The sequence below is a fragment of the Hypomesus transpacificus genome, chromosome 23, assembly GCF_021917145.1.
Source record: "Hypomesus transpacificus isolate Combined female chromosome 23, fHypTra1, whole genome shotgun sequence".
Lineage (NCBI taxonomy): Eukaryota > Metazoa > Chordata > Actinopteri > Osmeriformes > Osmeridae > Hypomesus > Hypomesus transpacificus.
This window is the reverse complement of record NC_061082.1, coordinates 11,496,590-11,567,098: the sequence shown is the minus strand read 5'-3', so window position 1 is coordinate 11,567,098 and position 70,509 is coordinate 11,496,590. Positions and strand designations below refer to the sequence as shown.

Here is a 70,509-nt window from a genome sequence, read left to right as displayed (position 1 = left end):
TGGACCTGTGGAAATATTCTTTATTCTGCTGTCTGTTCTTATTCTTCTGGATCTCACAACAAATGTCTCTATTTGATTTGAATAATGCACCGCAATGCAGCAAAATAAATGCTTCTTTCAACAAGAGGTGAAATGAAATGTCAATCAGCATAACATTCCCAGTAGCGAATTACATTTTGGGGTGGCACCCGGGGTAGCCAATCAGATGTCAGGGGTCCAGTGCCTCCCGGACACCCCTCTGGCTCCGCTACTGCTTGAACTTGAACTATCGCCGGGATATGGAAGGTCGACCTATATGTCTAGACTGCGAGCAGGCAGGCCATACCCAGCAAATGACTGTGGAAGGGACTCAGGCGCCCACAAACGAGCCCTCTTTTGTTGGCAAGTGTCTGGAAGTCGGCGTGACGATAAGGGGTAAGAAGATCCCTTGTATACTGGATAGTGGCTCCCAAGTAACCTTCAACCGCTTTCTTTTCAGAGACATTTTGCCGATTTAATGCTGGGCAGCATACAGGATCTGACTTGGCTAAAACTAGGGATGTGTCGTGCCTAATAAAACGCTTAGGTACCAGATCCTCCCCGGTCACAGACAATACCCAGAAACAGAAGTAAGTTTATAGAAAGTTTATTCAACAAGAAGCAGGACTGTGGCACAGAGCAGCTGTATTTGGGACCCCACTAGGCACTAGGCATAAACCCCTCTTTGGCCAGCTATGCCTTAACCGGAGAGCACCCAACACACCAATAGTACCCAACAGCAAGATACATGCTAAAGGTATTAGGCCGGAAAATAACCAACCATGGTGATCTCTGCACTAGGGCTGCAACGATTAATCGACGTTATCGACAACATCGACAGTAAAAAATTGACGACAAATACTTCCGTTGTCGACAAATCGTTTAACGTGATTTGACCAGTGCGGCGGTGTAGCGCTAGACTAATGCAGCCCTCCTGTATGATATCCAATAGAAGAAAACAGCAGTAAACATTTTAGGGTGTTAACCAAGCCCCCACCCCTCGCCCCTCGGCTTGAAGCAACGGCCCCGGTGGATGTAGGTGGTAATGCATGTACGGTTAGGTTTCCGACTCTTCCGGTCGTTTTTATTCTATTAACTCCATTCAACATTTACAAAACTATATCCCCCAATAATTTTTGTTTGATTCTCAAACCTGGCTCATACTACTAGATTTTTCATAGAACATTTTTTAATTGAATAATTGAAGTTTTAAACCAATCCGAAATGGGTAAACTAGCAACCCATTTATTTGGTTAGTCAAGGAAAGTTTCCTGCAAATGTGCTCGCGGATACTAAGAGGGCACGAGCACAAAAGTTCACATTGGCCGTTAGCCGATTTACATGAGTTCTCGGAGCTAGGGAAAAAAGAGCCACTGTTTAAAGCTAGACAGGAAGACACGGAAGTGGAAAGATGGCGTCCAGTCTCGTGCTCTCGCTTGCCTCACTGCGCCACTGAGCACTTTTCATAGAAATGAATGGGGACGCCATCTTGGAAGACAAAAGTAGCTTACTCTAGTTATATTAACTCTATGGTATTAACGGGCCTAAAAAAGTATTGTGTGGGAAAGTTTCACCAAAGATCCAACTAAAAATACTGTAATATGTTATGTGTGCAAGGCGGAACTTGTTTTCCATGGTAGCACAACGTGTATGCATGAACATTTAAAACAAAAACATCCCCGCACGAGAGGAGATGGAAACGGCAGGAGGTGAGTGTGCTCAAGCTGGATGGCTAGTTAGCTACACCAGTTGATAATACCAATTACGCAGTATTTCATGGATACTAACACCGTAGCAACATGTCCACAGTAGCAACATGTCCACAGACAGCAGTTAGACAGTTCAGTGTATACGACCATTGTAATGAGACAAACAAAAAGCCAGTCCAGAAATTATACCGTTACTCACTGTTTCATTGAACAGAACCCTGTTGTCTTACAAGAGATTTGTTGACATTCCTACTTTTTTTGTCTGTAATACAACTGACTTACTTTGGTTCATTTACCTTTTATATACTTTAAAGCAACATGATTGAAACAATGCTTAGAGAGCATTTTTGATTTAGGTTGGACACAATTGGACAAAAAGAGATGTAATAGCCTTTTCAGTTGGCTCAAAGTGCAATACATATATTTTTTTCAAAAGCTGAAATGAAGCTGAAGTTTTATTTATTAGTTAGAATAACTATAACTCAATGTTTGAACAAATTGCTGAATAATCGTTCAAAGCTTTCTGATTAATCAATGAAAAAAAATAGATGATTAGTCGACTAATCGATCAAATAATCGTTAGATTAATCGATTATCAAAATAATCGTTTGTTGCAGCCCTACTCTGCCCCACACACACCTAGCAGTCCCTTGCCCTCCCCCAACATCCTGAAGTACAAAAAAAACAAATTGACACTGGTCGGTCTGTCCCCACCGACCAGTATTAAAAACTGAACAAGGCAGTCTATTGTAGCAGAGCCAACAGACAAACCACGTACCCTCACACCTTTCCCCTACCCCCGACAAGGAGAAAGGGAGTTTCCCCCTTGTCCTTATCTCCAGAGCAGGAGCTTTAAAGCTTATGGCCCAGCATGGGGTCAGAAGGTAGACCAAAATGGCCTTAAAGTATGGAGACAAAGGATTTTAAGGAAATACTAACTTTTCTGGATTTACAAACATATTCTCAAGGACTACATGGCTCATGGACACTATTTCAATGACAGTAGTTGATGTGTTATAATGTATGCTTTCCCTTTTATGCTGTGTTGATATAATTTGATGTTTTAATGTAACTTCCTTTCCTGGTATGATAAATCAGTTAATCTTCATCAAAATGATTTTAATCTACAAACTAAACCATTTATTAATGTTGTATTGTTATATTTTGAAGTATAAGAAATACATGAACATTTGAAATAGCTGAACTCTGAAAAGTTATCAACTACTTCACCCATACGTCAATCTCAGGATGGACGCCCAGGTGGGAGAAACTGACCAATCAAAGAGTTCACCTCCAAAAGGATACCCCCCTTTCGCAAGGATTATAAAACCCTGACGCACAAGCAAACCTTGCTTTTTCGCAAGGATTCACCGGATGTGTTCGCGACACATCTGACCTATCCTTCTCAATCAGCAACTCACTGGACCACCAGGAACTTTAACGAAAGATTCCTTTGCTCTAACCGTTTGACAATGACGAACGGAACTTTGATTCTTCTTCTTCAAACTGACAACAGTAACTGCGATATTGCTACATTTTTTACTTGTTAACATTGGCATATATAGTGATTTAATTTGTTACGTTTGCAAATGATTTAACCTAACTTTCGTTAGGATTAGTTAACATAGACTCCCTCCATTGTTCTCCTGAAGCCTATCTCTCTCTCTCTTCCCCTCCCCACGCGCTCTCAACCCACCATCTAGTATTCCGCTCTCATCATAGTTTAGGACCTACTGTATACTGTTTAACTCAATTCACTCTCAACTAGACTATAACTTCTTTGGTATTTGTTCATCATAATTACATTTTCTTAATTAATCATTGTTTATAATACTCGCGTTATCCCTCACGTTATCTGATCTGCTCTACTTTCATGGAATTCACTACTTAAGATTAGACTGATTATTACGAGTGCTATTATTCAATATTATACAATAAGGTTTCCTCTGACCCTTAAATAAATCAGAGGTGGTGCCCCCAAGAACTAGATACTTTATTATAAATTCAGTATTGCTAATCTTAACCGTGCAAACCACGCTACACTATACAGTCAGCACCACGCTGGATAGCGTAGGAGAGGCTTACAGTCACAACTGTCCAGTATGGCAAGCACTCGCCTTCTCCCGTTCAAGCACGGAATCTGATCTGAGCACGTCTGTCTCTTGGGAAACCTCTGTAGCACTGGTGACGCGTGGCTCTGCCCACCTCGAGGACTTTCCAACTGCGGGAAACACAATGCAGGACACGAATGCTTAGGCAAACTCTCGCCATTGAGCAAGCCGACCTAGTGGCACAGTAACAGACTTCCCCTTTCAAGACAATCAAGTGTGAAACAGTCAGCCTCGGAACCAGTCCATACACTGCGTCCGGAGTAGCACCAGGGTCCTTGCTCGATCCGTCTTAGCCAGCTGTAACCACAAGGGAGGAGTACACAGAATGCCAGTATGCGAAACTATTTACTCCCAGGTTCCCACTCACCAAGGTAAAAGCAAACACGTCCCGGGAATACTTAGCGTTCCTTGTGTTACATCAGTTGCGATTGCCCTTGTCAGTCTCCGCCTCTCGTTCGTCTCCCGTAGGCTATCTTATCCACCCTGTTCCTCCTGCCAATCTCTCGGACTGCCCTCTTTATATAGGGAAGGGACCTATCTCCACGAACTACACCACTCCAATCCCCTCAAGCTAATTGCCATGTAATTGGCAAATAGATTAGCAGCAAGTGTTTGTAGCCCATGTCCATGTCATAGCAACGCAACCATAACATACGCACACAATACTTAAAAGTCCAGTTCATAATACACTTGGCCTTATCAATAAATCCTTACAGTTGCACAGTACACTTGACAGATGCACCGAATCCAGATTTTGTGGGTTTGGCCGAAACCGAATACAAAATCCTACTCCTATCTTCAGTCCATTAACACAGTACACACATTAATGAAGTAAACAACGTCCACAGCAGTGTATTTTTTATTATTTGTTTTACCAAAAAAAAAGAAAGAATAGACAACAACATACCATATGCCCATCTCAAGAACCAATCAATATCCAAAATATTAGCCTTTTAGATTTTTTGAATTTCTTTCGGATGTTTCATACGCAAATGTTTTAACAGCGGATATGTTGTGTATTTTTTGGGGTCCTTGCCACCACAATAAATATCGGCATTGCAAATTGAACATGTAACTCATCTTGAATCGCCTTCTTTTGACTCAAAGTATTGCCAAACACTTTTTCTGCTCACGAGTTCCATTTTTACTTTCTCTCAGCCTACTGCATTGAACGGTCTACCTACGTAAACACCTTCCAGTAATCAACGGTGGTGTCATTATGTCGACCAGCGCGTAGTGCAACCGTAGGGTTCGGATTCGGTGGAAAAAAATTCTAAGGTTCGGCCGAAACCAAAACCTGTCAAAAAGCCCAATATGCGGCCGAATCCGAAATCGAATCCTGGATTTGGTGCATCCCTAGCTAAAACTGACTGCAGCAAATGGGCTACCCATTCCACATGTGGGGCACGCAGTGGTGGACATGGAGCTTGGTTGAATACAAGTGGTGGATGAGTGAGTAGTCATTGTTGCAGATTCTTGTTTGGGGTGCTGGGTATGAATGTGCTCAAAGATTGCTGGAAGATTGTTTCCCAGAGCACTCACCCTAGCGTCAGTGCATTCAAGTCTAAGCTTCCATTCGCAGCAGGCCTGGTGTGGGATAAGGCTTTCACTGCATGTCGACGGGCCCACAGCGCTACAGTCAAACCCTCCAAGGAATTTCAGGGCACTGCCAAACTGCCTCGACAGTCAGTGTTGAGTTTGACCCAGAGACAGAAATGATTGTCTGGACTTGGGTTCTGCAAGCGAGGGGAGTACCTGACTGTGTTGTGTTGGTGGAGAATTTGGACGATGCTTGCCAGGAGTACAGAGTGGCTCGGACGCTCTGTAACATGCAAAGAGGTAATGTACCAGTGCGCGTGTGTAATCCCCACCCATTCTTCATTGAGATCCCACAGCGGTGTCCAGTGGCAACTGTGTCCCAAGTAGACCCACAGTATGTTCGAACCGGAGCTGATGTGGTGCAACAGGCCTTTGGACCAACAGAGGTTGAAACTCACATTAAGTTAAGTTAAGTTACCCCAGATACTCACCCAGTGTTGTCGTTAAATGGGGACAGGTTAAATGAAAAGGAAAAGCAACGGGTGACAGGATTACCACAAGAATGGAATCAGTTTTTGCTGCGGACGAGGATGACTGGCCATACTAACGCGGTCCTACACTGGATACCCACGGGAGATGCCCCACCGGTTTGTGAAGGTACAGACCAGTACCCCCTAGCCTTTACCCTGAATTACGGTCATTGTTATAGGGCATGTTGGCCACTGGGGTGGTGCAGGAAAGTGCCAGCCCTTGGGCTGCGCCAGTGGTACTGGAGAGGAAGAAGGATGGCTCTTGGCGTTCTGCGTAGACCACCCGAAGCTGAACTCGGTGACTCACAAATATGCTTTCCTGCTGTCAAGGATAGAGGAGTCTGTTACAAACCTCAAGGAATTGCCTGGTATTCCACTCTCGACATGGCGCGTGGGTATTGACAAGTTGAGGTCCACCCCACAGACCAAGAGAAGACAGCTTTTGCTACCCCAATAGGGCTTTTTCAGTTGAACCAGATGCCGTTCGGTCTGTGCAACGCCCCAGCAACATTCCAGCACCTGATGCAGTGGTGCCTAGGAGGGTTAGTAAATGATTTCCTGTTAATCTTTCTGGACGATATCATTGTGTTATCTCCATGTTTCAACAGCCACCTCCAGCACCTTCAACAAGTATTCCAACGTCTCCAACAGGATCATTTAAAGCTCCAACCATCAAAGTGCTGTCTTTGCCGGAATAGGTTAAATATCTGGGCCATACAGTAAGTCAACAAGGGGTTGCCACGGACCCCGAGAAGACTGCTGCAGTGTGGGAGTGGCCAGTGCCTCGGACAATGCCAGTGCCTTTTTGGGGTTTGCAGGATATTATAAGCGGTTTATCCCAGCTTTATCCCGGATGGCTGCCCCCTTACACCAAAAGTTACAAGGCAAGAATCTAATCAGAGTGTTCAAGTTCAAGGCCGAATCCCAATACTCCCCCTTAACCCTTCCCCTTAGTTTTGCGCGTTCCCGTGAGAGCTAGTGGTGTCCCAATACTCTTTTGGAGCTAGGGGAAGGGCTAAGACTAAGGGGTATACACCCCTTAAAACCAAGTAAGATCGGGAGCTTACTTGAAACCTAGGGCTATGTGAAAACTGCGTGACCGGCAACAATGGCGACCAAATCATCCAGAGAGTCCGATAAATGTTATATTATCGGCTTAATTAATTGATAAAAAAATTATGACAGTCTTGTTTTGTGTTATATACAGTCATGAACATATATATTTGCAACCATTTTCCTAATTGAAAGGTTTCTAAAAATCGCTAGTTTGGTACGTTAATGTTACAGTTCTGAATTGCACAACAGTCCTGCATTTCTTTGACTAGCATGTCTACAGTTCTAAGTAAACTCCATTAGCAGCGAATTTCGTTTAATATCAGTGCATAACGCTACTTGCTTTGGAGATATCGATACGTGCTAGATGATGTACCTGTAACCAAGTGGCGTCCCATTTTCTAGGGCTATGTAGCCCTTACCCCTTACTTTCGAGGGCCAAGGGGAAGGGGTAAGTTAAGGGGAAGGGGGAAGGGGTAAGGGGGAGTATTGGGATTTGGCCCAAGTCTTTTATTTGTCAGGTACACAGAACAACACAAGGTTAGACGGGGCACTGAAATTCTTAAGACAAGACAACGCAAGCACCTGGGTTAAGATAACATATAAGTACACGGAACATAATTTACATCTATGCTGAGCTTAAATAAGTGAAACTTCCTACATATACAGATAGCAATCATTACAGATAACAATAAATGGTACACTATACTAACCCTAAATGCACATAAAACCTGTTCCAACCCTATAACCTATTCTAACCTAAGTGGAGTACAGTACAATAGTGCAAATTTGCAGATCAGTGACTAAAGGCCGATTTATACTTCTGCGTCTCCGTTAACGGACAGACGCATGCACGAGTCGGACGGAGTCGGACGGACTGGTTGAATTTATACTACTCCGACGGCTCTGCGTGCTGAAAGCAATTCACTGCCAGAATAGTAGATGGCGCTGAACTGCAATGCTAGCTAGGTTATCGAAAAGTCGGAGCAAATTTACAAATGAGCCGTTTCATCAATAAAATAAGCACATTTTCAGCAACTACACTGCCCATTTCTCGTTACATTTGAATTCAGATGCTGATTTACATGTACTGTTTAGCTGAAATATGAATTGTAAAAACTTACAACAATGGCTGTCAAAGGATTCTGTTCTCTTGTTGGTCACGGCAACCCCGCCCCCACCCCTGACGCAAGCGGTTCTTAATACGGACCAATCACAGCCATGTGGTATCCGTAAAAAGACGCACGGACAGACGGATAGTCAGGAAAATCAGGAGGCGCACGCAGAGCTCTGCGAGGGCTCTGTGAGGACACGCAGAGGGCGTTTCTTGACGGAGAGGGAGTTCCCCGTGTGCGTAAAAATGCAGAAGTATAAATCGGCCTTAAGTCAATGACCATACAGGAGCCTGGTGGCGAGGTACAGTGAGGTACAGTAGTGCAATGTTACGGATAGTGCAACCAGTAGCTGAAAGTGACAGAGTATACAGTGCCCTCCAAAAGTATTGGAACAGTGAGGCCAATTCCTTTATTTTTGCTGTAGACTGAAAACATTTGGGCTTGACATCAAACGATGAACGTGAAACCAGAGATCAACGTTTCAGCTTTTATTTCCAGGTATTTACATCAGGATCTGATGCACAAATTAGAAAATATCACCTTTTTGTTCGAACCCACCCATTTGTCACGTGAGCAAAAGTATTGGAACATATGACTGACAGGTGTGTTTTGTTGCCCAGGTGTGTCCTATTACATACATTATTCAATCAATAAATACCACTGAATGTCTACACTCAGGTTCAGATTGGGTAAGATAGGTTTTGTCTATGCAGACTGTATTCAGAGGTGAAAACAACATGAAAACCGGAGCGCTGTCTTTGGGTGAAAAACAAGCAATTGTGAGTCTTAGAGAAGATGGAAAATCAATCAGAGCCATTGCAGAAACATTGGCCATAGCCAGTACAACCATTTGGAATGTCCTGAAGAAGAAGAAAACTACTGGTGTACTAAGTAACAGACGTCGAACAGGTAGACCAAGGAAAACATCAGCAGTTGATGACAGAAACATTGTGAGAGCTGTAAAGAAAGACCCTAAAACAACTGTTAGTGAGATCAGCAACAACCTCCAGATGGCAGGAGTGAAGGTATCACTATCTACTGTTCGCAGAAGACTTCATGAACAAAAGTACAAGGGCTACACCAGAAGATGCAAACCACTCATTAGCAAGAAGAATAGGAAGGCCAGGCTGGAATTTGCCAAAAAGTACAGAGATGAACCTCAAAAATTCTGGGACAAAGTTTTATGGACTGATGAGACAAAGATTAACTTTTACCAAAGTGATGGAAAGGCTAAAGTTTGGAGAAAGAAAGGAACTGCTCATGATCCCCAACACACAAGCTCATCTGTGAAACACGGTGGAGGTAATGTCATGGCTTGGGCTTGCATGGCTTCTTCTAGGACGGGCTCATTAATCTTCATTGAGGATGTAACACATGATGGCAGCAGCAAAATGAACTCGGAAGTCTACAGAAACATTTTGTCTGCCAATTTAAGGAAAGATGCAACCAAACTGATTGGCAGAGCCTTCATCATGCAGCAAGATAACGACCCAAAACACACTGCCAAAACAACAAAGGAGTTCATCAGGGGCAAGAAATGGAAGGTATTAGACTGGCCAAGTCAATCTCCAGACTTAAACCCTATAGAGCATGCATTTTACCTGCTTAAGAGGAGACTGAAGGGAGGAACCCCACAAAACAAACAACAACTGAAAGAGGCTGCAGTGAAAGCCTGGGAAAGCATCAAAAAGGAAGAATGCAAAAGTTTGGTGACGTCAATGGGTCACAGACTTGCTGCAGTTATTGAAAGCAAAGGATTTGCAACTAAATATTAAGTCTTATTCACTTAAATATGTTTTAAGTATATCTGTTCCAATACTTTTGCTCACATGACAAATGGGTGGATTCAAACAAAATGTGATATTTTCTTAGTTGTGCATCAGATCCTGATGTAAATACCTGGAAATAAAAGCTGAAATCTCAGATCTCTGGTCTCACGTTCATTATTTGATGTCAAGCCCAAATGTTTTCAGTCTACAGCAAAAATAAAGGAATTCGCCTCACTGTTCCAATACTTTTGGAGGGCACTGTAAGTGACTAGTGTGCAGTAAATCAATGTCCATATCAGTGTCCATTCAGAAGCCTGATGGCCCTTGGGTAGAAACTGTTGTCCAGTCTGCGTGTACGCGACCGGATGCTGCGGTAACGCCTGCCAGAAGGCAACGGGGTAAAGAGACTGAAGGATGGGTGAGAACAGTCTCTTAGAATCCTGCCGGCTTTCCTTAGGCAACGTGTGTGGTAGGTGTCCTGTAGGGCTGGGCGCTTCCTGCCGACGATGAACTCAGCAGAACGGACCACACTTCGGAGGGCCTTGCGGTCCCTGTCTATGCAGCTCCCATACCACACTGTGATACAACCAGTCAGAATGCTCTCGATAGTGCATCTGTAAAAGTTAGTGAGGATGACTGAGTCCATACCTAACTTCTTCAGTCTCCTCAGGAAGAAAAGGTGCTTACGGGCCGCTTTGACCACCTTGTCCGTGAGAACAGACCAGGTGAGGTCATTGCTGATGTTCACCCCAAGGAACTTGAAGCAGCTGACCTTCTCCACTTCCGATCCATTGATGAGTAGGGGTGCATGCTCCTCCTCCTGCCGCCTCCTATAGTCCACAATCATCTCCTTGGTCTTGCTGATGTTATTGTCCTGTCACCATGATGTTAGGGTGTCAACCTCCTCTCTGTAGGCTGACTCGTCACTGTCAGAGATGAGGCCCACGATGGTTGTGTCGTCAGCAAACTTCACAAGGAGGTTGGAGCTGTCTGTTGCCACACAGCCGTAAGTGAACAAGGAGAACAGGAGAGGGCTAAGCACACAGCCCTGTGGGGTGCCTGTGTTTGTGATCAGTACGGATGAGGTGCGGTCACCGATTCTCACCACCGGTGGCCTCCCCATCAGGAAGTGGAAGATCCACTTGCAGAGGGATGTGCTTAGTCCCAGGTCCACAAGCTTGGAGACCAGTCTGGAGGGGATGATGGTGTTGAATGCAGAGCTGTGGTCAATGAACAGCATCCTCACATATGTATTCCCCTTGTCCAGGTGGGAGAGAGCGGTGTGCATAGTCAGAGCAATGGCATCGTCTGTAGACCTGTTGGACCGGTATGCAGCCGGCATAGGGTCCAGTGTGGGGGGCAGCGAGGAGCAGATGAATGATTTGACTAGCCACTCGAAGAATCCTCTGTTGTGCTTTTTTGGTGAAGGAGCTGATGTTCAGTTCCCACTTGAGGTCCTGGGAGAGGATGGTGCCCAGGGGGCGTAAGGACTCCACAGTGTTGACTGGGTAGTCACTCAGGGTGATGGGGGTGAGTGGGGTTGTGTTCTTCCTGAATTCGACAACCATCTCCACTGTCTTAAGAGCATTGAGCTCTAAGTTGTTCTGGCTACACCAGGTCACCATGTTGTCAGCTTCCCACCTGTAGTCAGACTCGTCCCCGTTAGAGATGAGCCCAATGAGGGTGGTGTAGTCCGCAAACTTCAAGAGTTTGACTGACGGATGACTCGAGGTGCAGCTGTTGGTGTACAGGGGGAAGAGCAGAGAAGTAAGGACGCAGCCCTGAGGAGATCCGGTGCTGATGGACCGGGAGTCAGAGACTTGTGTTCCCAGCTTAACGCACTGCTTCCTGTCAGACAGGAAGTCTGTGATCCACCTGCAGGTGGAGTCGGGCACGTTCAGCTGGGAGAGCTTGTCCTGGAGCAGGGCGGGGATGATGGTGTTGAAGGCAGAGCTGAAGTCCACAAACAGGATCCTGGCGTAGGATGCTGGGGAGTCCAGATGCTGTAGGGTGAAGTGGAGGGCCATGTTAACGGCATCATCCACCGACCTGTCGGCTCTGTAGGCAAACTGCAGTGGGTCCAGGAAGGGATCTGTGATGGATTTGAGGTGTGCCAGCACAAGGCACTCAAAAGCCTTCATTACCACAGAGGTCAGGGCAACGGGTCTGTAGTCATTAAGTCCTGTTGGCCTTGGCTTTTTGGGCACAGGCATGATGGTGGAGGACTTGAGACAGGCTGGCACATGGCATGTCTCCAGGGAGGTGTTAAAGATGTTTGTAAACACAGGAGACAGCTGGTCAGCGCAGTGCTTGAGGGTGGCTGGAGAGACAGAGTCCGGCCCAGCTGCTTTGCGGGGGTTCTGCCTCTTGAAAAGTCTGTTAACTTCACCCTCCTGAATGGAGAGAGTTATCACAGTAGAGGGGGGGGAGGCCTCCTGGATGGGAAGGGGTAGTTCAGGACTGTCCAATTATCTTTCAAATCTGCAGTAGAACTTGTTCAGGTCGCTGGCCAGGCGGAAGTCGTTGGTGGAGTGGGGGGCTCTGGGCTTGTAGTTGGTGATTTGTCTGAGCCCTCTCCAGAAAGGAGCAGAGTCGTTAAGAGAGAACTGACGCTTCAGTTTCTCAGAGTATAGTCGTTTAGCCTGTCTCACCGCCTTGCTAAACCTGTTCTTCGACTCCTTGAATCTGTCTCTATCCCATAGAGTTAATATAACTAGAGTAAGCTACTCTTGTCTTCCAAGATGGCGTCCCCATTCATTTCTATGAAAAGTGCTCAGTGGCGCAGTGAGGCAAACAAGATCGCGAGACTGGACGCTGGCATCTTTCCACTTCCGTGTCTTCCTGTCTAACTTTAAACTGTGGATCTTTTTTTCCCTAGCCCCGAGAGCTCATGTAAATCGGCTAACGGCCAATGTGAACTTTTGTGCTCGTGGCCTGTTAGTATCCGCCAGCACATTTGCAGGCAACTTTCATTGACTAAGCAAATAAATGGGTTGCTAGTTTACCCATTTCGGATTGGTTTAAAACTTAGCAAAAATCGGGAAAAATTATTCTATGAAAAAGCTAGTAGTATGAGCCAGGTTCAAGAATCAAACAAAAATTATTGGGGGAGATAGTTTTGTAAATGTTGAATGGAGTTAATAGAATAAAAATGACCGGAAGAGTCGGAAACCTAACCGTACATGCAATACCACCTACATCCACCGGGGCCGTTGCTTCAAGCCGAGGGGCGAGGGGTGGGGGCTTGCTCTATCCCCACTCCTAAAAGCTTCCTCCTTCTCTGACCTCAACCTTCTCAGCTCTGCTGAGAGCCAGGGCTTGTCGTTGTTGAAGCTCACCCTGGTGCGTGTTGGTATACATCAGTCCTCACAGAAGATGATGTATGATGTCACAGCCTCAGTGAGTTCATCCAGACTATTGGTAGCAGTCGTGAACATATCCCAGTCAGTACAGTCCAAGCACGCCCGCAGATCCTCCATAGACTCACTGGTCCAATGTTTTGATGTCCTCACAACAGGTTTACAGAGCTTTAATTTCTGCCTGTATGCAGGAATCAGATGGACCATGGTATTGTCAGAGTGGCCCAGTGCTGCACGAGGGACGGCGTGGTAGGCTCCACAAAATGGGCGACGTGAATTTTCGTGGCGAGTAAAAAGGTTTACAGATTATAAAAAATGATTCCAGATCTGGAAAACAATGTTGCAGAATCAATGTCACATCCACACACCAGCCACTGTTGATGTAGAAACAAATACCACCGCCTTTGGTTTTGCCAGAGAGTGCAGTGTCCCGATCAGCTCTCATGAGTTGAAAGCCTGCCAGATGTAAGGCGGTGTCCGGGATCAAATCACACAGCCATCTTTCCGTGAAGCACAAAACTGAAGATGAAAGTCTCAGTTTTTCACCATCAGTAGCTGAAGTTCGTCCGTTTTATTGCACAGGGAACGTACGTTGGAGAGGAAAAAACTTGGAAGCACTGTTCGGATTCCACGTCTGTGTAGCCGAACTAGCGCTCCCGCTCGCTTTCCCCTTCTACGGCGTTTCACTGCATGAGCAAAGCCTAGCGCGGCACTTGCTAGAATTCCCACTAAATCTGCCGCTGGAAGCAGAAAAGTGGGAAATAAGTCCACAGGAGTTGTGGTCCCTATGTTTAGAAGTACTTCTCTTGTTAGAGAACCCTGGAAATCTTGGCAGAACACTGAATTAACAGACAAAACGAGACAAAACAGAGCGCACCTAGCAACCACGGCAGCCCTCACCGGCGCCATCGTAACGTGGATTCGGTATTCGGCCAAACCCCAAAAAACTGGATTCAGAGCATCCCTAAAGCAAGCATTATTGAGTGCCCCTGTATTGGCGTATGCAGATTTTAGCTTACAGTTTAGACTATACGGACGCTAGCCTGGATGGGCTAGGAGCAGTGCTTTCCCAGGTGCTAAAAAGAACAGAACGGGTCATCGTCTATGCCAGCCGAAGCCTTCACCCAACTGAAAGAAATGACCAGAACTATAGTTCTTTCAAGTTAGAACTCCATGCCCTAAAGTGGGCCATCACAGAGAAGTTCAAAGACTATCTATGGGGAACCACCTTTACTGTTTTTACCAATAACAATTAGCAGGTCCATTTGGAGACAATGACAAATTGGGAGCAGAGGAACAGAGGTGGCACAATTAGCTAACTTCTCTTTTTCCATGAAGTACCGACCAGGGTGCGCCGACAAGAATGCCGATGCTCTGTCCCGCGTACCCGGTGAAGCCCGAGCGGCTGTGCTACAGGCTGATGTCCAGCGATCAGAGAGGCAGCCATAGCGGCCAGAGGAGCCTATTATATACAATATCCATTGTATATAATCCATCGGTAGAAGTAGGTAAAGAAAATAGAGAAGAATTGAATCCATTCATAGCAAGAAGTATGATACAGTGTGAGCAAACTGCCTGAGTTGGCTGTTGGATGCTGTTTGTTCAATCACTTGCTTTTTCTTGTTAGAAAGGCAGGGTACTAAACACTTTTTAAAATTATATACGTTGAATTGTGTTTTAAAGATAACAATATTGTTTTATACTCCGCAAAACTATTCGCTACTGAGTTAGCCAATCCCTGTCAAATACAGCAGTTGCGATGTGTTTCATGGGACTTTCAGTCCGGAATACTTAGAAAGTAGCCTAAAAGTACACAAAAGTGTTTTTTATAATTGTCGTGACTCTTTCCGGCCTGCATGCTCTCTGCACTGTGGTAAAATAACCACAAGTATATTAACTTTGCATCTAACTACCCCCAACAACTGCAATTTTTTTTAACATTCTCTTATTTTGTATCTGTTGGCTGAATAGATGTTTTTAAATAGGTACATCTTAAATAACTAAATGTAAAAATTTGTTTTTCTATATTTATCTATTTATTTTTTTGCACAGAGAAACCCACAGTTGGTTTCTAACTTTTGTCAGTTAAAGACCTTAAATTAGGAGGTTAAGTAGTGGAGGAACTATCATCAATGCTACAAATCTGAAGACTTTGTGGTAAATCATTTTTAGCCATAAGGCATGTACATTACATCAAAAAACAAAGCAACTGTGACATGAAACAATTATAGTAAATGTGGCACAAAAATCAGTTTGAACTGTCCCCTGTCCTGTACTAACTTGACTTAACATGGGACCCACCTGAGCCTGACCTGGGGATATCTGTACCCTTTGACGCCCCCTGATGACTGGCCTGCAGAGAGCTGCGCTGTATATCCCCCTGCAGATATCAAAACAGAACCAAGGGGTTGAGGCTGGGGCAGTGGAGGCAACAAGAAAGAAGCATTCATGTGCATCCTGTGTCATACTTGGAGCAATATCAGAGTGTGTGGAGCTCCTGGTCTTTAAAAAGACTGTCCTGTCTGTAAGAGTGGTCATAAATAGACAGCCATGACTGTAAGAGTGGTCATAAATAGACTGCCCTGTCTGTAAAAGTGGACATAAATAAACTTCCCCTATCTGTAAGAGTGGTCATAAATAGACTGCCCTGTCTGTAAGATTGGTCATCAGTAGACTGTTCTGTCTATAAGAGTGTTTATAAATGTGCGAGAGATGACGGTGGTGCTGACTGACAGCAACAGACTGACAGTGTATCTTGGAGTCTCTGGATGATCCAGCTCCCTTGTTTTTAAAGTTGTCATCTCAGAAAATGGTCTCCACATTTTATTATAAAAATAGTAAATCATACATATCTTACGTATTTGAATATCCTTGAGGGTTTAGGTTGGTTGAGGGGCAGTTTTATGGGCGTATGTAAAGCCGTCTGTGACATTGCTTGTAAAATGGGCTATACAAATACATTTTGATTTGATTGTACTTTTTAAACAACATTTACATACATTTCAATTACTTAGTTATCTTACGAAGTTAAAGAATGTTTGGGGGAAAATGTATTTTAAAACACCAGCACATGCATCTACAGTCTGTTAAGAAACAGACAAAGCAAAGCAGACAGTAAAATAGTATTGTGTTGTGATGTATTACATCACATACTCCCAACATTATAGTGTGTTGACTAGATCCACAATCTAAATCCACAACACTGTTCCCACTTCCTGATTGGACACATCACATTTTCAGATTTGCATAGGCATCTGAGAGAGAATAAATGGAGACAATTGTGAAAATAACCACAGATGTAATTTCACAGCACAGGCTTAACATGGTACAACGACTCTTTGCTTATCTTGTGTATAATGTAAGGTGTTAGGTTTAATATTAACTGGGTATCGTACTTTAAGATCAAACCTTCAATAAGGATAGTGAATGAAATGGACCTTTTCTATTTCTTTGCAGATAGCTTGGTCTTAATTTAATCTTATTCTTTTTACAAAATGGTAAATATGTCCATAGTAACAGTTTTCACTCTGTCTGGGTTTGGAGACATAACTGACTACAGGGTCCCTGTCTTCTCTGTCACTTTATTGTGTTACTGTGTCATTGTGCTAGTTAATGTTACGGTCATCACAACTATCATCTTTAACAGAATCTTTCATGTGCCAATGTATATTTTTCTTTGTAATTTGTGCATTAATGGACTTTTTGGTACTGCAGGATTCTACCCCAAATTTCTGATGGATCTGCTGTCTCGTTTGCAGGTCATCTCCTATGCAGCATGTCTGTTTCAGGCTTTTGTCATATATTCTTCTTTCTGCATTGATATGTGTCTGCTAGCTGTGATGGCCTATGACAGGTTTGTAGCAATATGTACACCACTGCAATATCACTCTGTCATGACTAAGCAGCGAGTGGCACAGTTAGTGTCTTTCTCCTGGATTGCTCCTTTTGGTCTTATAGCTACTGCTATTATATTTACCTCCCAACTGAGGTTGTGTGGCTCACACATACAGAAACTCTACTGTGCTAACTGGTTGGTTGCTAAATTGTCATGTGATGCGACCAGTTGGGTAACTTCATCCACACCAACCAATGTAGTTGCATATGTATCAATATTATTCTATATTTTTCTTGGCATTTTCATAGTTTGCTCTTACATGCAGTTGATCAGATCATGTTTTAAGTCCTTGGAAAACAGAGGAAAGTTCATGAGTACTTGTTTGCCACATTTATTTGCATTATTTAACATTTCAATTTCTGGTCTATTCGATGTTATGCATATGCGTTATGGCTCAAACGATTTGCCACAGAGCCTTCAAAACATCTTGGCTATTGAAATTCTAATAGGTCCTCCATTGTTCAACCCCCTCATTTATGGTCTGACACTAACTCAAATTCGCAATAAAATACTGTGTAGATGTTTGAAAAGGAAATAATAGTGTGTTGAGTATATTTGTTATATGCATAAATGGTAGGTACTGTAAAAGGTGGGTCATAGGAAATTAAACCTTTAAAAAAAGAATATTCTAGAGGTTGCAAATTTGCTAAGCTGTGGCATTGACTTTGGGGTTGACTGTTGTAGTCAGTCAAAATATTTTCAAAGGTGTTCTCAGAAAAACATAATACTGAGTTATATTTTGGCCCAACCCCACAAAAGTTACACAATTATTTTTATTTAAACAAAACTAGTGGTTTCAGGTAGATATGGAAGAATGGGAAGTTTGTCATTGATCTAGCTCTGTTTTATAACATGTGTGATCCAGTTGGTATCTGACCCAGTTCTTAGCTAACTTACCTGAGACATAGTGTACTACAGTGTAACTTGTTGCAGGATAACTTGTTCATAGACATGTTAACATCATGCCCTTTTGCTAAAATATTTTTGAATACTACTTGTTTACCAGACATTCCTGAGACTTCACACAAATCTGCATAATCTCCTTCAATTGTTTATGCACAGAAAAATTGTCTTTAACTATATTTTTTATTATATGTTTTTTCTTGTGTTACTATAAAATACAATATACAATAAAAGAGTGGGTTTGTGCAACCTTTGTTATTGTGTATCTGAATCTGTACCATCGAACCAATTAGCGCTGAATGAATGTCTCCATATTGTTATTCTGTCTATAGTCTGCATCAATGATCTGGCAATATTATGAACTTTAGAGCTACTGTCAAATGAAAGCTCACTGGATTTACGAGATAAAATGATGACATTTACTCTGGTGAATGTTGCTCTAGTTTTGACCATTATCTTAGAAGAAAACCTCCATGAGCCCATAAAAGAAGAAAATATTTAAAGTCGATGCATTTAAAAATGATCAGATGCACATAATGGTGAGTGTGCTTATGACCTCTATATTTTTTTTGCAGTTGTTTACGTGGTGATTAAATACAAGTTTAATCAAGGTGTGGATCTTATACCATGTTGCAGAATGAATTGAAGGTATCAGACTGCATAATCTTTTTCTCCAACCTGTTGAATATATCAGTGGTGATGTCTTCTCACCAACTGCAGTTCTGTTCACTCATAGGTCATCTTGAATTCCCAGCACAACTAGCTGAGGTGTTTATGCAATTACAGACTATAAACAGCCTCTAAACAGGAGTGAAGAACAGTATTCTGTTCTACACAGCACAAACTAACATTTGACTGAACACTGTAAATAGGCACCGTATGTACAGCAGTGCATGTTACAACTGTTAAAATAACTAATTTGCTTGTCTCAGACTTATTGTTAGGGTACAAGCCACACAACAAGAATAATTTTACAACTATATTTTCACATTTTAATATTTATTTTATTCAGTCATGAAATTGTGAAAGGAACAGTCTCACTACATTGTGTCATTGATCACAACATCTTGCAATGACAAATGAACATGAGGTGAATTTCAAACATGATTTACTTTAAAGGAAGGGTAGGCAATGGTGTTGAGAAAGTTGTTGGTCATATTTGCAGAAATAAACTTCACACCCTGATAGCAACCAATAAATCGAAAGGTTTGACAGTAAAATCTAATCCATACGATATCTGTGGGCATCGTAGGACTGTAATAAACATGACCAATCATTCAAGATCGGACCGGCTCTAATGATTGGATGACATTTGGACCGAATGCAATGATTGGATGGGCTCCTTGTCTTGTGTACTACCTACTGGCAGTAGTCAGGCAGCACGTTCATGTGTTTTGGAGTGGCTTTGAAGGGAGGCGATGGGATATTTTGGTTTGAATCCTTTCAAGCTCAAGCTAAATTACCAGGTTTGCAAAACTTCCCTATCGTGCCTTTAAGACATTTGGTCTTGAATTTTTAGAGGCATCATTTTCGTTCATGATGAAATACTACTGGTCATTCAAGGTTGTTAGACGAGAAGTCAGGACAATAAATCTGGTATATAAGTGGCGAACGTCACACATAAGTGGCATAGTGTGGCATCATTTTCGCACCATACCAGGCCCTGGTATGGTCTGTGAAATAGAATGAACATGGAAATGTTTATGTTCACTAGATACTTCAGTACAGTAGTGACATGAGTGAACATGTCAGTTATAACATTTTCTTTTCGTTAAAATACCCTTCACCGGTCTGGAAAAGTGGAGCCTTTAGTGACTGTAATTTGAATCCACAACTTTTTACAAATAATGATCAAAGGAATGGAAAGGAAAGGATGATCTGAATAGCATCCACATAAACCAAATAGGAAAACCCTTTTTGGCTGCTTGAGAACATCTAACATCTCACTGAAAGATGGCCTGACTGACCGATCAGCAACCTTGCACAGGCAACCCAAATTGACCCATTTATTCTTTTGATCACATTTACAAAATCTACAACTCACAGCCAAGTTACACATTCAAGTAAAACATTTTTTAACCAAAATGCAATTGTCTAGGATCAGGGCTTATTGTCTTTTACCATGTGACCAAACCTGGAAATGATGCATTGTTTAGGTGGATTGTTTAATTCTCTTTTCTGGGTGTTTTGTTGAGCTGAATGATTCCTCTTCCTGACCTTATACATCACCTCAATGTTTTGTGATGCCTAGTACCTTATGTAATTAAGACAATACTGTACAGACATAAAATATGTAGACATATATAAGATTCATGGTACTAGTTCAGAAATCAGAGCACCATTATTATTCATTGCTTCCTACTGATGCAACATCATGATTATGATGATCCTAGATGTGTTTCAATTGTAAAAGCTTAAAATGAGAACATAGATAGTGTGCTCATATCTATATGGATTTCTCAAACACAGATGACACACATGTACAGTAGAGTCACATATACACTGTCATATTCTACAATCACATAAAAAGTGGAATAATGTCAAAGTATGTAAAAAAAAAAATATATTTAAATAATAATTGATAATACACAGGATACATTTTTATAAAACAAAGTCACAAAATGTACAAACTTAACAAGATTGTGTTTATACTGAAGCAATGTTCTGTCAACACAACCAGATAGTCACCTCGATATCTATAAAAACCTTTAAAAAAGAAACTACAATCTTAGTTTTGTCTGCAAATGTTTACCTTGGTCCATAACCACTTGATAAAAGGCCTCTAGAACTGAGAATAGTTTACGGTATGCTGAACTTGTAATGTGGCTTTAAAGAACCTTTAGGAAAATCTGTTTCAAAAGTTACAGCACTGGGAGAAGAATTCAACAATAATTGGAAGAAACTCTAGAGACATAATAAATAGTCATCGTAGGAACAATATAAATAGACAAAGAACAAGAGATAGAAAATGATAGAGAGTGAGAAATACAAAGAAAGAAAAACAGAGAGATAGAATTGACTGGTATATAGGGCCTGCATCTTTTCTTGGCGATGAGTTGAGTTATCCAAGAGAGAAAAGCAGAGAGAGAGAGAGAGAGAGAGAGAGAGAGAGAAAGAGAGAGAGAGAGAGAGAGAGAGCAAAAAGACAGAGAGATAGGAACGTTTGGGAGATGAGGTCTATGGTCCTAATGAAGGCAGATTGGTGAAGTCAGTGTTGGTCCCAGTTGCTGAGAGTGTTCTGGGGTGGGGATTGGAGATCACAGGAGGTTAGGTAGTTTGGGGAGGGCAAAGGGGAAGGGGTTGTTCCAGCGATCGACGGTGTTCTGGGGGGTGGGGGGGGGGGCTAGGTCCATGTTCAGAACAGAAATGAGGTTATTGAAGTTAAAGTAAAGTCATTGTATGGAGGATCTGTGCTTGAGGATCCAGCTTTGATCCTAAGGTCTGAAGCAGCCAGCCTGTGAGAGATTGGAGAAGATCTTAGGAGGGAGTACGGTAGGCATCTTGGTAAACTCTGTAGTGGTCTCATCCAACCACATCAGTAAAACACAATCAGCCTTTCCAGACCATCCAGTGTGCTCTGATCACATCACCAAATGCCCATACAAAGACAAAGAAACATGGAGGGGGGGGGGGGGGGTGACTTCTCCATTCTGCATTATATAGCCCCTTATATATTGCCCTCTTTCTCTAAGCTTCAAAGGGTTTTCCTTGGAGACCTGACAGTCACAGTATTCAGCCCCTCTTTCTTTGGCAGGACTTTCAAACACAACAACAGACTTTCCCTTTCATTGAAGTGAACAGAGCAGTAAGATGTAATTCCTTCCACACTTCACCTTTTGCACAAGAGTTTCTATGTGACTTTCTTTTCTATGTTGTGTTTACTTAAAAGTTGACGTTAGTAACTACTTCTCCTGCCTGTTGGTTAACCAAGTCATCCATGGTATCTACATGAAGCTAAGGTTATAAAACAATTGAACTATATTTTGTAACTGTACAAAGATGTACAGAACAATAATATGAACATTCTTGTGAACTAGCCTAAGACCAGTTCACACCTACAGCAAGTGTGAATGAAAGAGAAGATTGGAAGAGATTACTCAACTTTCTCCTTGAAAAATCACCTTCTGACCTCAGACACAAGACACCTCCTGTACCCTGAACTCTATAAAACTGGAATGACAAGTCAATTTCATATTTGTGTCCATATGCAAAGAAGACGGCGCCGCAAATGTTGTCAGGATGTCACCAAGACACATTGTTAACCCGAGTTTCTCAAACAACAGGAAGAATAGACAATTGCAATCATCATCAAGACCAATTCCAAAACGCAATTCTCACAGTGAAGTGTGACAGAAATCCCACACTTGGTCTCCTGATCCCTGCAGTCTGCACATTGAAGGATCATCCTTTGACAATTTCTTCTTCACTTGAGAATTTGATACTTCTGAACACTGATATTATAAGTACATCTTATTCTTAACATGAACACCTTGCTACAACTCAAATAGGCCTACTGTGAAAGTGAAACTTATAATTACAATGGTTTAGTTTCTGGCTGTGGTATTTTTCCTCTGTAAGTATTTACAGCACCAATCACAGTTGCAGATTTATTAGATACTGCCCCCGTGTGGCACATTTCAGAATTTTCACTTTTCAGTCATGCACATAAGCAAGAACAGGATTTCTGGCCATTTTAAGTAACTAGCTTGATTGGAGTTACAATAATACGAGCAGGTTAATATAATGCAACAAACACAAGGACAAAATCTGAGTTTCGCTGGCAGCTGAGAGTATGGGCTGGCTGGCTTTCCTCTGCAAACACAAAAACATTCCCAGACTTCAGAACTGATTACAGCTTGAAAGGCCTTGAGATCTGAATTAGGCTTGAAAGATTTGAATGCCATTATGGGTATCCTGGCTAGCATTAATAACTTTATACTGGACCCAGAATTCGTGCATGTTGTTGCTGGGTGGTGGGCGGAGCTACTGACCTGGTGGTTACTTGGTGCGCTGCTGCTGTGGCTGGCGCGGGCGGTGGTGGTGGGGACTGGACCCCCCGGAACCGCCCCGCAGGGCGTGGCCTGTGGAGGAGGAGGATGAAGGCTGCTGCTGGTGATGTCCAGCACGGATGGGCTTGGCTGCAAACACACAGGGGAAGCAAACCTAATTTAAAATCCTAGCAACACTTTTTTTTTTTTATCAACATTCCTGCACAATGAAAACTAACCCCAGTGTGAGCGATTCAAGGTCTTCTACAAATAAGGAAACATGGTGAAAGTCAGTACTGAGGTTTTTCTGTTCCCCCCACTCGATGAGGTCGATTTCACAAGACGGATGGGCTCCTCCTCCACTTGACCAAAGGGCACTTCAATCCCTTCCTCCCCAGCCCCCCTCCCCACCCCTCTCCCACTGCCCTCAGCCCCACCTATTTGAGCAGTGTGGCTCCTCCTGGCCACGTTCTTGGCCCTCACAACCTCCTTGATGCGGTCCACCTCCTGCTGGTAGCGCTTGCGGTCCCTCATGGCGTTCTCCTTGGCCTCCCTCAGGGCGCTCTCCAGGGCCTTGACCCGCTCCGCCGTGGCCCGCAGGCGCTTCTCCAGCTTGGGCAGCTCGCAGCGCAGGTCGGCATTGTCACGCACCAGCTGTGTTCATACAGGAGGGGTGGTCAACATGAGTGTGTGTGTTTGTATGTGGGTGTGTGTGTAACAGTTTTTTCAACAGTGTTCTTGTCTGTGTGTGTTTATGTGTGTGTGTGAATGTGTGTTTGTGTGTGGTTCAGTGTGAGAGGACCTACCTGCTTGTGGACCTTAGTGAGCTGCTCCAGGTTGTTCTCCAGGAAAGTGATCCTCTGTCTCTGGGCCAGGCTGCCTCCAGCCTCGTCAACATCCATCTCTGCACTCTGATTGGATGGACAGGATGGAGACTATACATTACAACAAATCAATATAATGGAACTTGGACATGCATATACAAAAAAAACCTCAACTGGCATCTATGAAGGAAATAGCAGTCAACAGCCATGGTTCTGACAGAGTCTGAGATGCACTGTGAGAGCTGACATAGGCATGCGATGTCCTTACCCAGAAGATAGCTTATTTTCAGGCTCTGCTTAATGTTTGGCTTTGGATATGAATAACGTAGAACCAAAACACTGGCAACAATCTGGTGGGCAGCAAGGCCTGGGTGATTACACGCACACCCACAAACAAGACAGTATGTGACAGTGGAAATGTTTCATTGGACACTAAATGACCTTCCTCATAAAGACCTTGCGTGTCCAGGGACATACGGTACAGTTCTGATGGGTGGAAAGGGTGTGGAATTAGGGTTCTGGGGGTGGAAGGGGTGTGTGGTGAGGGTTCTGGGGGTGGAAGGGGTGTGGGGTGAGGGTTCTGGGGGTGGAAGGGGTGTGGGGTGAGGGTTCTGGGGGTTGAAGGGGTGTGGGGTGAGGGTTAGGGTTGATGGGGGGTGGAAGGGGTGTGGGGTGAGGGTTTGGTGTGGAACCAGCCTACCATATTCACTCGTGAGGTCAGGTCCTGGATGAAGAGCGTGCGCAGGTTGTGCAGAGTCTGGAGCTCCTTGACCTATTTGAAAGAAAACGAGCTCTCAGGATCTTCTCCAGGGGTATGTATCGTGTCCAGGAGAAGGTCTGTCTCCACTCACCACAGTCTCCTCCAAACCCTTCAGGTCCTCCTTGGCCTGCTCCCTCTTCTCAGTCAGCAAACTGACAAGGAAAGACCCACAGGCTTTATGCACACTAGTTTATGCTACTAACACCAAATATTTGTTCTGACATTACAGTAGCATCCTGAAACATACTCAAGAACTAGTACCTACAGGTACTGTACTGCCTAGTTACTTTATGGACACGGTTCTATATGGACATGGTTCTAAATGGACTATGTTCTGTTCTGTATAGGTCAAATACGGTACATGAAATAGCTTGTCTTACAGCAGTTTCTGAAGCTTGTTGTCCTTCTCCATCTCCTCAGTCTTCAATTTGTCATAGTCAGACTGTAGCTTGCTGTGCTCCAACCGCTGGGCCTGGTTCAGACTGGGAGTGGGGAGGTGGGAAGGGGTGTCAACACTACTGTATACAGGGGACAACACTGAATTTGCAGTGCTTATACACACTAAATATATAGCACTAGTTCTAGAGCAGGTTTACTAATGTCTCTAGGGTGCATGGTTTAGGTTACTAGAGCAGGTGTACTAGTGTCTATAGGATGCATGGTTTAGGGTACTAGAGCAGGTGTACTAGTGTCTCTTACTCCCTGAGCTCGTCCAGGACTCTCTGTTTGAGGTCGATGTCGTCTCTCAGACGGGTCAGCTGCTTCTGGTGCACCTCTCTATGGTTCTCCATCTGCTCCTCCAGAGTTTTCTACAGGGAGACAGAGGGAGGGATCAGGGAGGAAGGGGACAGAAAGAGAGATGAAGAAAGAGGGTGTGAGCGAAGAGTGTGCATACCTTCATCTCCACAGCATCCAGCAGTCTGTTCATGTGCTCCTTCTCCTTGTCCATCACTGACACCTCTTGCATCTTCCCTGGAGACACAGCAAACACAGAGAATTGTCATAAAAAATGACGGTGTCTCTGCACGAGTGCCGCTTGATTTGTGTGTGTGTGTATATACAGTATGTATGTGTGCTCTCCTGTCACCTTGAGCATTGAGCTTGGCCAGCTCCTCCATGAGAGAGTCCTGACTTTCCTCCATCTGTCTCTTCTTCTGCTCCATACTCTGCATATAGTCAGTCAGAGACCTGATCTTAGCCTGGTGCTGGAGGGCAGAGGAGAGTGGGAAAGGGAGACAGGGAGGAGGGAAAGGAGAGAGAGAGAGTGAGAGTGAAAGATAGAGGTTAATTACAGCATGGTAAACCAAAAGCTAGGTTCGTCATGGTCAAGCAACCTATATTTTACTGACTTTAACGAAACCTGTGAGACGGTGCTTCTTCCTGTGTGGTTACCTGGGAGATTAGCATCTGACAGGAAGCCAGCTCCTTCTCGTTGGCCTGCATCTTGCGGCTCGTCTCTGACAGGTTGCTCTCCAGCTGCTTACTGCGGCTCACCAGGGTCTTGACCTCAGACTTCATCTTACTGATGTACAGACGAGCCATGGTGAACTCCTCCTCCATCACCCCACTGCCCTCCGCCATCTGACCACACACAGGACGACTGGGTCGGGGGGGGCATGTGTATCTTTATGTTTCAGTAAGTGTGTATGAGCATGCGTCTGTGTGTATGAGCATGTGTGTGCGAGTGTGTGCGTGTGTCTGTGTGTATGAGCGAGAATGTGTGTGTGTGTGTGTTTGTGTGTGTCTTACAGCCTTCAGGTCACTGGTGCCGAGGATGCCTCCTATGTCACTGAGGTCCCTGAGCAGCAGGCTGAGGATCTCTGCTGCCCTCCTCCTGTGGTGGCTACTGAGCTCCTGCAGGCTGGACAGCTCCCTCTGAACGCCCTCCAGAGAGGTCTGCACACACACACACACACACACACAAAACCAGGCAAATGCTCAGACACACACAAACACACACACACACAAAAGGACATATACACACACACAGTGTAAAAATCACAATATTCTCCAAGTTTTCTCCTATGCCCTGAGTTGAGTGTTCCAAAATCCTGTACTGGGTGTCCTACTCTTGAGTGCACAGCATCATCTCCACCAGGTGGCGCTATCCTAAGGCAAGGGTCTAGGGACAAGCGAACATGGTATGTATGTAAGACGGCCCAGCCCCGGCCTCCCCCAGCCCCCTCACACCGTCTTCTGGCTGAGCTCATCGCTGAGCTGCAGGTTGTGGCGGGTCTTGTTCTCGGCCTCCTGGCTCTTGTGGTCGTAGTTGACGGCCAGCTCCTCCAGGGCCTGCAGTACCTCCTTCACCTCCTCCTTGGACGCCCTGCTCTCCCTCTGCAGCTGGGACAGCTCCTCCTGCGCACGCTCCAGGTCCCGGCGCACGGATGACAGCAGCTGGGCAGGGAGGACAGGGAGAGATGATCAGACAGGCAGACAGGTAGACAGGCAGACAGATGGACGGACAGAAAAGATGTTTGCACTCTAGTTTAATTTTTTTTTTGTTGTACTCTGTGCCTGTGGTTATTTTGCTCTGTGCCAGGCAAACCACAGCCATTCTTTGACCAAAAAACAAAACTATGCATTTCTGATCCTTGATTTCCCACTGTATCTTCTGTATGCACCATTTGTACATCGGTTTGGATAAAGGTGTCTGCTAAACGAATACAAGTTTAAATTCAGTAAATATAGCCAATGACATGTAGTTTACATTACAAAATCTCGTCCTCTTCTAGACTGATATTACTGTATTATAGAGAGAAAACATGAGGGTGTAATAGCAGCCGCAGTGTCTTTTTAATAGAGGACTGGAGCTGCCTTTGAATGCACCACAGAGACGGAAATGTATTTGTTACCATGGCAATGGCATTTTCAATCGAAATCGCTCTGGGTAACTGCTGCAATTGTCAGGTAATCTTCTGCCATACAAGGCGTTAGGAAGCTAAACTTTTCTGTCTTCCGGGACCCACCTAGTAAGCAAGGACAGTCACTACTGTGATGGTCCATTGAACATGACACAAAGGACCCACTGGTAACCACTTTTAGTGCGGCCTACTGCTTATTCGCCACTAGATGGCGATACACACAAACTCAAGTTCCTGCAACTAAACATGGAAAAAAACGGGTGTATGGTCAGTGACAGCTGTTGCCTAGGGGACGGCACCTCACCTCTTCCTGGTCCATCATCTGATCCTTCAGACTCTCCACCAACTGACTGCTCTGGTTGATCTCATCGTCCTGGAAACGGTTCAAAGGTCATACACACTGTCTGATTCAACATATCTTTATTATTTTTTTAAATCAGATTTTTATGGCAATTCTTCCTTAATTATTTATCCAGTGATGTTATAGAGACAGGAAAGAAAGGGGAGAGAGAGGGGACGACACGAAGAGTGCCCATGGTCGGCACTCTTCTCCAGTGAGCAACCAGGGCAATCCATACTATTAGCTGTTCATTTTATTAGAGCCTTTATCCACCTATATTATTTACATGTAACTTCTTACAAAGCAATGTTTTTTGTAAAAATCTCTAGAAATCCATTGCTAAACTAATGCCTTATAGAAAACGTTCCATTACAAATGTTTACTGCACTGTCTTTTTGTCACTGTTGGTTGAGGACAGAGCTGGTGTGGTGCACTAGTGTATGACAGTCACACGCTGTCCCAGAGGTCATGCTGCGCAGGACTGGGAACTTGGCTGCCTGTCAAATGTGTTAATTTTTCCCAGCAGCTAATTGGGGAGATTCTAATGACCTTGGAAAATTAGCCTAATCACCTATCATTACGGACATTGGCACTGATTACGTACCATAATCTTTCAGAATGAGCTATTCATGTTTGGGTATTTACATGTGATTAGTCAAATTAAGGGCTTGGTTACAGTATCTTAGGATCTATCGATGAATTAACAATTAAATACACAAATGTAATATCTGCCAACCAATCACAACTCCAAGTTTCCCACAGCCCCACCTTCCCTCAGCCTAAACCCTTTCGGCCCCGCCCACCTTGTCATCCAGCTGCTGGTATAGTTCAGTGATGAGTCCCTCGTACCGGGTCTTCTCCTCGTCCAACAGCGGGGCAGAGGGCGGGGCTAGGGTCTCGATGACGGGTGTGGCCTCGCTGGTCTTCTCCTTACTGTTGTGCTGCTCCTCCACAGGCACCGCCTCTCCTGGGAGAGACAAGAGGAGAGGAAGAGGGATAGAGGAAGACACAGATAGAGAGAGAGATGTAGAGAGAGAAAAAGACAAATAGGGTTTAGTGAGAAAAATGGAGAAGGAGAGAGTCAAAGAGAAAGAGAGATGAGGGTGAGAGAGATGGGTTATAAGGGTGAATACAGAGACAGCAGGTATTTTCAGATTTAAACTTTTTTCCTCATACAACTTCACTTTTGAAAACTAGAAAACTCATATTAGCTGATGACCCCCTCCGCCCCAGGTAGCTCACAAAACACTTTTTGAAGCCTTATTTCCACAGATAACTGTGTGTGTGTTTGGGGGGGGGGGGGTCTCTATGGACAATCTGCCCACCCCCCTGGTGATAGACGTCTTAACACCTCCATATGAGTCTTCCCCAGGGGAGATGAGCCTCTGTAGGATGGACCTCATGCAGACTGGGATAAGGCTTATGAAAGAACTACTTCAGAGGGCCAGACAGTGGCATCCTCAAAGACTGTCTAGGTGTTTGTAGCTGTAGATTATCTACTCTGCTGTGTCTGAGAGGGGGGGGGGGTAAAGGAGAGGGAGAGGCGAGGAAAGAGCATGAGGGACAGAGAGAGAGGGAGGCAGAACAAATTAGGACTAACAGAGAGAGAGAGAGAGAGAGAGAGAGAGAGAGAGAGAGAGAGAGAGAGAGAGAGAGAGAGAGAGAGAGAGAGAGAGAGAGAAGAAGACTGAGACTACAGAGGATCTAACAACTTATCAGTCAAATGCACCAAGACAAAGTGAACATGCCTCCGTGTCTTTCGAGAAACTGCAAGGAACGGACAACATAAGATGGAGGTTGTTTGTTTGTAGACCCTTCATCCAGGTCAACCAGAGAAGTCCACTTTGTGACAGTAAAATTGAACCATGGCATTCAGACATAACGAGAGCGGTGAGGCTGGGATGAGCTGAGTTCACATAAGAGTCAGGGATGGCTCGATATACCCCCCTTATCTCTTCCTATTAGAGTTCTCCAGGGGTGTGTGTATATGCATGTGTGTAAGTGCATGTCCCCATGCTTCTATTTGTATCAACTTGTTGGTTTGTTTGTGTGTGTTTGTTTATGAGCTCGTGTGTGTCTGTGAGTGTTTGTGAGTGTGCGTGCATATGTCAGGGTTTGTGTGTGTGTGTGTGCCTTCCCGTTGAGATGTTGTCATCAGGATTCAGGTCTTGTTTCACCATGACGGCAACAGCTTGACAGCTTCTCTGTCGTGCCTTGGAAATCTTTATTATTATCTCCCTCCCTCTCTACCTTTCCTCCAGCGTTTTAGTTCGTTCTCTAGTTTCTGGATCCTGATCTTCAGTCCTCTGCTCCTCTCCTTCTCCAGTTCATACTTCTTCTTCCACTCCTCAGCAGTCAACTCCAGGTTCACCGACACCGTGTTCTTGATGGTCTTAGCTCTGCAACACACACACACAGCACCATCACACACAGCAGCATGTTCACAAACGCACACAACACCGCCATCACAGGCATACACACACAATTCAGTCTCATGTGTTGCATTGCAGTATGATTGTAAGACCAGAGAGGCCCACCTCTGTCCGAACATGAGTGTGGACTTGGTCTCGGCCTCGTTATAGACGGAGGGGGAGCAGCAGATGACGATGGTGGTCCTGCAGTTCCCCCCCAAGGAGTCCTGCAGGATGCGGGTCATCTTGCTGTCCCTGTACGGGACGTGAGTTTTCTACACAGAAGACAAGGACTGACTGAGGGAGAGAGGTACAGGGCAATCACCTGGTTACACACATCTATGTACGTAGATGTGGGAGGATGAGAGAGCGAGACAAGAAGGGAGGTAGGAAGAGGAGGCTTTGAGAGCGGGAGGGACAGGGAGGGTGAGATTGAAAATGAGAGAGAGGACACAGAGATGACTTACAGTTCCCTCGGCCAGCGCAGATATGACGTTCCCCAGGGCTGACAGAGACTTGTTGATGTTCTTAGCCTCGTCCAACACTGAGCCCTCTGCTCCAGTTTTACTGACCTGAGGGGGGAGGGAGGGGAGTATATACCATTGCTCAGGAAACCTCTTAGTGGAACCTTCAATTCAATTGATTAAAAACATCTGCGTACTCATAAGTCATTGACAAGGGGGAGAAAGAAATAGAAGGAAAGAGAGAGATAAAGGTACACAGAGATGGACAGAGAGAATGGAAGAGACAGACAGCGAAAGACAGAGACAGACAGCGAGCCAATGAGGTCAGACCTTCTCACTGCCAGCCAGGTCCACCAGGTAGAGCTTCCCTGACAGCTTCAGCTCTGTCTCCACGTTCTCCTGCTTGATGCTGATCAGGAAGATGCTGTGGCTGCGAGAGCTGTGCTCGTTCATGTCTGGAGGAGAGACAGGCTCGACGTTACCCAACACTCCATACAGTTACCTGAACACTGGGTAGATGTAGAACAGGCTTTGAGAAGACCCACTTGTGACAGCGACGTGACGATTGCTCTTCCCGTCGTCGATAACGTCCATCACTTCCTCTGGGCTGGAGACGAAGCGCTCAGTGCATCCCTTCACGTACGGAACCCGGTTCTTGTCCTCGTGGACAGCCAGGTTGGTCTTGGATACTGGAGCAGGGAAACAGGTTTGTCTTAGATACTGAAGTTGGGAGACACATTGGTCTTAGGTACTGGAGCTGCGAGACAGACAGGCCTTAGACACTGGAGCAGGGAGACACTGAAAGCAGCAATCCCCAAAAAAGGCTGGATTTAAAACCAAAGACCAATGACAGATTTTGAAAGTAAGATTCGGAGTTGGCTCACCATCTAGCAGGTCTCTGATCTTATCTAAGTAGATTTCAAAGTAGGAGACCTGCAGAGAGAGGAGACACAGGAGGAGACTGTAAATCTAAAGAAGGATGTGAACACTCAGCTGACTGAGCTGAGGGCTGAGAGATGTGCTGCACTTGGTGACTATCTGATCCACATGAGGAGTAGTCCAACTCTTAAAGGCTTATTTAAGCTGACATTTGTTGGAGGCCAAACTAGGGCTGGCCGATTTGGCCCAAAATATTATCACGGTACATTTTCTTTATATTGATAGATGTCAATAATAATGCTCAATTTGCCGTCAAAGAGAATTCTTGTTAAAACAGAACATTAATAAAACCATATGGTTAATGCTTGCTACCTGCATCTCATGTGTTGTGTATTAGCAAGGCACACTATAATGGTATTATTATCACACAAACACTGTGTGTATTTATTACTATCATAGTCACCACAACTCCTCTCTTTGTTTTTGCAGTAGACTATGTAGACATGAAAGAAGCCAATGTGCGTTTTGTTCTCGAAGTTTTTGTGGCGAAATGTGTGCATGCCAAATCTGCAGCTATAGCCATGTTAATGTGCTGCCTAGTCCTGTTGACACCTGGCACCTTCAGCTTTGATGTTGTAAGACGTCAGAAAACAACAATTGAATCTTGAGGAACATTGGAGTTAGCAAGCTAATTTTGGGTGTTACTATACATAGGAGTTAACCAGCTAGCTGTGAGTGGTCCGGTAGTAAGAGTTAGCTAGCTACAGCATCAGCTTTGAGTGTGTCAACTTCATTAGAAAGTGAGGTGAGTGGGGGAGGCCAGAAACATGCATCAACCACATACACTTGTTTGTCTGCTAAACATTAGCTGTTGGTGTAGTGTTTTTGGAGTTTCAAAGATAAATCGGAAATAAATCTAATTTTCATGAAAAAGTATCCAGATGGCCATGGTCCAGATACACACACACACACACACACACACACACCAGGTGGAGGCCCATATGGCAGCATTGGTCCATCCTGGATCTGGACCTCTGTGGGTTGCTGTCACAGGCCCAGACCCCAATCGCAGTGCTCGAGGGCCTTCTTCACTCACTTTAACACCCTGGTAGCTTTGTGTCTGTAAGTATGGTCAGTGGTTGGGGAATTGTATTCCCTTTTAACAGGAACCTGATACAAACAGACTGGCATGTGTGTTATGTTACCTTGATGTGGAACTCCAGGTTCTCATCCATGGAGTAGATGTGGTCAAAGATGTCCCTGGCTATACGAGGGATGATGCCCATCAGCTGGGGGTCATGGAGCTTGCCCTGGAGGACAAACACATTTCACCTTTGACAATCTGCTTGGCGCATGCGTCGTACACCTGCTCCTGGGCAGAGTTGGGCTGCAGGACCCGATCAAACACATAGGGCTTACCCTGCAGAGATAGTCACACTGTTATACTCAGCACATATCCAATACATACCTAGCATACACCTAACACTTACCCAACACATACATACACATTGCTTAATGTAGGAATTACAAAGGATTGCAATAAAGAAACCAAAATCCAATCGAGAGGTATTTGGAAGAAGTGCATCTGATAAGATACCCTGTTGTCTGCCAGCTTTAAAAACATTGAAAAGATGAAAGTTGGTACAATAATATTTTATAGAGGAGTGATAACAGGAGGGATGACAGTGATGTGATGACATGGCTGAGTGGTTAGGGAATTGGGTTATTAATCAGAAGGTTGCTGGTTCGATTCCTGGCCGTGCAAAATGACATTGTGTCCTTGGGCTAGGCATATTACCCTACTTGCCTCGGGGGGTAATGTCCCTGTACCGTAAGTCGCTCTGGATAAGAGCGTCTGCTAAATAACTAAATGTAAATGTATTGTTTGTTATTGTTTCTTTTTTCAGAAGGGATATCATTACTGATCACCTTTGTGGAGATGTCGACCTCCTAAGACACGTACAGTAAATCCCTGGAGCTTCCATCTCTGCTCTCCTCATCCTCATCAATCCCACCATCATGATCTTCACCCTTCACCTCATCAAGAAAGCTCAACCCCTCATCATCTTCACTCTAATAACAAGAGACCCTAACCCTGACACTGGTGTAATACATTTTCCTCAGGGCTGTGCCATCACTACACTGATAGTGAATCCTTTTTATCTGGGTGGGGAAGAAGAGACTAGCCAAGAGCTCACTCCTCTCTCAAACCCTCCTCACCCTCTTTCTCCTCCCAATTCCGCCCTTCCTCCTCTGTCCTTCCACCTCCCCCCTCCCGCTGCCTCATCACCCACTCTCCTCCCACCTGCCTCCTCAACCCCTCCCACCTGCCTCCTCAACCCCTCCCACCTGCCTCCTCAACCCCTCCCACCTGCCTCCTCAACCCCTCCCACCTGCCTCCTCAACCCCTCCCACCTCAGTCCTCACCCCTTCCACCCCTCTCTCCTCCCTACCCTAGGGTTTTGGGAATAAATTAGAAATGTACTTGAATATACATGCACAGGTTTAGCACAAATTTTCTTTTCTTGATTTCCCAGTGTCGTGTACATATACAAGGTCAAAGGTGTTGCTGTCCCCCAGGCCTACCTCCATGGTATGGGTCTTCCCTGAGGAAGTCTGTCCGTAAGCGAAGATGGTCCCATTGTACCCGCCCAGCACATCTGCAATCAGATCTTTGTGTTAGTGTGATTTTGAAAATGTGTCACATAATCAGAATCGGTTCACCTTATGTTCATGTCATGCTGAGTCAGAACCATCTGCTTCTTGGAGGAATAATAATAACAACATTCATCCTCCTGTAATAATCATCATGTGGTGTTTCTAAACCAAAAACTGAGAAGTGTCATTTTAATGTGAGAATGTCCCAATAAATAGTATGACAAGAAAAAGTCACCCCCAGTCTCTCCTCCTCTCTCTTTCCCTCTATAACTCGGCCCTTTTTCATCTGTCTCCCCCTCCGAGACAGAACACTCACCTTTGACAATCTGCTTGGCGCATGCGTCGTACACCTGCTCCTGGGCAGAGTTGGGCTGCAGGACCCGATCAAACACATAGGGCTTACCCTGCAGAGATAGTCACACTGTTATACTCAGCACATACCCAATACACCCCCCCCCCCCCCCCCCCCCCCCCCCCCCCAAGTATACAACTAACCTAGCTGCCAGCTTCAGGAACAATAGATCCAATTACTGCTCAAAGATAGAAAAGATTTTAAAGATTTAATAAAACAGAAAGGTGTTAATCTTGTAGGCAGATGCAGCAATCCTACTCTTACTTGTGTACCAGAAAAAGCCTATGGGAAATCAAGACTAGAATTCCAAGCAGTCCTGTGTAGCGGTGTGAAGCTTACATTACAGTAAACCCAGAACAGTAAATCCACAGGGAGTAGATAGAGAGGGCAAGAGAAGGACAGAGAATAAGAGAGAGAGAGGGAGAGAGAGAGAAAGAAAGTGAGAGAGGAGGGAGATCTGGAGCAGACCCATTTCCATTCTTCTTGCTTTCATAGCACGCTCACGCATGCATTGCATGCATGCATGAATGCACACATACACACACACAAAACTCCTTTACTAAGACTACACACAGACATGCATGTGAACAGGCCATGATCAGATAACCATGATCAGATAACACAGGACAAGAAAACATGCACAACTTCTGTTTTTCTAACATGTCTTGTTAACCATGTTGTTGTTGTCATACCCTCGGCAGCTGATTGGGGAGCAGTCCACTAACCATCAATACAGGGTTAGCATAGGACCGTCTGACTAATGAGCACACAAACATCAGACTGATACACAGGCATACACACACAGCTTGACTCAGCCCTATCTTAAATTGGCCATTATCAGGCTTGTTTCGTTTGTCTTTCTTCTTCTTGCATGTCTTTGTTGAGCAGGCAGCGTTCAGAGGGACATACTTAAGGGAGTTCAGAGTTCAGAGGGGGCAGGGTTCCAGAGCACAGGCAGCGGGAGACAAAAAGCTGCTGCTGATACAGCCACACGGTCGCCACGGAAACTGCATCTGACTGTGAGAGGCCTGCTCTGATTGGATGTCCTCTTGTTGCAGGTGTCCCTCGACAAATCAACGGGTACGGAAACAGGATTGCTGTCATGTGAGACAGGGTTTTTCCACTCCATTTATCTCTATCTCTCTCTCTCTTTCTCTCTCTCTCTCTCTCTCTCTCTCTCTCTCTCTCTCTCTCTCTCTTTCTCTCTCTCTCTCTCTCTCTCTCTCTCTCTCTCTCTCTGTCTCTCTCTCTGTCTCTCTGTCTCTTTCCGTCTCTCTCTTCATATCTGTCTCTCTTCATTTCTCATTCCCCATTCTCTCTCACTGGTAATATAGCAGAATGGGGGGCAGGGTAAACACTGGCCTGCCTCTCACACAGCCAAGTCCAGAGCAGCCTGGGTGGTTCAGGAGCGAACACCCACGCACACACACACACAGCGAACATACACGCGGACCTCCCCCACATATAGGCAGAGACACACATGCACCCACACATGCAGACCTACTACTCAAGCACACCCCAAGCACATGTGTAAACGCTACAGTGGTCCTTTCAATAATGGATGGGCCCTCCCTTGGGAGAGTAAAACCTGCTCCTGCCTCTCTCAGTGTGAGTGCAGTCTATGTGTGCATGTCTCTTCCTGTCAACCATGGGAGGGATCAAGGCACTCACACACATATACCACACACACATACTTTTTGTCTATGCTTGGTCCCTCTTCAAGATAGAAACACAAGAGCAACTGCAGGAGAGAGAGAGAGAGAGAGAGAGAGAGAGAGAGAGAGAGAGAGAGAGAGAGAGAGAGGATTCTGGACAGTCCTTCAGTTCCCCTGACAATCATGTCTAACGACTGACAGCCATCGTCATGGAGACCACATGACCCTAGAGACAGCAACCCCCCCACATACACACAAACATATACAGGCCTGGAACAAGGCAGAACCTATCTGTTTACCAAACCACCTACTCACAGATGTACCTTAACATAAACACGACTGCACGACAGCATTACACATACACAAAGGATCAATTCAATGACATAGATCCCGACAAACCATATGAACACTATATCAAACTAAGTATGTTTGATATGTAGCTGTGGTTGTATTGTGTGCAGTCCAGCCCAGTCAAGACAAGGGGATTATGAAAGGGGCTGCTACTGGACCATGCAGCTTCACTGCAGTGCACCTGTAGGAACAGATGATACCTCCAACATGCTGTCCAGCACCACTAATGGCACTATGGAATTTCAGCTTGTGGTCTGACAACTAAAGATCCTCATCTCTCTCCACAGGCTACCCATCAACGCCCGTATCAGATTCAAGACCCTGGTACTGACCTTCCGAGCAGTGAACGGGACTGCACCCGACTACATCAAGTCTCTCCTGCAACCTTACACCCCCACCCGTCACCTACGGTCTTCCTCAGACAACCGCCTGGTGGTCCCACCGCTCGAGACTGCCAGGTCCCAACACAAGCTCTTCTCCTGCCTGGCCCCCCAATGGTGGAACCAGCTCCCCACCTCCATCAGGGACACCAACTGTCTCCCTACCTTCAAGAAAAGGCTCAAGACACACTTGTTCCGGGAGTACAACGGCACTTAGGAATGCTTGGCTAGACCTGTTGCTAGTTTCCTCCAGGATCTCAATGACTCTTATTGAGTGACTTGTTGCTCTTGTAGGTTAGTTATAACGAAGTTAAGTCTTGTACTCGCTGTGAAATATTTTACTATTGATTGTTCTTCCACAGGTACAGTCCTGCACTTTTTTGTGGTTCATGTTGTTTTAATTTGTAAACTTGTATAACTGCATGCTCTTATGGGTCTTCCCTTTTGGCACTTGTTAATTTTTTTCACAATGTATGCTTCATGTTTTGGCTGCTTGCAATGTTTGGGACTACCTCGTTGTTATGATCAGTGACCTATGCTCTTCTGTTAAGCTCTCTCTTGGAAGTTGCTTTGGATAAAAGCGTCTGCCAAATGCATAAATGTAAATGTAAAGATAGACCTTAGGAAAATAGATTTTTCAGGAATATAGACCTCAGAAAAATAATCACTAAGGGAGGTTTTGCAATGTAGCTTTTGTCTTGTGTCTCGTTGTTGAAGCCTAGTAGCACGGTCACTTGTCTGTCCCTTCTCCACAGCGTGACACTGTGTGGCAGAACCCTCGTAACAGGCCAGCCATACTGGAGGGAAGCCTAACACAACCAGGCATTAACAACATCCAGCGGGAGACTTAATAACTCTTTTATTTTTCCCTATTCAAAATTTCACCCAAATCAATTTTCCTGCAGTTGAGCCCCAGTGTCTTGAAATGCCACGCTTCACAGATTTACATTAGAATGTTAGTAATCTTTAGTTGATTAATAATATATATATACATTTTTTATTATTTAATTTATCTTTTTATTTAATCTGCTGTAATAATGAGAAAATATGTCATGGTATGCATGTTGGTGCCTGTGTGTGGGTGTGTGAATTACCCTTCCACCATCCCCCACACTAATAATAAACGATCCAGGAATTCATTTTCGTCCATCTGGCCATATATAATCATCCCCCCCAACACACACACACACACCTCACTCCCCCAGACAAACACTACTAAGCAACAGGACAGTACAAAGACAGGGTTACAAACTAATTCATTATTTAACAGCTCATAATAAGGGGAAGTTAAACTCAGGCACACTGCCAGATTGTCAGGCTCAAATTATGTGCATAATATAAATATATATACATACTGTGTCCCCAGATCAAGCCTGTGGCTGTGGGGCCTCAAATAGACCCTGGAGATAAAGCTGGTGATGACAGAACTAAACCAGTAATGTGCTAATTAAACACGCCAGAAATATGTTTTATATGGTGAGTTGTGGGTTGTTAAAATACATTTAAATGACCACACAACCCCTCACTCAATAGTTACACCAGTCAGGTGTTTAGGATATAACGCATAACTCAGGACATGCACAGTGGACCTGAGAGATACCAGCAGTAACACTCAGACCCACAGTAACACTCAGTGATACCAGCAGTAATAGTCAGAGATACCAGCAGTCATACTTATAAATACCAGCAGTACACTCAGAGATACCAGCAGTAACACTCAAGGTAGGGTTACCTCAACAGAAAACCAGCCAGTCTCTACCTCAACTCCATAGCATAACATTTTATTACGTTAGCAGATACTTCTATCCAAAGCGATGCACAGGGGGATTTGAACCTGATCTGCAGTCCATTGTTCTACCCAATGCTCTGCCACTGAGCTTTACCCATAGCTATTGGCTGTCCTCCAGACAGAGATGGAGAATCTGATCCCTGATCCAGGTACGCAGCTCCCTCAGGATGTTGCCTCTCTGGGGGACAGGGAGGACACTGGGGATGGGACATATGGCAGAGGAGTGGCTTGACTGGAGGGCTACGGAACAATGCTATAGCACATAGCGCATGGCTTAGCATGGGGTGAGGACTCTGTCATCTGCTTTTTGTATACAGGCAAGATGGCTGCCCTCTATACACAGGCAGGAGAGGTAGTTCAACTTTGCTGTAGGTGTTTGGATGCTATAACTGGGAAATCTGAGATGCACACAGACACACACTGACAAACATGCACACAAACACACACATATTAATACACACACATGCACACACAACAGAATTCCAGGACACAAACTTATATCTACTAAAGGATAAAGTTTCAGTCTGTCTCTAATCAAGGTAAGTAGGTGCCTGTCTCCCTGTTATTTCTGAAAACAGGCCTTGTTTATTCCACTGAGACATATTCTGACAGACACTGATGGGCATGTTCTGCTGCACCCACTCATCCTCAAAGACCATTTAAATCAGCATTTAAGCATCAGTCTTCATGGGTTCAGCAATTTCAGACCAAGACAAACAGGTCTATTTCCTTGCTAATGGTCTCCATTCAGGCAGAGCCCAGCTGCGAACCTCCTGCTGAGGTACATCACTCTGAAACACTGCTCTTGCTGGGGGAAGGGGGAGGTGGAGGGAGGGAGGTAGGTATTGAGGGAAGGAGAGAGGAAGGGAGGGAGCGGCAAGGATAGATTGTATGAGGGATGGACAGACTGAGGGAGGGAGGGCAGCAATGTAGGGAGGGAAGGAGGGAGGTATTGAGGGAAGGAGAGAAGGAGGGAGAGAGAGAGGGGCAAGGATAGAAGGATGGATTGTATGAAGGAAGGACAGGCTGAGGGAGGGAGTGAGGGATGGCAGCAATGGAGGGAGGGAGAATCTGATATAAGACATATGGCAGTTTATTCTGCTGTGATGGAGTGACACTACAAAGACTACTTTCATGCCAGAGTTTCTTTTATGGCAATAGACAAATGCATGAAAACCTGTGGATTATGTGCTTCATTCAGTATGACAGCAGCTACCTGACTGGGAGACAACTGCTGTTCAGCATTCACTGCATGCTGCCATTGACAGGGGACATTTTGTTTAGTTGTATTATGATGTATGATGTGCCAATACACATACCATAGATCCAAATGTCTCCATTTACCATTTGAGACATTTGGAAAGACAAAGATGTGCACTTCAATGTGACAAGCATTTTCAGTGTTATATATATTTGATATATCCAGCAGTGTTCATCATCAACTGGGTGACTGATGCAAGGTGATGCTGTATTGTGCATATGAGTACTAAGAACATTTCAGTAAGAAAAATATGTATTTTCTTCAACAATCAATTATGATTATTTTCTCATTTCCTCTGTAAAATGATTATGAAGCTGATGTGACATCCTTATTAGGCTACAGCATGTCTCCACCGCACGCCAGTCAGGGAAGATAGATGTTCTACTTCCAACACCATGACAGCACGGTCGGCTGTGCTATAGTGGTGTGCGAATAAGAGCTCGCTTATAGGCTATCCTTTCTCGACCGTTTGATAGCAAGACAACATTAAATCAGGGTATGACCCCGAGAAGCAGGAACGTTCAACTGATATTATGTCCAGCTGAGTACCGAATGAAACGGGAAAAACATAACAAAGCCTCATGACTCCAAAATTGCCGAATTAAAGCACATTTTAATAGCCTATCATAGGCATCTGAATTATTCACAATCTCGAGTTAGAAATCGAATGCCTCACAGATATGCGTAATATCCATCCTATATTTACCTGTCTGTTGTCCAGACATTGTGGAGATGCAACTTATTCATGTTTGATTCAAATGTATCAAAAAATAGAGACAAAGCCGATTTTAAGTTGACTTCTGAAAAATAAACCGACTTACCGTTATCACAACAGTATCTTCCCCCTTAAATTTTGGTATGTATTTGTCTCCTCTTGATTGTTCCGATTCATTTAAAGGCCTGAACCTACACATTACTTTTACTCCGCACTCAGACGCGTCCGCCATGACAAAAATGTTGTATTCCAAAAAATATATAAATTTAATTTTAGTTTTCTTTGTCAACACCAGCAAGCAAAAATATTAAGACTTGACCAAAGTGGCATTCATTCTTTATTGTGCTTCGTTGAAGATTGAATGTCAATGGTCCATTAAGCCAATTAAAAAAGTGAATGCCTTAATTGATGTTTATTTGCGAAAAGTCAAAACACAAATCAAGGATACGGCATCTGGGTGTGGTTGTGGTAACCAAGAGCGTGAATCAGAAATGTCCTCTTATGAAAAACAATCGTGTCGTCAAATCTTTGCTTCGGAATCTCTATTTCCCAGCGAGCGTCTGGCCATTCTTCACCTCAGACACCGACTAGTCAGCAGCTCGTCGCGCTGATGCTCGGTCCCACCTAGGTTCACACAGGATGCTGAGCCCGCGGTCACGTGCCCTATGCATCACCGAGCAAGCGCAAAAAGGCTAGTCTATCTTATCGATGAGATTCCCTGCCTGTCATACCTGGCTCTATAATTATCATACATCTGAATCTTGGTCATTAGGATCCAGGGAGAGACTATTAGAGAGAACAGTGGAATATTGATATCAGTTTAGCCGTCTTCAGTTTTTTTCTCCTGTTTTTTTGTTTTACTTATTTACTTACTTGCTGATAATGTTGTCATCCTACTCAGTTTGATGTGAATTTACCCAGCCCACACAAAAAATTGTGTAACTCGTTGATATTGTCTCTGCTGCTGACTCATGTGCTGCTCCACCTGCTGGTGAACACTGAAACTCCAACTTGACCTCCGCTTTCTCTTCCCGAAACTGATTAGCCCGAAAGATACAGGAAACCCATGTGCACTTGTGCTGGATTGTCGATACTGTGTGCGGGGTAGTTTAATAACATACCGGAATTACCAAGTGAGTCACCCACGAGTCAGCACACTGTAATGTATAGATATATATTTTTTATTTCCCAGCATTTTTTTTTCAGAAACACTCCAAGAACAAGTAACAGGGGAAAATGTATGTCTGAAGAAATAGTGCATGAACACTATCACTGCGACTAATCTAAACACGTTTCTAATGCCCTGTACAGGAATCACTACAACTACACATAACTACAAGTGAGGCTTAGCACTGATCTCAGACACTCTTTCAACATGTTACTTGGCCCTTGACTAAAGGAGAAAAAAAATATACCAAAAATTATTTATTTATGCAACCCCCCCCACTCCTTCGGTCTAAAGGGGTAGACGTTCAGTTGGCCAGTATTCTGAAAGATGACACACATCGCATGAGACACGGTCTAGTGCCATGTACCTTTTTACTGGCTCACACTCCCTACCCGTTTAAAAAGGCAAATATATTATAAAAACATTTTCCTGGTTTACATTTGCGGATTGATTCAAGGATGCATTTATTTGTTATTTCAATGTGAATTTAAATAAATATGTTCCTGTGGAGACAATGGCTCATTCTTCAATGTTTTGGGAAAAAAATATGCATTGAATGAAATGTTTTCATCAAAAAGGAAATTAAAAATTAAAAAGACAACATTCCTGTTGCACCTAACAAAGCAACAGGAAAACTTGTCTGTATGGAAAAAAATGCCACCAATCTAATTACAAAACATCAATATCTATTTAATTTGTGAAACCAAATCAAATTGGGCTAATTTTTCTAATTAGAAAAGAAAAAAAGCACATAAGCGAATATGCTAGCAAGACTGATGTCCATCCCTGCAGACATATTTTGCTGATTTGTTTTCTGTGAGATACAAAAATGTAAACATTTCAAAATAAATAATGAAAAACGAGTGATGTAGGATCCATGCTCATGATCCCTTACACAAACGGGTGCATTGTTTTGTGTATACTAGTTGTTTGCATTTTCAAGTGCAAAAGCATGATGACAAAATCGCTTGAATTCAAGTAACAGAAAAAAGGAACACACTAATGATACAAATATACTATATTACACGGTAGTGATATTCCCAATTTACAAAATGTACATTTATAATATTGACAAATCTCTTATAATATTTTGATATGCCGGATTAAAGCACAGGTCCTTGTATTCTACCCCCTGGTGGCTGGGGCGTGCACTTGTCCTCTGGGAGGTTTCTGTGTGTCACATTCACCCGTCTGAGCTGGCGGGGTGAGAGGGTTATGTCACCTCCATGGCCACTGTGGTCTCTGATATACCGTTCAATGCTAGTCTCTCTGGTTCATGATTATCCCTGGGGGCACAAGGAGACAGCCAGTCAATTAACAATTACATTCGGAATACAAAACATTCAGAACACAAACATTCTTCACTTCACAGCATCAAAATCAAGATTATCTACCCATCTTATAATAAGCAGAAGACTGCAATTCACAAATGACCAAAGAGAAGACGATCAGTCAGAGGCAGCAGACACTGCTAGTGCATACTGTGTAGAACTAGTTAAGTCTTTTTGGATTCAGCTCGTGTTTGTTGAGCCATCTGATACCAGTCACCAACATAAGTTATGTAGTGCATAGTTAAGATGTTGGCTAGTTCAGCGCGTGGTCAAAATGTAATCTTTCTAAACCTGGACCGTTCCAAATGCGGTGTTCCCTTCACTATTCCTCTCCCCAGCTCACCTGGCTATACTGCCCACAGGGCTGCCTGGTGTGACCCTGGGCCCGCGGTCCCTGCTGCTGGCTACGCTGGCCAGCTTCAAGGCGGAGGGCGAGGGGGCGGAGAGCCGGGCGCTGTGGTGGAGGTGCGCGGGGGACACCGCGCTGACGCTGCCCGGGTGGGCGTGGGCGTGTGACCTGTGGTTGGGCAGAGAGTGAGGCCTGACTGGCGAGCCTGTGTTGCTGTGGGATGTGCTGGTGGAGTGAGGAGGTCTGGGAGGTCCTGTGGAAGAAGCCATGCGACAGTGTGACTACACCCGCTACAAAACAATTAAAACGCAAAAGCAACCATTCAGATATAACATGACTGTTCTAACACAATCATTCCACTGTATGACTGTTCTAACACAATCATTCAACTGTATAACCATTCAGACAATGGATATGGCACATGCCACAGTATGACCGCTGTCCTGTAACTATGACGGTAGTCACTCGGGGTACATATCAGCCTGTGACTTCCTCACCTGGAGGGTGGACCAGGCCGTTGACGCTGGTCTTGTGGGGCTTGTTCTCGTTGTTCACTGGGGCGCTGACCACAGCCGAGGCAGCAAAGTGTGCGCTCGCCGAGTCCAGAGTCTTGGACATGCAGTCAGTGGTGTTGGCAGTCTGAAACCAAAAGGACAGTTTCTCAAAACACAGCGGTTGAAAACCGAGGGTGTCGTGAGAGTGTGTACCTATGTGCTTGTGTAGAGGGTGTTGTGAGAGTGTGTACCTGTGTGCTTGTGTAGAGGGTGTCGTGAGAGTGTGTACCTGTGTGCTTGTGTAGAGGGTGTCATGAGAGTGTGTACCTGTGTGCTTGTGTAGAGGGTGTCGTGAGAGTGTGTACCTGTGTGCTTGTGTAGAGGGTGTCATAAGAGTGTGTACCTGTGTGCTTGTGTAGAGGGTGTCGTGAGAGTGTGTACCTGTGTGCTTGTGTAGAGGGTGTCGTGAGAGTGTGTACCTGTGTGCTTGTGTAGAGGGTGTCGTGAGAGTGTGTACCTGTGTGCTTGTGTAGAGGGTGTCGTGAGAGTGTGTACCTGTGTGCTTGTGTAGAGGGTGTCGTGAGAGTGTGTACCTGTGTGCTTGTGTAGAGGGTGTCGTGAGAGTGTGTACCTGTGTGCTTGTGTAGAGGGTGTCGTGAGAGTGTGTACCTGTGTGCTTGTGTAGAGGGTGTCGTGAGAGTGTGTACCTGTGTGCTTGTGTAGAGGGTGTTGTGAGAGTGTGTACCTGTGTGTTTTGATGCTCGGGCAGTGAGGGATGTTGGGAGGGAGGGGTGTGCAGGAGTTGAGCCAGCTGCTGTTTCTGCATGTGGGCCAGCTGCTGCTGGTGAGTCTGATACTGCTGCTCTGTGATGCCAACTGCAGGAGACAGAGAGGGGTGCAGACGTAGACAGGGCAGACAGGTCAAATGGGGTTTGGGGGAGGGAGCTGTACCTACATTAGAGGGCAGAGTGCAGTTCTCTTCTAGCATTTATAAATCACATCCAAGCTGTATATTGTATTTAATCTCAGTTTAAATATATGCACCATCTATTCCCAGTTGAGATACACACAGAACTGCTGAAATACTGTAAATCGCTCTGGATAAGAGCGTCTGCAAAAAAATGACTAAATGTAAATCAAAGCACTGCTAGTCCCTGTTGAGGTGTGGATGGTGTCTGACCTGAGCTTTTGTTCTTGGTACTGAGTGCCAGTCCCCCAGCCAGCCTGCTGCAGAGGGAGTCTGTGCCTGGCCTGGCCCCCGCTCCAGACTCCTCCAGTCGGGGCCGCGGTGCGAAGCAACGCCACCTGAGGGTCTGGATGTTGCTGAGGATGTCAGCCAGGGAGGAGGCAGCGACGGAGCCCGCCGAGGGGGCATGTCTGTGGGACTGCGTGGTGAGGCTGTCTGGAGGAGGTGGAGCCCCGGGCCTTGGTAGGGAGGTCAGGACGTGTTGGTCTAGCTGCTGCAGAACGCCGTCCATGTCTGATGACATGCGGTCCAACAACACCCTGGGGATGGATGAGGGGGAGGGATGAAGGGGGGGGGGGGGTGAGAGGTATATACGGGGGGGATGCAGAGATGAGGGGTGGAGAGAAAGAGGAGGGGTGGAGAGAGAGAGAAGAGGGATGTAGAGAGATGAGGGGTGGAGAGAAAGAGGTGGAGAGAGAAAGTAGAGGGGAGAGACAGAAAAGAAGCAGGTAGACATCACAGGTTAGGGTGTGTTCACACATCTCAGTTGTATCAGAGACAGACTGACATTTAAAATCATGGTTTTTGGGGTGAAAGGGTGTGGCAGTGAAGGGGTGTTGGGGTGTGGGAGTGGAGGGGTGTGGGAGTGTTGGGGTGTTGGGGTGTGGGAGTGGAAGTGGAGGGGTGTGGGAGTGGAGGGGTGTGGGAGTGGAGGGGTGTGGGAATGGAGGGGGTGTGGGAGTGGAGGGGTGTGGGAGTGGAGGGGTGTGGGAGTGAAGGGGTGTGGGAGTGGAGGGGTGTGGGAGTGGAGGGGTGTGGGAGTGGAGGGGGTGTGGGAGTGGAGGGGTGTGGGAGTGGAGGGGTGTGGGAGTGAAGGGGTGTGGGAGTGGAGGGGGTGTGGGAGTGTTGGGGTGTGGGAGTGGAGGGGGTGTGGGAGTGAAGGGGTGTGGGAGTGGAAGGGTGTGGGAGTGGAGGGGTGTGGGAGTGAAGGGGTGTGGGAGTGGAGGGGTGTGGGAGTGGAGGGGTGTGGGAGTGTTGGGGTGTGGAAGTGAAGGGGTGTGGGAGTGTTGGGGTGTGGGAGTGGAGGGGTGTGGGAGTGTTGGGGTGTGGAAGTGAAGGGGTGTGGGAGTGGAGGGGTGTGGGAGTGGAGGGGTGTGGGAGTGGAGGGGTGTGGGAGTGGAGGGGGTGTGGGAGTGGAGGGGTGTGGGAGTGGAGGGGTGTGGGAGTGGAGGGGTGTGGGAGTGGAGGGGTGTGGGAGTGTTGGGGTGTGGGAGTGGAGGGGTGTGGGAGTGTTGGGGTGTGGAAGTGAAGGGGTGTGGGAGTGGAGGGGTGTGGGAGTGGAGGGGTGTGGGAGTGGAGGGGTGTGGGAGTGGAGGGGTGTGGGAGTGGAGGGGGTGTGGGAGTGGAGGGGTGTGGGAGTGGAGGGGTGTGGGAGTGGAGGGGTGTGGGAGTGTTGGGGTGTGGGAGTGGAGGGGTGTGGGAGCTGGCGTACCTGCCACCCCGGCCCAGCCTGCGACGAGCCAGACCCACACAGCGGGGGAGTATGGAGAGGGCCGTGAGGGAGTGGCGATGCTGCAGGGTGTCCAGTCCAGCCAGCTCTGGGTGCTCCCACAACATCCCTCCACGCTGGTCCACAGGGGGCTGGGAGAGAGATGGGAGGCAGAGAGGGGAAGACAGGAGTGAGGGAGCGCAAGACAGATTGAGAATGAGGGAGAGAATGATGGAAAAAAATGTGAATGGTTATTCAGCAGCCACTCCAGGGCAGGACCAATATCACATCCTTTGGTTCCAGATGAAGCCCAAGTAACACAATACAGATCATTACAGAGGCTATTCCTGTTAGCAGCTGTGTGGTAGAGACTTACAGCCAGGTACTGACACCCTGCTTTCCTCCTGAAGGCAAACACCCCGTCTGGGTCATTCTCCTCGTCTGGCTCTGAGGGAGGAGACTGGATACACACAAAGATATTAAATCACCTGGAAATACAACTATCACTACACATCTGTAATGGCAGTATAGAACCCCCCCTGAATCGACTTTGGATCGCGATTTCGATTTTTGGGTCAAACGATCTCCAAACTCATTTAACCGATTAGCATTTTTCGTTTTACATTAGGCCTAGAGAGTTTCTGAAAGAGACGCGCACGCGCAATTCAATCCTTCCCCCAAAAGCATTCAACACGGCGAGAGGGAGTTCAATCTTTAACCTGCATGCGGCATCAGGAAGTATATGCCATTGGCAGGAGGCGGGACATGCCAGTGAGCCTGTAATCAGCAGCATCGACCGTTGACAGCAAATTGCACGAACGAATACTGAGCGTGTTCGTTGTTAAAATGTAATTTATCTACAAGCTATTAAAAGTTATAGTAAACCTACCGTGAGGAACAGACGTGTTTTTAGTCTAATACGTAGACCTATAAGTAAATATCAAGTGTTTAAAGACCTTGTGGCAGACCTACCCTGTGTTGAATATTAAAGTTTCAGTAACATTACAGTTTGATAGTCAAGTCATCCGTCAGTATGTGTATTTTTTTAAGGGGAAATGTTTAAGTTCTCAGTAAATAAATGCATGTTTTCAAACCCAAAAATTATAGTTTGAATAATCGTGATTTCAATATTGACCACGATAATCATGATTATGATTTTTCCCATAATCAAGCAGCCCTAGGCTAACCCCACTACAACACACTATGCTATACCTACAACCACCACCGCGCTACACCTACTGGCAATACGCTACACCTACTACCACCGTGCTACACCTACAACCACCATGCTACACCTCTTACTACCATCATGTTACCCTATGCTAAACAACCTTTACACCACCCTTACACTACATATTACTGAATGCAGCACCACCCCAGCCACCTCAGGGTTTCCCGCAGCACTTTTCAGTTAAGGCGGCCGCCTTACCGTGCGTGTCCACTACAGTGGAGCGGCGCAGAGCCGCTCATTTTCATTTTTAATGAAACCGGGCGTTGACGCTCGCTTACGCTCCCACAATGCCCTACACGAGCGTCCATGCCCGGTTTCATTGAAAATGAATTGGAAGCCGCCGCTCCGCTGTAGTGGACACGCACGGTAAGCAACACACGCCTGACGCCTTCACAACGTTGTCAAAAACATTGTCGTTTTTTTTCAATTGCGATATCCGCCGTATTGCTCTGTCCTGTTTTCTCCCCTTCTATTCCAAACGGTCTCCCTTCTCTGCAGAATGCATTAGTCTATCGCACATAGCAGACCCCCCAGGAGCTACTGACCAGTGGGGGGTATTCCTCCTCCCCGGAGCTGTGGAAGTCGTACTGCTTGATGTCGGCCTTGTTGATGGTATACTGGCTGGAAGGGCGTCCGGGCCTGCGCGGCGGGCAGAGCAGCTTCTCCCTCCTGGCGTACTTCTTCTTGGGTCGGACAAAGTCGAAGGGAGCCTCGTCCTTGACTGACACCTGGTAGGGGAGGGCGGACTTGTGTGTCTGAGAGGGAGACAGAGAGGAAGACAGGCTTGAAAATTCCTCCGCTAGTTCCTGTAGTGCTGTCCCTTAGCATTACACGCAGAATTCCTGTTAGAACTGTGCACTTCGGGACCTTGATTATCTACATGCACTATTTCTATGTCAGTTTCATAAAAATGTAATACATGAAATGTAAATGTCACGTAATATAAAGTCATGAACCGATAGTGGAGTTTAGCACAGGCTCTTACCTTGGTCTTGATGTCAGCTTTGTGACGGTTGCCGTTGGTGAGGATGATGGGAGCAGTGTACAAGGGCTTCTCAGGCAGGGGGACCGTCACCTCGCTGAGCACTTCTCCTGTGTAGTCACCCATCTGATGCCTACACACACACACACACACACACACACACACACACACACACACACACACACACACACACACACACACACACACACACACACACACACACACACACACACACACACACACACACACACACACACACACACAACAAGAATGTCAGAACAAAACACAGATTCATAATCACTCTACTGTTAATGCTTCCGGGGGGGGAAGGGGGGGCGGGCGGATGCTGGAACAGCCCTGTTGGGAGAGGGGCTTGGTGCAGATATGCGTTGGCGCTCTGAGGAAGCGCGGCCCTTCTCACCGTTTCTCCACCACCTCCAGGGTGAGGTGCAGCATCTCCCTCTTGCTCTTCTCTCGCCTCTTGATCATCTCCAGGATGGTGACTGTGCGGCTGAACTCCCTCCGCAGCTTCAGCATCCGCTCGTACGACGCCTCGTCGTTCTTGCGGTTCTGGGCGGAGGAGCAGAGAGAACAGTCCGAATATGAGCACAAACTCTGATGCTGTGATGGGCTGTGATGGCTGATTTAGAGAAGGGGAGGGGGGTGATTCAAACAGGGGAGGGGTGGGGGAATGTTAGGGTTGCCATGTGGGGGTGGGGGGCAGTATGAGCTGTGTCAGTGTGTGCGTGTGTGTGTGTGGGGGGGGGGGGGGGTGCCAGCCAAGATGGTGTCTCTCACCTTCCTGGTCTGCATCTTCTCCGTGCGGCGTCTGAAGGCCACGTAGGCGTCGTTGTTGGTGGAGCCATCCCTCTTCTCCTGCTTGATGTGGGCGACGAGGCAAGGGCCACGGCAGTTCTTCCTCTTCCTCACCCAGTAGTCGTACACAGACTTGAGGAGGTAGTCATCCTCGTTGAGCAGCAGCTTCGCCTCAGGGAGAGTGACCAGCTGAACATGACAACACACAGACGCGCGCTTGTCATCGGGATGAAATGCAACGTGTAAACATGTTTGTTTACCACAAACTAAAAGTTGTGCATGGTTCTATCTGGTTTAACAGCAACCTAGAAGTTGGACGTAATATGGACCTACAGTGTGCTAAGCTGCTATTCTTGCTGTGCGTGTACCTGGTTTGCACTGGCCTTCTCCAGCCGGTCCACCATGGTCTCAAACTGTATGGGCTTGATCTCCATCTTGCGGTTGAGCCTGTTGAGGAGGGTCTCGTCCTCGGAGTCCATGTCGTAGTCCGGCTGCTCATTGTCCAGGCCCAGGGCTGAGGGAGAGAACAGCTGGTCAGCACCAAACGCCTGCCACCACACAGACAGGCGGTCGCAGAGGAGGACTGCACTTGTGAGGGTATGATCTGTGTGGTCCTCGGTATAGCATTTGATTTGTGTTCTTATTTGACTGTGTGTCTATGTGTGTGTGTGTGTGTGTCTGTGTGAAGAGAAAGAGCAGCACCAAGCGCAGAGAGAGGAGGTGCTACTCACACTGTATGTGGAAGAGCTGCTTGGGGATCTTCAGGTCTCCCTTGTAGAGGCGGTCGTAGTAGGTGATGTCGCTCTCCGCTTCAGGAACAGGGATAACCATGTTCTCCTTCTTCTCCCGAAACACCTGCTGTGCTGAGATGGCCCTCTGGAGATGGTGCTCCTGTTGGGGAAGGGGCAAGGAAGAGTTCATTACTATATAGGAACAAGTTGAGTTGTGGTATGTGTGTGTAGGCAAATATGAATACATTTCAGAATACAGACCACGGACACATATTTTGGTTCAACACTGTTGAAACATTAAATTGAACAAATTATTTTAAATATGTACAAATTATGTGAATCTTACGCATGGGTTTGACACATACTATTGACTAATGTGACAACTTGTATGCTGGCCACCACTTTTAGATACATTTATCTGTGTTTAAAATACGTCACTTGCAAGTGTGTTCGCTACATAGCCTTATTATTTGCAGCATGCAGAAGCAATCTAGCTTGCTAGCTATGCCTCATACGCAACGACATGTTGCAAATCCGCAAACGATATACGTAAAATTACCCACGTCACGAACCCAAACCCTTTAGGTTAAAATCCTACGTAGAGCGCATTCTTTACGTTATAGGAGTAGAAATAATCGTAAAAACCTCGATTTATTACGCAAGCTACGTAACTAATGAGACATAGCGTAAGCACAGCACACGCTACGCAGAAAGTAGTGCGGAAACACGTCTTGAATACCAGTGTACTCCAGCGGACCTGAGATACTTTTTAAGATTTCTTTATTTTAAATTATATACATACCGATTCTTCTTCTTTTTCCATCCCCGTTGGCATCTGTGGTACAGCCCGGTTGATTGATACGCAGTCATTTAAGTCTGGAAGGTCTCTGTTGCGGTATATTGGGAGAGGTTTGGCGGCGTCTAGCGCTCGCGCTCGGAACGATAATTTACTCATTGTTTGCGCCTATTACAATCACATAGACTGTAAAGGAAACATGAATCCCGCCAGAATTCGATCAAAAATTTTGTATTAATCCAAACGGGACTCGATTGTTTCCACAATAACAGAACTCATTAGTTTCCATTTGATTGAAATCCAGTGCGATAAGCCATTTCTGGTCGAGTTTAACTGGATTTAAAAGCTATTTTCCTCGGCTGATCCGCTCTCTGCGCCATGAAAAACATGGCGGACATGTCCACACAGCGGCTGAGCAATCCCGGCAGCCAGTGCGAGACATCGGAAAAACATGGGCCGTGGTGTTGCGTGCGCATCTCATACAACATGCATGAAGAACCCATGCAACGCTTCTTATCACTTTCTGTACAAATACAGTGAAAACTAAATCAAACTAAGTTGTACACGTTGAAAATACGTCCACTGTCTCAGGTCCCACTGTCCCTCATGTAGAGTTCTCCTGTGTATTAATTGTAAGGAACAAGCCTTTCCCCCCATCATTCAAACCTGCGGCCACAAAAGTAACCAATTAACTTCCAAATAGGTCATTATCTTCAAAGTATTTATTATTTATTGTTAGTAATGTGGAATTAATCTAAAGCAAGTTTTAAACACGAATACCAAACAATTCATCCATCCTATAGGCCTATAGGTCTGATATCTACAATTTAAAAGAAGAAATTAAACTGAAAGTCTGCCTGAATACTTAATTAGCCCACTAATACTAGCGGTGAACACTACTGTTCAGATTCGGATGGATTCAGTTAAAGGGACTGTAAGTTTTTCCCATTTTAAATTAACATGTTGTACGAAGTGAAACAGACCAGTTGGAGATAGTCAACAGCTATGAGTGTGCTGTCTTTTCTATTGATTTTTCAAAATAAAAAAATACCAGCTAATCATAATCCATGGCTGTTTAGGCCTATCATTTGGAATCTGTGCATCATGCCCTACTTCAGTGTTGTTTGAGGGAAAAGGAGATATAATGGGTGAGCTTGAGAGGTCATAGCATTTCAGGACTGACAGTGGAGGGCTTGTTGCAGAGTTCAGCTAACTGAGCACCCACATATTCCTTGTTCTAAAGGTGACCAGACTGATTGGGAGGGTTTAGACCCATCTCTGGCCCTGTGACTCACACTCTATTGGATGCCAACCACCAGTAATCTTCCAAATAGAGGTGAGTCTTGTCCCTCATCTATCTTGAATGTGTACAGCCCCTCTCACAGTTTTGTTGCAAGCCATTTTATTAGTATATTATAAAAAAAGAAAAAACAGTACAGCTGTAAATTGTCGGCAAGATTCTAGTACAGTTGTAAATTGTCGGCAAGATTCTAGCACAGGATTGTTGATTTCATCACGTGGAAAACAGGACTGTTACTATCTACATACTGTACCAACTAGCTATTCTATTAGCAGTTAGCTCATTAAGATGTATAATGGGGGGCTGTCAAAGTGTCAAAATGTCAAAGTGAAGGTGTCTATGGCAACTTTAAGCATCACAATTTAAATAGAGAAGACCATTCAGCTCCACATCTTTGTTTGAATATTTTATTACAAAATTACCGGAATACTTTGATTTGAAATCCCTTTGGAATAGACATGAAAGCAACCCTTCACTGCCTGTTAGTTCAGGCATCGTTTGGAAATTATGCCATGTAGAAACAGACCAATTAAATTCTACAACAAATTTCATATTGTAGACTGTAGAGATGGACAAAAGAAGATGTTACCATACTGCTGTAACATTTCATAGATGTTACACTACCAAATTACTTACAAAGCATAACACATATTTCTTAACAAATAACAACCTCCAAATGCAAGTCTTTTTGAGATGAAAAAAAAGTTAATTCAACAAAAATATAAGTTATCATATATAATTTACAATTACTGAATATGTATATAGGCTGATATTGGTTAAAGTTTGTCACTGTATTGGGAAATGTTTATTAAGTCATGATCACTGCAATGAGACAAGAGGTCAGAGGGAAACATAAGACATTCATAACAGACATTTAATACAACAAACTGCTTTTTCGTGATAAATACTTGATACTTTAGAGTAATGTGAGATTCTTATGTTACCTCAATTTAAATCCTAGAGTTCGTCATCATGACAGTGGGAGGTTTTTCACTCAAAATCCAACAAAACTAGCATTTTGCTTACAGCGTGCTGTAATGACCTCGGCAGTGTTCATGATTAAATCAATACCAAAACCAAATATACGTTCATAATGACAATCCTTAACACTGGACACTAGTATATAATCTTAAATTAGCATTTGTTTGAATGTAGAAATATATTTAAATCAACACTAATCCAAATGGTCAAATGGACAAGTATAAAAAATGAAAAGAAGATTGACCATCTATTACTATGTAAAAATCAAATAAAACATATAAACAAACATCACAGAAGTCCATAAATGTACACTTCCTATAAACACAATTGATTTAATATTACATTAACAGAATATACATTTTACTGTCCGTTTCTGTGTCCAGGAGAAAAATATAATACTCTAAGGCTTTTCAGAGTGTTAAACTCTTGTTAGTATTATTGCTAAACATCATTTCTCCAAATAAATATGGGATTCATTTATAAATAAATTACAAATGCAAAAAAAGAGAAAAACTAACACTAAAACATTTTAAATAAGAAAAATAAGGCCACTAAAATAGACTCTAGAGATAATATAAACTAAAATGCCAAATCTGTGACACTGAGTAGCTTTGGCAGATATGAGTTTTGATATTGGCTGTATGCTCGAATCAAACTAAATTGTAATACTTTCTTGGGTCACTGAAACTCTGAAGAAGCAGAAAGCAAAGGTTTCACTGATGTCACTTTCTGCACCTACTGTATACGTGCAGGATATAATACTGTTAAGGCTTATTGACCCGTCAAGTTACAAATAGTGTTTAACTATGTTTTTCAACATTATCGATTACATATTGAGAGCTTTCATACTTTTTCGTCTCCTCATAACACTTTTGGCAAAACATGTATTTATTTCTCAAGGGTTTGTAGAATTACTAATTTGAGAATGCTTTAACACCATAACACAGAGTTCTACATTAAGCATTTGAAACTCACTTTTTTTTTTTTTTTTAGTTCGTTTTTTGCAGATGTAACAGGAAATCTGTTTTATCAAAAATATTCTGTGAAAATAAATATTATTTTGGGAATACAAATAATTCCTTAATTTAAGAGGCATATTTTTGGCCCCTTCCCAAAATGGCTTTTTCTTTTCTTCAACAAAGTAGTTTTACAGTACATACATTCAAAATCAGTAAAGAAAACATGCAGGTTGAGTGGTTGGAGGTATTTGCATGCCTAATGCACAAAAGCAGTGAATGGGACAAGCCCAGGTCTTTCAACTTTACTTGGGATTTCATAGGCAGGGAGTGATGAAACACCCAGTCACACGGTTGACTGAAACCAAAGAACGGACCGTGTTGATATGTACATTGGACAATCCAACTGACTCACCGATGACAACACTGAACAATAATCACAATTAATTCAAGAATATGATAATGGATAAATTCCTATGTACACCAGTCTGAAACACAGACGGTTCTCATAAAAAGTTTTTTTTATAGAACTTTCCGATCCTAGTCTAAGAAGTATGTGAATTCAATAACAGTTTTAAAGACAGGAACCCCGATCCTTGTTCTCTGACTGTCGTGCCGTGGGGATGGTGGCGGTGAAGGAGCGTTGTGTCAGGATCAGGAACTGCCAGAGCCAAGACAGGAACCGGCTGGAGGACCAGGCCCCAACATTCACTGTCATCTGGAGATTTTCCTCCTCTTGGGTTTGGGGGTTTTAGCCTGTCTGTCTCTCTGAGACAACTGGGGAAGAGAGGACAAGAGAACGTCACCTATACACACTAGTTATATCACATACCTTTACACATATAGCTGACGCTAGTTATATCACAAACTTAGTTAGTGAGAAGGGACCTCTCTGGAAAGTATGTAATGCTATATCCAAAAGAAATGATGACATCCAATGACATGTAGAAAATGTAATAACTGCAATCATAAACACATGAATATAGATATTAGATTACTAACATTGCCCGTTAATTTGTCCAGCTCAGTCATTGCGTCTTGTATAGCAGCTTCTAGATGGTTGTTCAGTTCCATGCCACTGGAAGAAAAATAAATATAGATATAAATACCATAACCATGTCTCAGGGTATGTCTGGAAGATGCGGCAATTTGAAAAATAACTGTATCCCTGAAAAAGTTACCTACTTCCTGTGCATCTTAGCTTTATGTAGGGCTTCCAGGTCTTCTGCCAGTGTCCTGTGGAACCTCTCTGCCTCTACCTGTGTTGGGTTAAACAACGCCACAGCACAGGGAAGGTAGTAAGAATCTTCAACTACAAGCATCACAACCCCCACATTGCACACCAGTGGAAGAGACAGCCACTTGGAAAAGTTTCCCATTAAACATGACATTACATTACATAGTGCAAACATAAGCAATATAGGGGGAGGTGGGGCAGATTTGAACCTGCAACCTTTTGATTTAATACAAACCTACACTTAATCGATATACATGTGCTGTATTTGGACTATATACAAATTGACATTTGTTTTAGCCTCCCTGAGCACTGCAGGGGTAAAGCATAGACCTAAAAGGCGTGATTCTGGTTAGCCTAGCATGCTTGTGAAAGCTTCTTATCAGAGGTTTAAACAATGACTCAGGCCAATGTACACACTGATTCAGGCCAACATGACTACATTTCACTTTTCATAGTCAATACAGCCTGACCAAATTTAATTAGACTTTAACAGAGAACTCCATATAATTCATTTCTAAATTAAAAGAGCAGCGTCTTATGCCGCCTTTTTGACTTACTTTGAATTCCTCATTTACAGAAATCACTCCACCTCTTCATCACAGCCCATCCTGTCACAGCCTAAAGCAAAGCACCAAGCCGTAGCCAAATAAAACCTGGCCCAAAAGATGACTTTGTTATCTATTTATGTGTTGTTAGGAGGTAAAAAATGCACTCCTATCCTCTCAACATTTTAATTGCCTTGAGGATACCAGTGGACAAAAATAAGAACAAACTCAGTCAGCAGTGAATACATTTATCCAAGGGCTTTAGACACACAGGTGAAAGCAGAGTTGGAATGACCTCTGAGATGGTGTCAAATCCATTATACTGTTGCCCCAATGTTTTTCTTCTGGGTATCTCTGAGGCCTTTGACAGTGCAGCCAAGCAAAATGTTGTTTTTGAAAGCAGAACACCGTGCATGTTTCTTCTCTGGTCCCTGCATTTTGTGATGAATGCCTTTCAGTAACGTACACAGCCTCAGCCATTTAAAACTCATTTCTTGTAAACATTATCTTTCCATCAGTGGAGCAGTGCATGACGCAAGTAGGAAAAGTACAAAGAGCAAGTACCCAACCAATGCTGATGTCAAAAGAAAGACGCAAGCCTCACCTTGTCCTGTATGCTGTTCAGCACGCCAGGGAGATAGATGTGGCCCTCCTCCCTGGGCTTCCCTGGCCAGGGAGGGAAGCCCTTGCCCTGGCCCCAGAGCAGGTCTCCAGCCGGGTGGCTCCTAGGCTTCTGGTGAAGCCCCCTGGTGGAGAAAAGAGGGTCAACAGGCCCTGGGTCCTCCTCGCTGCCACTACTCTGTATTCCTGGAGCACTGAGTGCACAGTGGCCGTTTAGTTGGCCATTATAATGCCCATTGTAGTGTCCGTTCGGATGGCCATTCAAGTGTCCGTTGTAGTGACTGTAGTCCTTGACGAAGTGGCCCTCTGGAGAAGAGAACCCTCCTGGGGGCTGGATGTGTTTGGGGTGAGCCCTTCCAGGGGACATGGCTCCACCATTCATGTGGGTCACCAGGCCGGGTCTGGAATACATGCCGTTGAACTGGGACAGGGCAGGGTCCCCGGGGTTGGGATAGCCCTTGGGCCTCTCCAAGTAGGAGCCGTTCCTGTGAAGGTCCAGGGAGCTCTGCTGGAGGAGCTCCTCGCTACACCACAGACCCTGACGGGCCTCAGCCTCCCGGACCGCTGGCCTCCGCTGGGTGCCACGCCGGGGGGCTCGGAGCCGCACCGGGGCTCCCACAGCGGCCGGGGAGGTGCTGGTCTTGTCGGGGTTCTTGCGGGGCCGACCCACCCTGGATGGGCGTCGCTCGGCCTCCTGAGGGTAGGAGCGGAGCGGGCCGTGGATGACTGAGTGAGTAGCGCCCTGGGAAAGGTTGACGGGCTCGCCGGGAACAGAATCTGTGTACACACCGACGCGGGCCATCGACGTGATGACGCTGGAGGTGGTCTTGCTGGCCATGCCCGCTGGTGCCCGGTAGTTTGCCTCACTGCTAAGGAGACCCTGGGCGGACTGGTACTCCTGCTGGCTGTTCAGGGGGGCGCCGGTGGAAAACATGACCCCAGGACGACTAATTACTGTTCTGTTGGGGAGCGGGACCCTCTCAGGCAAACCCACCTTGAAAAGACAGTTAACAATGTGTCACAATTTCTATATATATATATATCATATATAGATCATTCTTTATGAGGTCTTTACTGAAGGTCAATGCCTGACCTGGAAGTTCTGAAGCAGGCTGTCCATAGGGTTAGAGGGATGGCCCTGAGCTGCAGACTGGCCCTGTGCTGCAGGCTGGCCCTGTGCTGCAGACTGGCCGAGCTGCAGTGCGTGGCTGGTCCTGAGGAGAGACTGCAGACTGTCCTCTTGAGCCTGTCTTAGATCACAGCTTAGAGAGCGGCCCTCACCTGGGAGCAGGGAGAGGGGGATGGAAAGGAAACACAAAAGGGAGGATTATCCCGACGCTAGAATGGAGGAATAAGTGAGGGAAAAGAGAACGAGATCTTATCTGAGAACAATCTTCCTCCCAACTAAGACACTGCTAAACATATTAGAACCAGGTTTGCGTGGTTGGGAGAATCACCGTAAAGCATGTGAAATGTTCAAATAAGGCAATTATCAGTGCAAATAACAGGTTTATAGTTATGACTAGGGACAGGGTGGGTTGTGTGGGTGTCACTTAAAGCAGTTTGTGAGGTGGTGTTGATTGGAAGAATGATGCATGGAAAAGACGATGTGAAATATGACAAAAACTAAAACTGCTTTAAAACAAGAAACTAACTGATTTGGGTTCTCCTGGTCCTCCCAGATATGGAGTCTGACACTAAAAGTACAACCCTGCCAACAAATAGCTCAGGATGGTGGACACTTCAAATAAAGAGAACCCAATGGGGAATAAAGCTTGGAACACCCCTAACAATACCAGTCGTAATGGGGAAAACCGTGGCTTACCGTGACTCAATACAGTGGCTGCCGGAGGACAAGAGTGAGGCAAGAACAAGAAGGGACAAGTTGCCGACAAAAGAGACACAAACAGAAGGGTGGACTAGCTCTAGTAAACAAAAACAAAAAGGTTCATTTACAAAGCAGATGACAAACCTCGAACAAAGTAGCCACCATGATCCGCTAACTTGGTTTCGAAGGACATTTGCTGAATCCACAGAGCTTGGACACGAAGTGAATGTGATCATTTGTGTGGAGCTCCTGTATTGAAACAGAAATGCATCCCATGTTTATGAATGTGTGGTATATGTCTGTCATGTTGAGGGAACTGCATGTCCATACAGTTCAACCGGCCCTAACCAACTACCAATTGATACTCGATTTCAGCTGTGAAAACAAAAATGAGTGGAAGATCCCAGTATCCATTATATCTTAGATATATACATACCAGTCAACCACTGTTGCATGCGTGTCAGACAATAATAATAGTAATCCAATTATGTTTTAGTTAGTTTTAATCCGCGGAAAAAGGTTAAATCCCTGTCATGTTCCCTGCTGTACCACCATAAAATGTTAGTCTTAAACCATCACCTCATTCCCTGGATCACTACTGCATGCCAGCTTGTTTACCAAAGCCAGTGCCATGTCATTATGTGTGACCCCTTTACAACCCCATCTCTCCAGTCTCTTGCTTTCTGAGAACATGGAATGTAGGTTACTAGAGGCTAGCTCGAGGACACAGGGACAGCGACGTCAGCCAAGAGGACGCTGCCGTCTGACACATGAACCAGTGACGCGTGCCTAGTGGCTCCCTGGTTCTCCGTCACAGACTGTCACCCTTGGCAAAGCAGAGGCATGCAGACTTCAGAGGACATACCAAGGGTCTGCTTTCTCCAACACTGAATTCTCCTCACTGTCCACAATATAGATAGAAGCAGATATTGCGTCAGGCAGGAAAGGACCATGTAACGTATTTCTGATGTCTGATGCTTGGGCTATCATGTGGTAGTCTACTCTTTATTCTAAAATCTGAATAAAATAAGATATGTTGGGGGGAAAGAAATTAAATACTAAAAGTAAAAGTAAACATCACTCATTAATTAATAAAAGAGCAGAGACAAAAGGGTTAAAATGTCCTAGTATCATATTGATCTTAAAAACTACTTTTTGGCAAAAGCGTGTCAGAGATGAAAATGTAAAAAGATGATCACAAAAAGAAAATGTAATCACATTTTAAAAAGATGTTAAAAAAGGTCTTATACAGGTTTAAAATATCTAAAATCTTTGGTTTATGCCACGTCTGGACACGGCCTTGCCTGATTTCTGCAGTGTTAGGGATGATACTGGGAAAGTACAGAACCAGTAAAAGGATGTTGATAAAATGAACAAGAAATACAATAGTGAGATATGCACAGCAATGCTAAAATGATGATTATGTTAAGATGCAACCAAATATGACTGTGGCTACATTTGTACCTAAAAAAATAGAAGAGAACAAAACAAAAAACAACCAAAATTCATTTTCTTTTTTTTTCATGTATCCTGAGGAAACACCAGCTTACCTGACTCAGGGAAGGTTTGGCCTCCATTGGACATCATGGGAGGCAGCCCTGTCCTGTCTCTGAAGTGGAGGTTGCCCTGGGACGGTTTCTGGAAATGTCCAAACTGCTGACGGTGAGGGACTGAACTGCCCACAGAGCTTACAACCTCGTGTCCTCCGTACCCCAACGGCCCGAAGCTCCCAGCCATCGCAGGGTCGTGTATTTGGTTGATCAGACCTGGGAAGTGTTCCATACCGGGATCCTGGCCTCCACAGTAACCTTCACTATTGAAGTTCTGACAGCTGGATATCTCAGTTCTGCCCTGGTGCTGATTAGGTCTCTGCAGCATTTGCAAAGCCGACATCTGAGGCACACTCTCCTCAAAGAAGGGGGACTTGCCAGACCTGGCAGGGTGGTGCCCCACATGGTTGGGCCCTTTGTGGGCATTCTGGTTGCTCATAGACTGAAGCAGCTGGGCCATGGAGGTGTTAGGTGCCAGTCCTCCCGGCTGCAGAGCTCTCCTCATGGGCTCTGAGTAGCCAGAGGTACTGGAGCCAGCGCCACTCATCGGATGCTTTAACATGTTAAAAGACACGTCTTCGCCGCCGTCACTGGGCTGCTTCCGCTTGCGATGCGCCTCTCTCTGCTGGGCCATGAGTTTGTCTCTGAGAGCTGCTCTCCCACTTTGGACTTCAGTTGAAAGAGGGCCAGTGTTGGGTACATATCTAGGGTTTAAAGTGCCGTGTCCATCATGATTTCCCCCTCGCCCTCCACCAACCAGCCCCGGATGTCCCAAACCGCTGGGCCGCACCTCTGCCCCTGCCGTGCCGTCCGTGAGTTTGTTTTGATTTACTAGCTGTGCTTTGGCTGCTGCTGACAGTAGGCTGCTGGCTGGGAAGGAGGAGGGATTCTGCTGCTCGAGGAGCTGGTTGAGGGGCATTCCTCCTTGGTGGTTACTGTGAAGGGCACCTTCGGATCCAGACACCGGAGGGCACATGGAGCCAGGGTGTCTGCTTAGGCTACTGTTCATCCCTCCCAGCAGCTGATTCGCACCGTCCTTCAAGTGATGGAGCTGGTCTTGCTTGTACGCAGAGCTCGGGGGCAAGGAAGGCCGAGGGGACCGGGGAGGAAGTTTAGAGCCTCCGCAAGACGCCTGGAGCCCCGAGGACAGAGCATAACCCCCGTGCTCAGAAGAAGCTGAGGAGCACCGTGACCGGTGAGGGGACTCCTCCACCCTCGCCAGGCCAGGCCCTGCCATGTGCACCGGAGACACGATGGGGGACGAAGACACCGAAGAGGCGGGTGGATGCTGGACCCTCTGACCGTGCACGACAGGTCCAGACTTTGCAGTAGGCAAAGGGAGGTTGCTTGGCAGAGGGACGATGGAAGGGGGGATGTTTACATTCATTGATGGTACCTGAGGTTGGGCACTGTGGACGCCAGGTGGGTTCAGCAGTGAGGGATCCCGGCTGGGGGCTTTGCTTGGAATGGGATCCAGAATACCCAGAGGGTCTTTCTCAGAGGTCACCTGATTCTTCTGTAGGATGCAGGGAGGGAGCTGAGACAAGGAGGGATGTGACTGGGGCTGATGCTGATAGTCCATGTTATGAGAGAAGCTGCAAGGTGACCTCTGCATATTAGGACTTTTGGCATTGATAGTAGGAGACAGGGGACCATTAGTCCTTCCAGCCATGGCGCACGAAGGCTGGACGGCTGAAGGTGAGCCGTGGAGCAGGATGCCGGGGGGTGAGAGAGGGGTGAAGCGCTCGCCATTCACGTGGGCAGAGCCAGGGCTCAGCGTGCCGTGGAAACCAAGTATGGATCGGTCGGGGCTCCTTAGAGAGTCAGTCCTCGGAGAGGGAGTCCCGTCTCCGTAATGCTGCGAGCCACATGAGGTGGAGGACGGAGGGCTCAGCAGCACACCCTGGCGGCTGCGGTAAGGGGACCTCTGGCTATTGTGGTCGCCGCCACCGCCGCCCAGCCTTGCCCTGCTATGGCACAAGTACGGATCCCTCTGAGGTGAAGAACCCAGTTCATGTTGATAGTACCGCTGACTAGACATCGACATTTTATAAGGATTCTTACTGTCCGCTGCTACAGAATTGGGTGGACCATTGTGCATATTATTTCTTATTGCTTGGTGGCTCATGGGACCCATGGGAGCAGTGCCTGGAAAGCAGAGAAAAGGGATGCAGATAAAGACGTGTTGGATGGAAACCAGAAACCCTGCCCTTAGAAACCACAGGGGAAAAATCTGAAAATGTTGGGACAGAGGGGAAAGGAACAGAAAATCAAAAATATTAAAATATCTTCCATGTCTTTCCAGATATGTGTGTTTGATAAGCATGTTTCTTTTTTGTGGTGTCAGATTTTTCACTTCTGTTATGAATGCATACAGAATGCTGACAGGGCAGAAAACCTAGAAGCAATACACAGTGAACACTCTACACCGACCACAACACTTCTGAGCTGGTCTCAATCTGTCATAAGGATACTGTCTATCAGTTTCATTTCTACATGGCATTGGAAAAACAAAAGGGAGAAAAGTGCTGAGGTTTCACAAGTTGTCGACACATCATCATTTATGGGTGGTATATACTAGAATTCCAGAAAGACATGGTTTCATGACAAAAAATTTTTTCAACAACATTAAAAATGAAAACTAAGCCTGTTATTTGAACCTATATGGATTTTTCAAAATACCTTCAATGTCATAACTCGATAGGCTGTTTACTGGTACAAGTCAAAGTGATTCTAAGCATACAGAAACTATAGTTTCACTTGCATACCTAAATAACAAAAAAGTGAAATGCTGTGTATGGGTTGAATCGTATAGTGTACACATACCAGTGCCACCACTGACAAGGTGAGGGGACTCCATGCTTCTGTGCAGGGTTGCCACGGCAATGATCTTCCTCTTGTGGATGCACAGCTTGGTGACGTCAGCGTCGGCTCTGGCGTCCTCCGCCGTTCGCTGCTTGACTGCAGCCCCAGGGTCAAAGTTGAAAATCTAACCGAGGCAGAGAGAGCCGTTAGCATCCGTGTTAAACCTCTGAGTCACGTTTGAACTTTGAGAAGTTCCCGTCGCCAAGTATAATCCCTGTGGCATGAAAACAACAGGCCTCACCTTATGAATAATAAGAGGGCACTCCAGCCCACACTTGCAGGTGCCATCGGTCAACAGGTAGCTCTTCACTTGCTCCAGGCAGGCTAGCACTGAGCCACTGGGACTGAGAGGGAGGAATGGGAGAGACCACCGTTAAGTCACATCACACCATATGACATGGCTTCTGTTGTCTTTCAATTCATTGTGAACTTTGAGGCTGCCACACATGAACACCGCTGTGACTTTGGGCTACCCTTCACGTGGGCAAACAACAGTGTCGTTAGGTTAGCAGGCGCATTAACGGGAGGAAATATCTAACATACTTCACAGAACAATCCTGTGGGGAGAGCAAGGTAGAGAGGGGGTGTCTGGTGGTGGCGAATTATAGCTCCATAAAACACAGGGCCCGACAGACTTCCCCGGCTAAGCGGCAAAGACAGAATATTCCCTGTACGAGCTGGTCACCAACGCATTCCTCCTCAAGGCCATGCAAGCCAGACCTGCCTAGCAGAGACGAATATACTTCATATAACAGGAATGTAATATTAGACTCCCTAGAAGGGGCTATGCCTGACTGATCTAGGTATTGTGTTTTTTTACAGCACACTTTTCATCCGTTCCTGCAGACGGAAAAGGAACTGCTTTATGACTTGAAATAAAGGTCACTGTGATCTCAAACCCATCTGACTTACAAGTAAAAAGGCCAATTAAAGGGTAAAATGCATTGGGAATGTTGTAAAAAGAGGAACCTTATGACAGTGTCATTTGGAAGCCATTGCAAGGATCTACAAGGAAATGGATAAAACGGGCACAGAGTGAAAATAAGAATCGTATTCCCGCCGAGCAGAAAAAGAAATATAGAAAGGAGTCTTTACCTTATGTAGACAACTCCATTGTGGTGGGTCTTCCGTTGCCAACCTATAGGGACTTGAGCTGGAGGTCGCCTTCCCTCGCCACACAGCCCCTCGTACTGGCCCTCGTACTTCATTGTTCTGTCCATTGTCCTTCGGCCCACACACAACCACACCTGCGTGAGGTTCTCACCAGGCGGTCGGACCGCTGGGGCCGCACGTCATCCTGGCGGTCTCGGAGGAGTGAACTGACCGACCAAGAGAGGATGTGCATCAGCCTTGCTGGAGGAAGCACGGCGCCCTGCGATCCCCTGCGGCCGCCCTCGTTCCTCTTGTCGCTCCGGGGGTGGGTCGGTGGGCGGGTTCACTGTAGGATCAGACCTCGGAAGTCCATCATCTCCATCCTGCAGAGTGCGGTCATCATTTCAAAACACAGGCTGCACCAGTGTCTATTGGAGGCCATGGTGGGGTTTGGGGAGGGGGACATTGGGGGGGGGGGAGCTTCGGGGGTTGGATGTGTTGTGTGTGTGAGGTGGAGAGGGGGGAGGGGTGGGTGGGTGTGAGGTGAGGGGGACGAAGCACCAATGAGAGACTTGTGCAGTGGACAGGCCCAGGATATCGTACCTCTCTGACGGATGTGTGGTCAGTTCTCAGACACTGCAGTTAAAACTGGTGGCCGTCATCACTGCATCACTACTCTCCTCATCCCTTCAGACAGGGTCAGTGTAACATCGTCCAGATACACTGGGCGTCACCTCAGGGTCCCAACACTGCCACCTGTACAAACATGAAGCGGGACGTGGTCTAACAGCAATCCATATCCTGCATCATAAGGAGTCTTGGTTCATATTCATTATCAAGCAAATGTTGAATAAGTGGCATGAAAGACTGAGAAAGCAACTGATCCTTTGAAAACCCATTTCTATTAGGCATTTAAAAATACCATATTTTGGAGCTTCAGTTCCCACTATCTAATGAGAGGGAGAGAGCACAGCATTCTGCTTCGGAGATTTCTACTGATGAGAGATCATACGATGGCAGATCTCACCGTCCAGATGGCAAAACACACGTTGTGTTGTTTAAATTGGACAATAAAAAGGAAAATATCTGAAAAGAATTCTCATATGTGCCCTTCAAATCCATCCACCCAGAGATTGCAGTAGCGAGGAGCAAACTAATAAAGAATACACAGGGGGAATATTACCATCTTGTTGCCACTGGTGATCTCATCGTAAGGTATTCGCCAGGGGCTTGATTAAAATGGGGGAGGGGGGGATATAGACAGGCCTTTTGCCGTGATGACTAACTGTGCAAGCCCTATATATCTGTATTACAAATAACATGAGTGCGTTGCATATCGTTTCATTGCAGTCTCACTGCCACAAGTTCAGCATAACCTATATAATGAAACAGGCACTTCACAGTTAGAGAAGACAGATCTATGTGACTACCGACTGACTGACCTCCAGAAATGCACAAAACTAGCATTTTTAACTGTATGTGTTGGTTCAGAATCCCCGCAATAAAGACTGTTTCATTCGAGCGTAGTCGGACGACTTGGACCCATCCCTTCCCCCTCATTTTGAGATAGTGCGCCACCCAGCATGCTGGAACACTCCCCCAGCTCTGTCTCTCTCCTGGACATTGTGTTGCTCGTCCCCAGCACCTGTCAAACTACTTGTCCATAAACACGGGCACTCTGATATTGCATTTCAGAGTGTGAATCATGCTCGATGCTGTGCATTTCCTGTGACGGATGAGTCATCCAGGGCCAAGCGTGCACAGAAAATGCTGGGAATTAAAGCTAGGCGTCTTCCCTGAGGTATCGAATGTCCCGGTGTTAAATCGCAGCAAAAGCATCCAAACAGGATTGTTGAATGAGAGGATCAGATCACAAATTTCAAGAAGCTCAACTAAGCAACATAGCAACATCTCCTGCGTACTGGCCAAGGCTTCTCCAAACAGCAGAGAGGCCTAGCGTGACTGAACTGAGGCACATTTGCAGAATAATTCCTTGTTACCTACACGTGATCACCCGAGTCAGGAAGAAGAGCATGGGGTTCTCTCGTGTTTCTTCACTCACTGCTCTATAGCTTGGAGGGGAAACGAGTTGAAAAATAGGGCAGTCTGCCTTACATGCAAGGTAAAAAAAAAAAAAAATCCTCCCCAAGGAGGATGGGAGGTTCACAGATTTAACGGCACTCCAAAATGTTGGCACAGTGGGCCACACTGATTCACAGGCAGCATAACTCTACTTGTGACACAGAACAAACAATCAACTGTGCCAGATGAAAGGAAGGGAAAAAACATTCATGAATACGCTGTGCAATTAGGCTAAATGACAAAACAGTTTGCAAAACAGGTACAGACAGCACCTACTGAGAATCAAAATGACAACAAATTGATTCGACTGTACGCTCAGGATATACTGACAATAGCCTACAAGTCTACAGAGAGTCCTGGTCAATTGGGAGAACAGGTGAAATCAATGTTTTACCTAGATTAAGATGGGGCATACGTTTTGTCATTCCCAGAAGGGCATGTTTCATTGGGGACTGGTGTCCATACAGAAACATGGGGCTTGGAACATTGAGGAAAATTGAATTTTGAATGTAGGGAGACATGGAACTCTGTTCATCCTGCCATGTTATAATTTGAATAGACTCTATCCAATGTACGACCTATTGAATGTTCATCTTGACAAACTAAATGCTTGCCACCTTCTCCAATCTACAATGAGACACCAGCCCGGCAACCCATTCCCTACCGTCTCTCTCTCTCTTTTGAGAAAGAACGACTGCAGCAATGTCCTGTTGACTACATTCATAAATCTCTACTCAGATATAATTTGCTGTCAGGGAGCAATTTGCTGTTAGTGGGCTACATGCTGCAGGTAGGCAGGTAGGTGACCATTACAAAAAAGCCCTAGAGACCCATATCTGCTATTGAAGAGATACTGCAGGCTAGGAGGGAAATCAGAGTGACGTTCCATACAATATCATCACTAGCGCCAGGAGTCTACTGCCATCAGGAACCATAACATAATTATCTCAAAGGAAACCTGCTGGGTAGCAACAGTCGCACAATTTTTGCAAACCTGCAGAATCTTCCTGAATAAGAAATTACATTATTTCATGAACATCGTTTGACATGACACATTCAGGTGGTTTCCTTGACAACTAAGTAACAGGAACACATAATGCCAGGCCTAATTCATGGGTACAGGCAGGAAAGCCAAATAGCTCCTCGTTCTATGCCTGACGCCAAGATACACCAGCTGACTTGTACTGTACGTAGACGGACACAACCTTCGCCACAAAAAATCGCTGGCTAAGTATGTGGGCAACATTTGTTGATACTTAGCCTCAAATTAGAAAGTGCTAACCTTACCTAGATAATAATGCCAACTGTTTTGCAATCTCAGATTTCGTGTGTGTGCAAGGGTTCAGGACTAGCTACCCAGTTCAATAGCTATCTCTGCCTAGTACAGTAGTAGTAGCCAGCCGCTTCAGAATGACAAATGTTGTACGAGCCAAAATATAATTCAATACAGTTAGATTTGAGATGACTGTCCGGTCTCAGAAGCTAATTAGCTAAGTAACTGCTAAAACATATTAGCTATCAATTGTAAGGCTTCACTTAGCTTTTTAGCTAGCTAAGTGGCTAAACAGTTAGTTAGCTAGTTAGCTAGCTAACGTTAGTTAGCAAGCTAACGGTTCACATTTTTCTATCCCAAACATGGAAACTCGCCCTCTTACCTCTTTGCCCTTCCTTACAACAACGCAGCAATGGAAAATCCTCGACACACAGTGCCGTTCGCTTCGTTTACGACAACCCTAACGATGCACCCCTCAAAATTGACAGTCGAGTCGAGCCAGGGCCAAAGCTGAGACAGACAGACCAAACAAGTCTGTTGAAACAGGCAGCAAAGAATGGCAATTCACGTCTGCTACCATCAATATTACAATTAGTGTCTTCTATGTCACATAGTCCATAGTAAAATGCGTGCAAGAGATTCTGCATGGAGAAATGCTGAAAATATGAATATTCCCAAATATATTCCTGGAAAATAATGCCGATTAAAGAGCTCCTACGTGATGCCTTGCTAGCCTGAAGGCTCTGCTACATTTCTCTTCTTGGCTGGGCGGTGGGATAGAACGATGGGAGAAGCGAATTGCGCCTGCGCAACAGCTGGAGCCTGGACAAGAGAACCCCAGCACCAAGGAGATTGACTGATTATGTTCCAGAGCACCAAATGAGCCATTATTTGCAATGTTCAGGACACAGGAGTAAGACTCCAAAGTTTAAGTCGGAATATTACATTAAATATTTTCAATTTGATTGCATGCATGCAATTAAATACAGAATTTTGACTATGTGAGAAATGTTCTGTGCACATTTAGTTAGCCCACTCAGAAATAATACTGGCCACCCAACAAAAACCTAAAAAGATCCAGATTTAGTTAGAACCTCATTTTTAAAGCTGAAACGTATAGCGAATAGTTTGGAATAGCCAGTCATAGTAACCATTTCCAAAATGCCTATAGGGAAAATATTCCTATGTGATATGTAATGTAATGAATTATATAATTTGTGGTGATAACAATACCTTGAAATATAGCAGTCCAGGTCAGGGGCATAGCTAGAATTTTATTTTGGGGGGGTCCCATCTTAAAATGAAGGGGTCACAAAAAAAAGAATTATTGTGAGCAATCAGAAATCTGGACATGCAAATGAGGGGGCCCAGGCCCCTTGTGGCTACGCGACTGGTCCAGGCACAGGATAAAATTGAGGAGAAAAATGGGACATCTTTTCAAAATGCTTTGCTGCCATCTAGTGGTACACAAACAGTCACCCAGGTAATTGCTGGGATGAAAGCATATACAGTGCCCTCCAAAAGTATTGGAACAGTGAGGCGAATTCCTTTATTTTTGCTGTAGACTGAAAACATTTGGGCTTGACATCAAATAATGAACGTGAGACCAGAGATCAACGTTTCAGCTTTTATTTCCAGGTATTTACATCAGGATCTGATGCACAACTAAGAAAATATCACATTTTGTTTGAATCCACCCATTTGTCATGTGATCAAAAGTATTGGAACAGATATACTTAAAACATATTTAAGTGAATAAGACTTAATATTTAGTTGCAAATCCTTTGCTTTCAATAACTGCAGCAAGTCTGTGACCCATTGACGTCACCAAACTTTTGCATTCTTCCTTTTTGATGCTTTCCCAGGCTTTCACTGCAGCCTCTTTCAGTTGTTGTTTGTTTTGTGGGGTTCCTCCCTTCAGTCTCCTCTTAAGCAGGTAAAATGCATGCTCTATAGGGTTTAAGTCTGGAGATTGACTTGGCCAGTCCAATACCTTCCATTTCTTGCCCCTGATGAACTCCTTTGTTGTTTTGGCAGTGTGTTTTGGGGTGTTATCTTGCTGCATGATGAAGGCTCTGCCAATCAGTTTGGTTGCATCTTTCCTTAAATTGGCAGACAAAATGTTTCTGTAGACTTCCGAGTTCATTTTGCTGCTGCCATCATGTGTTACATCCTCAATGAAGATTAATGAGCCCGTCCCAGAAGAAGCCATGCAAGCCCAAGCCATGACATTACCTCCACCGTGTTTCACAGATGAGCTTGTGTGTTTGGGATCATGAGCAGTTCCTTTCTTTCTCCAAACTTCAGCCTTTCCATCACTTTGGTAAAAGTTAATCTTTGTCTCATCAGTCCATAAAACTTTGTTCCAGAATTTTTGAGGTTCATCTCTGTACTTTTTGGCAAATTCCAGCCTGGCCTTCCTATTCTTCTTGCTAATGAGTGGTTTGCATCTTCTGGTGTAGCCCTTGTACTTTTGTTCATGAAGTCTTCTGCGAACAGTAGATAGTGATACCTTCACTCCTGCCATCTGGAGGTTGTTGCTGATCTCACTAACAGTTGTTTTAGGGTCTTTCTTTACAGCTCTTACAATGTTTCTGTCATCAACTGCTGATGTTTTCCTTGGTCTACCTGTTCGACGTCTGTTACTTAGTACACCAGTAGTTTTCTTCTTCTTCAGGACATTCCAAATGGTTGTACTGGCTATGGCCAATGTTTCTGCAATGGCTCTGATTGATTTTCCATCTTCTCTAAGACTCACAATTGCTTGTTTTTCACCCAAAGACAGCGCTCTGGTTTTCATGTTGTTTTCACCTCTGAATACAGTCTGCATAGACAAAACCTATCTTACCCAATCTGAACCTGAGTGTAGACATTCAGTGGTATTTATTGATTGAATAATGTATGTAATAGGACA

The 70,509-nt window shown here is 45.2% G+C and overlaps 4 protein-coding genes across 6 annotated transcripts; 1 reads left to right on the top strand and 3 right to left on the bottom strand.

The window, feature by feature from the left end:
• The first annotated feature begins 16,697 nt into the window (after positions 1 to 16,697).
• Positions 16,698 to 17,636, top strand: LOC124485673 (olfactory receptor 11H4-like). The gene has a single exon (XM_047047420.1). The coding sequence runs from the start codon at positions 16,698 to 16,700 to the stop codon at positions 17,634 to 17,636; it is 939 nt and encodes a 312-aa protein (XP_046903376.1).
• A 3,734-nt stretch (positions 17,637 to 21,370) lies between these two features.
• Positions 21,371 to 40,924, bottom strand: kif5c (kinesin family member 5C). Its single transcript, XM_047047217.1, has 25 exons — positions 40,799 to 40,924; positions 34,506 to 34,593; positions 34,118 to 34,191; positions 32,737 to 32,841; positions 31,537 to 31,585; positions 31,198 to 31,341; positions 30,983 to 31,107; positions 30,656 to 30,760; positions 30,315 to 30,463; positions 30,028 to 30,176; positions 28,581 to 28,744; positions 27,742 to 27,810; positions 26,764 to 26,970; positions 26,323 to 26,469; positions 25,966 to 26,154; positions 25,661 to 25,778; positions 25,469 to 25,545; positions 25,273 to 25,382; positions 24,954 to 25,055; positions 24,665 to 24,725; positions 24,514 to 24,585; positions 23,796 to 23,900; positions 23,427 to 23,643; positions 22,993 to 23,139; positions 21,371 to 21,456 (listed from the first exon to the last, which is right to left on the bottom strand). Exons 1-24 carry the CDS (start codon positions 40,922 to 40,924, stop codon positions 23,000 to 23,002), a joined length of 2,892 nt encoding a protein of 963 aa, XP_046903173.1. The 3' UTR covers positions 21,371 to 21,456; positions 22,993 to 22,999.
• A 951-nt stretch (positions 40,925 to 41,875) lies between these two features.
• Positions 41,876 to 51,694, bottom strand: epc2 (enhancer of polycomb homolog 2 (Drosophila)). Its single transcript, XM_047047574.1, has 14 exons — positions 51,272 to 51,694; positions 50,470 to 50,629; positions 50,107 to 50,252; positions 49,721 to 49,927; positions 49,344 to 49,492; positions 48,926 to 49,055; positions 48,486 to 48,695; positions 47,086 to 47,169; positions 46,713 to 46,861; positions 45,215 to 45,540; positions 44,780 to 44,910; positions 44,038 to 44,179; positions 43,535 to 43,793; positions 41,876 to 43,146 (listed from the first exon to the last, which is right to left on the bottom strand). Exons 1-14 carry the CDS (start codon positions 51,422 to 51,424, stop codon positions 43,074 to 43,076), a joined length of 2,319 nt encoding a protein of 772 aa, XP_046903530.1. The 5' UTR covers positions 51,425 to 51,694; the 3' UTR covers positions 41,876 to 43,073.
• A 1,251-nt stretch (positions 51,695 to 52,945) lies between these two features.
• LOC124485313 (methyl-CpG-binding domain protein 5-like) lies at positions 52,946 to 68,398 on the bottom strand. Of its 3 annotated transcripts, none has more exons than XM_047046836.1 (11): positions 67,978 to 68,397; positions 64,844 to 64,996; positions 64,244 to 64,623; positions 63,390 to 63,492; positions 63,110 to 63,272; positions 60,284 to 62,431; positions 57,999 to 58,186; positions 56,889 to 57,899; positions 55,688 to 55,761; positions 55,505 to 55,580; positions 52,946 to 55,279 (listed from the first exon to the last, which is right to left on the bottom strand). In XM_047046836.1, exons 3-11 carry the CDS (start codon positions 64,366 to 64,368, stop codon positions 55,217 to 55,219), a joined length of 3,951 nt encoding a protein of 1,316 aa, XP_046902792.1. In that variant the 5' UTR covers positions 64,369 to 64,623; positions 64,844 to 64,996; positions 67,978 to 68,397; the 3' UTR covers positions 52,946 to 55,216. The 3 variants fall into 3 exon arrangements, 1 of the variants encoding a protein (XP_046902792.1); XR_006958050.1 differs by having other exon boundaries at positions 55,264 to 55,279; positions 55,684 to 55,761; positions 67,978 to 68,398; XR_006958051.1 differs by lacking the exon at positions 52,946 to 55,279 and adding an exon at positions 56,297 to 56,392 and having other exon boundaries at positions 55,567 to 55,580; positions 67,978 to 68,398.
• Positions 68,399 to 70,509: the final 2,111 nt, after the last annotated feature.

Excerpts from the sequence above, each read along its gene's own strand:
- LOC124485673 (XM_047047420.1), top strand. The coding sequence starts at position 16,698 with ATGGTAAATATGTCCATAGTAACAGTTTTCACTCTGTCTGGGTTTGGA.
- kif5c (XM_047047217.1), bottom strand. The coding sequence starts at position 40,924 with ATGGCGGACGCGTCTGAGTGCGGAGTAAAAGTAATGTGTAGGTTCAGG. Across the intron at positions 34,192-34,505 it reads CGCCAAGCAGATTGTCAAAG|ATGTGCTGGGCGGGTACAAT; the intron begins GTGAGTGTTCTG and ends ATCTGATTGCAG. Across the intron at positions 24,586-24,664 it reads AGGGTTTGGAGGAGACTGTG|GTCAAGGAGCTCCAGACTCT; the intron begins GTGAGTGGAGAC and ends TCTTTCAAATAG.
- epc2 (XM_047047574.1), bottom strand. The coding sequence starts at position 51,424 with ATGAGTAAATTATCGTTCCGAGCGCGAGCGCTAGACGCCGCCAAACCT. Across the intron at positions 50,630-51,271 it reads TGGAAAAAGAAGAAGAATCG|GAGCACCATCTCCAGAGGGC; the intron begins GTATGTATATAA and ends CTTCCCCAACAG. Across the intron at positions 44,911-45,214 it reads TACCAAGAACAAAAGCTCAG|TTGGCATCACAGAGCAGCAG; the intron begins GTCAGACACCAT and ends TGTCTCCTGCAG.
- LOC124485313 (XM_047046836.1), bottom strand. The coding sequence starts at position 64,368 with ATGGACAGAACAATGAAGTACGAGGGCCAGTACGAGGGGCTGTGTGGC. Across the intron at positions 57,900-57,998 it reads GCCTGCTTCAGAACTTCCAG|GTGGGTTTGCCTGAGAGGGT; the intron begins GTCAGGCATTGA and ends TGTCTTTTCAAG. Across the intron at positions 55,280-55,504 it reads TGGACAAATTAACGGGCAAT|TTGTCTCAGAGAGACAGACA; the intron begins GTTAGTAATCTA and ends TCTCTTCCCCAG.